This window comes from Protobothrops mucrosquamatus, unplaced genomic scaffold, assembly GCF_001527695.2.
Source record: "Protobothrops mucrosquamatus isolate PMUCROS unplaced genomic scaffold, P.Mucros_1.0 scaffold763, whole genome shotgun sequence".
Classification (NCBI taxonomy): Eukaryota; Metazoa; Chordata; class Lepidosauria; order Squamata; family Viperidae; genus Protobothrops; species Protobothrops mucrosquamatus.
The window spans coordinates 157268-219322 of NW_015387032.1; the positions used below are offsets into that span (position 1 = coordinate 157268).

General features: G+C 36.8%; 1 protein-coding gene across 1 annotated transcript; it reads right to left on the reverse strand.

Annotated features, from left to right (window-relative positions):
* Positions 1-24509: 24509 nt before the first annotated feature.
* Positions 24510-58433, reverse strand: ACTR3 (actin related protein 3). The gene is made up of 12 exons (XM_015818567.1): positions 58328-58433; positions 43792-43847; positions 39404-39528; positions 38913-39023; positions 35736-35831; positions 34170-34277; positions 33229-33372; positions 31101-31274; positions 29525-29617; positions 28519-28644; positions 26616-26699; positions 24510-25664 (listed from the first exon to the last, which is right to left on the reverse strand). Exons 1-12 carry the CDS (start codon positions 58369-58371, stop codon positions 25569-25571), a joined length of 1257 nt encoding a protein of 418 aa, XP_015674053.1. The 5' UTR covers positions 58372-58433; the 3' UTR covers positions 24510-25568.
* Between the last annotated feature and the right edge of the window lie 3622 nt (positions 58434-62055).

Genomic DNA, 62055 nt, shown 5'->3' on the forward strand with positions numbered 1-62055 from the left:
AGAAGGCTTTTTGGAAAGGGAGAAAATAACAGGCTGGCATGGCCAGATTTACTTATTTATTCCTTCATTTATGTCTTAAGGGAGGATTGAGTTTCATGCTTTCTTTTGTGCTACAGGGAAGCAGCAACTCGCTCAAAGAGCTGGACCGCCTCAGATCTTTGCTTTGATTTAATTGCAGCTTTAATTTTTGAAACTTCCTTCTAACCACCGGTCACAGGATCACCTCCCAAGATTCTTTTTAAGGGAACTACTGGGTTTAATTGAAGCAGCAGCAAAAGGTATCATTTATTCATGACCAATTTTGCTTAAAATCCTGTCTGAACAGTAGGACCCTAGTTTTGCCTGGCCGTGCTCTTCAGTCTGTAGACGTCCTGCTAATCATTGCCGTGTAGCTCATACCGTAGAAAAATATCCCCAAAATAAGAGCAGGGCAGAAGAAACACCAGATAATGAAATTAATTAGCCTATCATTCAAGAGCTTGGTCAGCAGGTGAGCACTTGACTTTTTGATGCTTGCCATAAAATTGCAGTGCTGTAATTTAATAGGAAAATTAAGTGATTATCCGAATCCTTCCAGCCTCTGGCCTTGATAATTGAATTGACCATTATGTCCCAACAGCCCCCTTATCAACAAAGAAACTGTTTGGGTTTTCATGAATGTTCTTCCTATAACTATGAAAGTATTTTGTACAATCTAAAAGTATTTTAATTAAACACTTTAAAGAGGTGACTTCCAATGCTTGTTTAATCCCAAATACTGAAATTAAATTCACTATCTACAGCTTGAGGGAGCAAATCTGAACAACCAAATCTAAAAGGAAATTCCCCTGACTTCAGGATGACTTTTTTCCAAGAAAATGCACATAAGATTGTTTTGGCTCACTTTTAAACCTTCCACTAGATGCAATTTGGGGTTTTCCCTTTTTATACAATATAAAAAATAATAATAAGCAAGTTGCTACACTGATAAAACACCATGAGGTTTATAATCTCCCTATAACTGAAATGACAAGTGATCTGCAATACATGATACAAAGACAGCTTTTAAGCAGCTATCTTGTTAAAGCTGTCAAAAATGTTACAACAGGAAGGAGAAGAACAAAAATGATGGCTGCCAAATAGCTCTGGATGTCTAAGGCTCCTATACTTTCAGCATCAAAGCTTCTGACCTACATCGTATTCTAATATGTCGCTAAAAGAGGAGGTGATACTACAAGGCTGGAATCTTTCAAATACAAGATAATATAGAACAGACATGTCAAACACAAGGCCCGGGGGCCAGATGCAGCCCGCGAAGTGGTTTCATGTGGCCCGCGATGCCATCCTGGAAACAGTGAGGGAACGGCCCCCTCTGCCTTGGCCCTGGCCCAGACCAGCCGGGAGACAATGTACAATTTTGTGGTGGCCATCTTGGCACTTGCCCCGGTGGACCATGCCTTGGCACTTGCCCCAGTCTCACCCTCTTCTGCCAGAGACCCTCAGATCTGTCCCACTCCTGCCCAGGCCCCCACAGGCACCCTTGACACGAATGATGTAGAACTGGCCACGCCCACCCAGTAGGCCACACCCACTCCATCCACGTCCATGCAGTAGGCTGCACCCACTCTGGTCATACCCACCTGTCCCCCCAAGGGCAACCGCAATGCTGATGTGACCCTCAGTGAAATTGAGTTTGACAACCCTGATATAGAATATCCTCTGAGATGTGAATATTTCCAAGAGGTATGTTTTGGTTTTTCACAGACATTCTTAAATTTATGGCTAGCAGGTTGTAATCTAGGGATTTACACTCTTGCGCTAAGTGTCCAGTGCAAAACAAAGTGTATTAAGGTGGATTGTTCATAGAGAGAGAATGATTTGGGGTTGAATAGCAGAGCAAGTATAGGAAGGAAGAGCAAATGGGTCAAGAGGAAGACTGAAAAAGTCACAGCTGGATGGAACTGATGAAATCCTGAAAACCAGAGCAATGAGAAGTTTAAAGAGTAAAAGTGGCTTATGGGTGTGGTAGATATTAAAACGGCCTTAGCTTTGTTTCCCTTTCTTAGTTTTATTTTCCTTGTGCCTTTAATTTCTTCAGCTTAATTTATTTTCCTACCCCTTTTCTGTACTCTGCATACAACTGCTTACCTTGAAAAGGGAAAAAATGTTTATGTATACTGCTCAAAAAAAAAAATAAAGGGAACATTTTACCATGGAACTGAAGGAGTTTGCGTTCCCTTTATTTTTTTGAGCAGTATATATATACACCTTTTTAAAACCAAGTAAAATGAGGCACACACATATTGGCTGATATTTGCCCACTCCGGTCCATCTCCAGGTTTTCCCTAAAAGGGTTGAGTTGGGAGGAGCGGTTTAGTTTGAGTGCAGAAATTCAAATTAAATAACAATGGTGACTATATAACCTCTGCCTGAATATAACCAGCCAAGAGAAACTGATCACATAATTAATGTCATAGTCAAAGTCCTCTTAGTGGTAGGGTGTGTTTTTTTCCTTAACGTTCACCAGGAATTGATGTTCCTACATCATAAACCGGACTCTATGGCATGGGTTCCCAAACTTGGCAACTTTAAGACACATGGACTTCAACTCTGAGTATTCCTCAGTCAGCCATTCTGGCTGGAGAATTCTGGGAGTTGAAGTCCATGCTTCTTAAAGTTGCCAAGTTTGGGAACCCATGCTATAGACTTCGAATTTTGGTCACATATTTCTGAAATACACAGAGAATAAGGTTTGACTTTTTCTGGAAGCATTTTGTTCAAATGTTCTCTTGCCTTCTGGAACTTGTATTTTGAAGGACCGTAAAGTCCTGATTCTTTGCCCAGGCCTTTGGAAAAGATAACTGATGCTCCACTTTTCTTTCCTGTTCCCCTCTGGTTTTTATTTTCTTTGCCATTCTTGTACTTTTGTTATGTGCTGTTTTGCATTGTTTTTTGTAAATGTTTTAACCATTGTAAACTGTCCAGCATTACTCGGAGTCTGGCAGCATGCAAATTTAATCAATTATTATATACTATTCTTAAAGCTTGAAGCGTAAATAACCCCTTTTCTATCCATCTTTCCATTTAAGCCTTAGTTTCCAGACTCCTGATAATTTCTTGCTCCTTTCTGAATCCTTACATGTTTTCCTGATTTTTTCTTAAAATAAGGTATCAAAAATTGGCTGTAATATTCAGGGCAAGCTCTGATGAACACTGATATAACGATGCATCTTATGTTTAGGAAAACATACTTCAACCAAACCAACATTCAATCATGGTTTGCCTTTTTTTTTCAGCCTAGTTATATTGCTCTCTCATATTCAGCCTGTGATCAACTGAAATCCCAATACAGGTAGTCTTCTACTTACAACTACAACTGAGCCAAAAATTTCCATGGCTAAGCAAGACGGTTGTTAAGTGAGTTTTGCCCTATTTTATTATCTATTTTTTGCCATCATTGCTAAGTGAATTACTGCAGTTGTTAAATTAGTGACACAATTGTTAAGTGAATCTGGTTTCCCCATTGACTTTGCTTGTCAGAAGGTCACAAAGAGTGATCATGTGACCCTGGGACACTGTGACAGTCATAAATAGGAACCAATTGCCAAGCATCCAAATTCTGATCATGTGACCATGGGGATCTGCAATGGTTGTAAGTGTGAAAGCGATCATAAGTCACTTTTTTCTATGCTGTTGTAACTTCAAATGGTCACTAAACCAATAGTTGTAAGGTGAGGACTACCTGTATAATTTTAACACTTACTGCTGTCAAATCAGATGAAGATATCCTTCATCTATAAATGAGAATAACATGTTATGTTTGGTTTTGACTAAGAATAATACATAATCCCAGTTGTTGGTAGTTCAATAAAATATGGTCACAAGTCATGACTCAACTCAAGTCATGACTCAACTCAACCCATATCTTAATGGTCAAGACAAAGAATTTGTTTATACACTAAAGAAAGCATTGGCTGGAATTAGTAACTCCTGTGTGTATTTTGATGATTGGGATATTCCAGTTGCAATTTATTTATCAAAGAGGATTATCAAATATAAAGCTGTGCAAAAGATAAAAACAAAGTAATAAAAAAATAAGAAAGAAAGTTTTATTTTTTTATAATAAAATATAAAACAATTGGTTTTGCAAGCAACTTATTCATCCAGCTGCTGATTTTGATGGCTGAATAGTTCTCTAGGTTAAAATCAGTCTCTTTGGTTGGCCCCAGGTTTACTGAATGGGAAAAACAAAGCTCTCCCATGATGCCAGTTTCCTTTTCCCAAAGTGCTGTTGTGCTGCACCAGGGTATTATGGGTAATTACATGACTGCTGCAGATGACATGTTGCTACTAAGAACCACCAATAATAAACCTGTCAGAGGGGACTTAGCAGAGAAGTGGTCTGTCTGTACTCGTGTATCTAAGCTGTATTTTCAGCCCTCCTACAGAGTCAGAAAATTCCTGCAGCAAAAATAGCTGAATGAATAGACAATTAATGAATACTAATATTAACTTTTTTCTCTCTCTAATGTTATTTTATGGGAGCTTTTAAGGAATCCGCTCATTGCAGCAACTCTTTTACCGAATAGATTACTTTTCCAAATGGAACAACATACAGCAGCTTTAATGAATAGCAAAGAGTTGATCTATCCACACAGGGTGCAAAGTACTTCCTTTAAAACATTTTCCAAGCATGCACAAGCCTAATATGTCTATATGCACATTCGAGAGAGGAAAAGATATATATTCTGACTTAGAAAATATATTGCCAATTTAGACAACATGTTACCATATGTACCTAATAGCTAATCTTATTCCACAATTGAAATATATTTATAAAATTGCATATTGCACTGACCTTATACAATTCTCATTTATTTAAAATTATTATTCATAACCATATCAATTTCTATTATGTTCATAAAATTGTAGAAATTTCAGTTGCCTATAGATTTGGATTTTTACAGACAAATTCAAATACTCCCTGTCCACGATACAGCACAAAGCTAGAGACACAATGAAATTAATGTGATTTAATTATGCACCCTGTGATAAAATGTAGATATAAAATTTATGAAACACAAATTATAATGGCATTCAGACAGTTGAAGGAATTTGCTAATGAACTCTTCACTGTTTGACATTTTTATGAGATTACCTAAGCTGTTGTGTTCACTTCAGCAGAAAATTTTGTTTGTTTTAAATAACATTCTCATTTAGGGTTACTGTTCAAAAGTATTTCCTTTCATTTAAGACTGCAAAAACAGGAACTTCTACATCAAGCTTTACAAGACTTTAGTGTATTAATATTAATTTCTTGTAAGAAAGTACCATCTAGTGGGAATTTTGGAAACTGCACTACTCTGTAGAAATATTCAGTTGATCACTTCACCTACTGACTGGCAAAGATTTTTCACAACCCATTCTAGTATCTCTCTTTGACTTACTCAAGCTGTCATGCTTTTGGCAAGGTGCTCACACTTGCTTCAAAATTATCCATGGCTCTCTCCCTACATATGTGTGCCTGCAGTTACTGTCTTTTGCAGACAATCTTAGCAGATATGTTGTTGTGCAGGCAACAAGGAACAACCTTTGAAACAACCACACAAATCATACTAAAGATATACCGTAGCTGCTTTAGGAATTCAAAGCAAAATTGCCAAGGACCAGTTTTGAAGACTTTGCATATATTAATTAGGGAACTGCCATAAAAAGGATGGCATTCATTCTGAAATGAGAATAAAGTTATGTGACTTACCACTCATCTGTTTTTGCTAAAGACTGGTTTCTGTAATGTCTCCTCCTGTTTCACAGGGTGAAAGGGATGGATCCCAATTGAAGATTTCTGAATCCGCAGAAAACTGCACCCAGAATGTGGGAATGAAGAGTGTTTCACTCCTACTTCTGAAACATCCTCCCCAAGAAAAAATGTTCTTCTTTTCCTACTGAAAAAAAAATAAAACATTTTCAGTTGTACATAAGGAGTAAAGCTAGACAAAAATATATTGATATAAAATAAAAGTGCTCTGGGACATTAGAATTCAAACTGAGAGGCATCTCCTGCATAACACGCCAGACTTAACCATTGCCGATAAGACAGACAAAAAAAAATGTCCGGGTAGTGGATATAGCAGTACCTGGAGACAGCAGCACAGAAGAGAAAGAAATGGACTAGATAACAAAATACAAAACCTGCAGATAGAAATAGAAAAATAGTGGCAGAGAAAAAAAAGGCAATATGAGATTGGGCATTGGATGCAAATGCAAAATATCTGGGGCACCATTTGAACACCAACGGTATTGACAAAAACACCAATCAATTGCAAAAGGTAGCTTTATTCAGCTTACATCCTGAGAGTTTACCTCTAACAACATCAAACAACATCTGCCTATCCCAGGTCGTTGGGAAAGAATCAATAAATGGATTAAAAAGGCCAAATCCAGTGTGAACATCTGGCTGACTGTGTAACAAATTGAAATAAATAAATAAACATTGTTCCATTGTTCCTTAAAATAGATATTTGTGAAAGACTAGATACCAGAAATAGGAAATGGGCAAAAAATTACTTTTCCATTCCTTCTACAATACAGTTCATTTTTAATAAGCCGCTTTGGAAAGAAATGCAGTAAATTATTATTATTATTATTATTATTATTATTATTATTATTATTATTGTTGTTGTTGTTGTTGTTGTTGTTGTTGTTGTTGTTGTTGTTGTTGTTGTTTTGTTGTTGTTTTGTTGTTTTGTTGTTGTTATTTGTAGTTGGTTAAATGAATGTGCTTTTAACTTTGATTTAAAAAAAAAATTATAATTATTTTTATGCCCAAATAGATATAGGTTTTGTTACTGATTTTTTAAAAAATCCAATTGCAGATCCAACTCCTTACAACAGGGGTCCCCAACCTATGGGCCACAGCCCACTACCGGTCCGTGGCCTATTCACAACTGGGCCTTGTGAGTGGCCGGCTGGGGCATGTGGGCAAGTGAGCATTGCAGGCGCTCAGCGCTTCATTTGTGCGAGCGTCACAGGCGCTCGGGGTCTCACTTGCACAAGCGTCATGGGTACTCTTGGTCTCACTTGCATGAGCAATGGGTGCTCGTGTGTGCCTACCCCTCCCACAAAACCATCCCCTCTTTTTCCCCTCCCCCGGCTCCGGGCCACCAACCCGGAAAGATTGGGGAACTCTGTCTTACAGCATAAGTAGTAAATATCAATATACAAGACAAACCACTGAAGGAAAAAGGAAAAATGTTTTTGATTATTCCTTCATCCTCTGGATATCTCTTGGAGACTGTTTTAAAATTCCAGAAAAATAGAGGGTGGAGTTAAAGACCAAGACTGAAAACAGTCTTCTCCTTTTTAACCCTTTCTGTAAGTACCTTTCGATTCTAGTGCCCATTGAAGTTGGTCTTCAAGGGTTTGTTTTCAAAGTTTTCATGAATAATTTGTTATATATATTTTTCTATGGCTTCTATTCTTGATACTCCTAGGAAGAATTCCATCCATTCTGCCTTGCAGAGATACAGAAGTCACTCCATTCTTTTTGTTCTATTCTGGAAAACCACAGTATGACATTTTTTCACTTACAGTATGCCTTAAATTCAAGTCATGGAGAGAAGATAATTCTAAAATAACCGGCTCTGGAATAAACAGAGTAGCTATTTTGCAAACATTAACTACCAATCTTTCATGAATCCTCCCTAGACATGGCAAAGGATGGAGTGGCTGATTTGCCAAAAGGTACCATTTGGCTTTCATAAAGATGAGAGATGCAATTAGATGCAATTTCCAGAACATGCAACTTAGGGGAAATAGTTCTAGCAATACTTGTAGAATAGTATACTTCAAGGGTACCCAGCAATATATTCACAGGAGTTAATTTATAGTTGAGGGTGCAATAGGAAAATCGACACTGACAATCTATCATGGTTCCGATAGATGAGACTAGCAAAAAGAATTCCAAGGCAAAAATAGTTTCCTTAAAGAACATATTTATTTGACTACATAATATCGACACGTTCAAAGATGAACCCAAGACTGAAATACCCTCCCCCACAATATTACTAAGTTACAAAGTGAAAGTTTCCTCCCCAGTGATATGCCATAAATCACATTCCCCAATTACCTCCTTGCCCGGGCTTTCTAACAATAGTTACAGCCTGCCGAAAACAGTTAGCAATGACCTTGGTTCCCACAAAGCAATTTATTGTTATGACTAAAATATAACACTCATCCCCCCTCCCAATTCTGTGGCAACCGGAAATGAAGGGAAAATGGCTTCAGCTAATTTCGTTGCAGAGTTGACACAATGAATTATTAAAAAGTTATGTCATGTTCTAATACCTAGTGATTTAGCCAAAGTTAAACAAACAAACAAACCAACAAACATGTGTGTCTTTATTTATATAGTTATATCAATGAGAAAGCCTTCAAACTGTCTTTAGTTAAATTTATATTTATATATTAATCTGAGATCCAATGTGATATAGTGGCAAAGGAGTTTGACTGGGACCTGGGAAACCCTGATTCACACCCATCCTTAGCCTTGAGAGCACCTTGGATGGTTCTGGATTAATTCACCCTCTTTTAGCTCAATCGGCCTTGCAAGGTTGTTGATAGATGGCAGTAGTGCTGTGTTGGCTGCCTTGAAATCTCCAAGCTAGGAACTGCACAACTGTGAGTTCTAGTCCTGCCATAGACATGAAAGCCAGTTGGGTGACTTTTGGCAAGTCGCACTCTCTCAGCCCAACTCACCTTTCAGGAATATTAGGTACATTTCCTGCCTAAGATATCGGATACCGTGTTTCCCCCAAAATAAGACTGGGTTTTAGACTAATTTTTGCTCCAAAAGACACATTAGGGCTTATTTTCTGGTTAGGGCTTATATTTGGGGAAATACTGTACTAAATGCGTCTGTCTGGCTGACAATCTTAACTGGGGCTTATATTTGAGGTAGGGCTTATATTACGGGTATCCTGGAAAATCATGCTGGGGCTTATTTTCCGGTTGGGTCTTATTTTGGGGGGAAACATGGTATATACAAGCATGGATAATCTTGGTACAAAATACCTTCTCTAGAAATATAGAAATTCACACCGGAGACCAATAAGGAATTTGTTTCTGAACCAATATTTCCATAATAGTTCATATTTCATAAACAACTTGAAACAATCTGCCAAAAGAATTCATGCTGTGTAAATGAGTTACTTCTACCTGCTGCAAATTTTAAGTGCTGTAGGATGCTACAAATTATGTTATGCTAATGAGGAAGGCCTTTTAACTTTTGACAGATTGACCCCAATTTTCCTTCCCACCCCCCTTTCTGGTGCTATTTTCTCTAACGTGATTACCATGCAATGATACAGATATTAATTACACAGAATTTCATGTGATTAATTTCCTTGTTCAGATATAAGAGAATTGCCCATCTTGTGGCCTCATTGTGAAGATTACTGAAATACTGAAGATGAAGTTTTTTTTCTGGAAAGTACAAACAGGGGTCTGTGGCTCAGGCCAGCTAATAGCTTTAGCTTACATTAATACAATTTAATTTAACTTAATGATTTATTTAATTCAGCCGTGACCTGAGCCATGTTTACACATGCATTACACAAACTGGGGTGATAATGCCCCAAAGCAGTAATCCAGCCTATTACTTTAATGGTTAATTGTCTGCCCAAAATGTAAAAATGCATTTGAGCTTCTTCTACCGAAGCTGATGGTTCTCCCTTAAGCAAAGAATACAGTAGAATTTTCTCTTCTGCTTTTTTTTTAAATGTAAGATTTAATAGCTACCTTTTAAAATATAGTTTCCTTATAATATAATTAATGGGGCACAATATTTGCCATTCCACTATGCCGTCCCTTCCAAATTGTTGACTACAAAATGAAGTGGAACTATGACTATAAAGAAAGGTAGATTGTGTATATACCATTCTGATTTTATTTTTGTTCCCTTCAATCTTATCCAGTTCTCAGGGATTACCTGGAGAAGTCTGTGCAGTTTTCTTGACAAGGTTTTTCAGAAGTGGTTTGCCATTGCAAACCACTTTGGGCCAGAGGGTGGCTGGCCCAAAGTTACCCAGCTGATTTTGTACCTAAAGTGGGACCAGTCTCCTGGTTTCTTGTCTGATCCTTAACCACTACACCAAATTGGATCTCACCATTCTGATTTATTTTATATATCAATTCTTGCAACACTGGTGAGTATCAGGATCTCAATATCTCCTAAATCAAATGTACCACATATAGTCATCTAAAGTACAAAGATCTTGAGACTCTAGAAAGAGTACAGAGAAGAGCAACAAAGATGATTAGGCGACTGGAGGATAAAACATGCAAGGAACAGTTGCTGGAATTAGGTATGTCTAGTTTAATGAAGAGAAGGACGAGGGGGGACATGATAGCAGTGTTCCAATATCTCAGGGGCTGCCACAAAGAAGAGGGAGCCAAGCTATTCTCCAAAGCGCCTGAAGGCAGGACAAGAAGCAACAGATGGAAACTAATCAAGGAGAGAAGCAACCTAAAACTAAGAAGAAATTTCCTGGCAGCTAGAACAATTAATCAGTGGAACAACCTGTCTTCAGAAGCTGTGAATGCTCCAACACTGGAAGGCTTTAAGAAGAGATTGGACAGCCATTTGTCTGAAATGGTATAGGGTTTCCTGCCTGAGCAGGGTGTTGGACTAGATGACTTCCAAGGTCCCTTCCAGATGTTCAGACTGGATTTGGCATTTTGTCTAATATTGAGTCCTTACCAAGGATCTGGGATAGGCAGATATGGATATTTGATGGTATTACAGATATCGTCGCAGGATGGAAGCAGTTCCTAATAAGGCCACCTTTTGCAATTGACTAATGGCGAATTTGTCAAAGCCAATGGTGTTCAAGTGATGCTCCAGTTGTTTTGGGATTGTACCCAAGGCACCTATTACTATTGGTACTACCCTTGCTTGCCTTTGCCACAGTCTTTCTATTTCTATTTGTAGATCTTTGTATTTTGTTATCTTCTCCAGTTCTTTCTCATCTATTCCGCTGTCTCCAGGCACTGCCACGTCCACTATCCAGACTTTTTTGTCTTTCTTATCGACAATTGTTAAGTCCAAGATGTTGTGTTGCAGGTGCTTGTCTGTTTGAATTCTGAAGTCCCAGAGCAGTTTAATTTTATCATTTTCTATGACTTTTTTATTTTATGATCTCACCAGTTCTTGCTTACAGGAAAATAATATTTCTTGCAGATCTTCCAATGCACCATTGTTGCTACTTTGTCATGCCACTGTTTGTAGTCAATCTGTGCGATCTTCTTGCAGTAGCTTACCAGGTGGTCCACTGTTTCTTCAGCATGTTTGCATAGGCGGCACTTACTGTCTGTTGCTGTCTTCTCAATTTTGACTTTGTATGCATTTGTCCTTAAGGCTTGGTCTTGTGCAGCCAGAATTAGTCCCTCGGTCTCTTTCTTCAATTTTCCTTCTCTTAGCCATTGTCAGGTCTTATTATTATCTGCTTTCCCAGCTATTTTTTTTTTAATGTACTAGCCATGTAGTGCTTTGTCTTCCCATGCCTCTATTCTGTTCTTCATTTGGTCTTTCTTGTAGGCCAGTTTGGTCTCTCCAGTAGTCAGTAAACCTTCCTGATATACTAATTTCAGTGCATTTTCATCATTATCCTTCAGATATTCTTCCAAAGCCATTTTTTCTTCGTCAATCATCTGATGTACTTGCAGCATTCTACGCTCACATATTTGCCTTGGTAGATAGAGTCTGTCAATGTCACTGCGTGGATGAAGGGCATGATTCTTTGTCATTATTTTTCTGGTCTTCCTATCTATTGCTTTTAATTCTGCTTGAGTCCAGTCCACTATTCCAGCTGTGTATCTAATGACTGGAATTGTTCAGGTGTTGATTGCCTTCATGGTATTTCCTCCATTGAGATTGGACTTTAAGATCTTCTTCACTCTCTTGATATATTCACCTCTAATCTTTTTCTTGAGTTCAATGTGCTTGATGTTGTCAGCTTGAAGGATACCCAAGTATTTTTTAGTAATCTTCCTGTAATGCTGTGATGTCTCTATACCTATAAAGAATATTCCTGGTAACGAAGGTTGGACTTTGAAGAATCAGGAGAGGAAGAGTATTGTTGCTTTTGAATTTGGTGTTGGCGAAAAATCCTGAGGCAGCCAAGGAAACAAAGCAAGGGATCTTCAAACAAATCAATCCAGAGTTGCCACAAGAGACAAAAATGACCAGGCTTCATTCAAAATTATCCTTCTTCAGACACATTAGGAAAAAGTCTAGCTATCTGGAGAAGACTCTAATACTGGAAAGCCTGGAAAGAAGAGGGTGACCAGCAGTAAGGTGAATGAATTCAATTACAGGGGAGATAGATACACTGTTGGAAAATTGAAAGGGAATCAGGTTAGGAACAGGTTCTATTTGCTGTTGTCTATTAAAGAGTACAGGGACCACAAAAGATAAAGACAGATGCCAGTAAAGAGTTCTTAAATATTCCCCTGAAGAAACTTTTAAAGAATTAAGGCATTCATCATTTTGTCACCTATAATGAGACTCAATCAGCCATTATATAAAGGTTTAATCATATCCTGAAAAATAAAAACAGGAGATATTTTACAGCTAGAAACAACCATTGTTAGGAAGACATTTTACCTGCTATTCTACAGCGGTACAATAGCCCTTTCCATTGTAACATCCATACTGCTCCTAATCCTGTAAATTTCTCAAACAAGAGGGAGATATGAATAAAACTATATGAGGAAATGTTAACAATGTTAAAAATATATATTAAGGTGGGAGATCTTTTAGGGCACGAGTGTCAAATATGATAACGTCATGTGGTATATCATGAGTATCGCAATGTTTTTTGCTTTTGCGGAGCCAGGGTGGGTATGGCTTGCGCATGATGCATCCGACCCACAGGCCACAAGTTTGACAGCCCTGATTTAGGATATGCAGACTAAAGAACAAATTTGAAAAGGGGTACGAGCAAACCTATATGAATGAAATATTCATCATCAAAGAACTGGAATGAAGAAAGAATGAGTGATATATAGACTAAAAGATTACAGTGACAATCCTATAAAGGGATCTTTTTACCCCGAGAACTCCAAAAGATTCCCAATGTCTTCTGAATTGAAAAAAGTGATCCAAAAGGGAGGATATGGGAAACTTTGAATGATTCTAGTTAAAGGACTGTATCGTTAGAGAATTCATCATTTGGGTTAAGAAGACTGAAGGCAGGGTTTTATATCACCCTTCCCAGCAACGCATCAGCAATAGCTTTCCCCTGAAATAAAAGTTCTAATTTTACTACTCAACTAGTGAGATATCTGGACCTTCCAGGCTCATGGGAAGTAGAACTTGTGAATAGTAGGACAGTATCCACATAGATGGGATCTGTTACCTTCAGATGGGCATTTTGAAATTTTATGGAGGTGGCATTTTTCTTTGAAAAGTGGGTAATGTGACAGCATTCAACAGCTGTTAGAAAATATAAGCAAACTTACACCAGGCATGTTCAATGCATCCAGGGTGACCTTTTTTTAAATAATATTTTATTGGTTTTCCAATTTTACATTTGAGTGTTTAAAAAGCAACGTGGTGGCGGGGTTAATCAATAATTCAATAACAAAATCTTTAGTACAAATCTTAGGTTACATCATCAAATATTTCTTCTCTTTTTCCCTGAACATTTACTATTTCATATTCAAGCCAGTACATTTCTAATTGTATCAACTCAATGTAAACATCATTATTACATTTATCGATACATTTTTAGCTTATACATATCTTAATTAGTCTTCATAAAACACTCCATATCCTGTTATTAATTTTTACCTAATTTTTAGTTTCTCATCAATATTCCAGTTAACCTTTAATATTCATAATTTTCAAGCTTTGGGTAACCAAAGTTTCCCTTATCTCATTTCATAACAAACTATAATATCCAAAACACACATTTTACCTATTTAAATGTAATCTTATTCTATTTCCTAAAAAAATTCTATTTCCCACCATAATAAATCATCTACTTAATAATAGAATATCCCCTTAGATAGATCAAAGCCATTATATATATTGCCTGGGTTAATCAATAAATCAAACATATTCCTGATAATTAATTTTCATTTGCCTTTTAAGTCTGATTTTTCAATATTAAACAAATCAAATCCTTATTTTCCACTAATTTCCGACTATTTTAAATCTAATAACCAAAATTCCCCTTATCTCAACATCTCCTTTTAACCCTGTAATTGACAATATAAAATCCCCTCTAATTAATCAAAACCCCAATTTTTTCAACCTTATTCTAGCTTTCTTTCCTTTGCCAACTAGGCTTCCATGTCAGCGCTTTTAGATCATCAAATACATCACCCTCCATTTTTATATATGTTATTTGAATTAAAGGAGACCATTTGATTGCCAGTTTTCTGGAAGGACTGGCCCATTTGCATTCATTAAATTGTCACCCTGTTATTCCAGTCCCCCATATTTGCTTTGATACATTTATCTTCAATTCAATCTGCTCTTCTTCTTTCTCAAATTCCTTCTGGTTTGTATAGAAAGTCATTTCCATTTTCAGTGTTGTCAGTTCCTTGTCTGAATTATCCACCAGCTGTACTTGTTGGTCAATTGAATCCTCTGTCTTAATATTTAGTTGTTCCACTTGTTCTGTTGTCTTCTGCATTGTTAATTCTTTAGTTGCAATCAAAATTTGACTTTGTGCATCTAAACTGGTATCTTGGTCTTTTATTTTCGGTCTCATTTTCTCACAAGCTAAAAGGGTAGTTTCATTATTGCTTTTAGCATGGAGAGAATTTTTTTCTGGTCTTCATCCATCTCTTTCGTGTATTTGTGAACAATCTTTCTAGTAAAAGTTGTTTGTTAGGCAAAAGTCAGTAAGGGTTTACATTCACAGTTCAAGTAGGCCAATTTCACTGCCCAGCTGTTCTCTTACAATTGAATCTCTCATTGGCAGTGCCAAGGTCAGACAAGTCTTATCTAGGTCTGGGCTATGAGCCAAGTCTCTTTTTAGGAAATAACAAATTGCCATACCAAGCTTCACCACAAGATGTCACTGGTAGCATTTAAGGTTTTTAAGTCCCAAATTTTTCTAGGTTCTTTTCCAATTTTATTTCTTTTTTGCAGATAGTAACAAAAATGTCCAATAAAAATAGGACATTTTTGGGTCCCCAAAGTTTCAGAAGCATGTAAGTCCAATTTGATTAGAATTGTTCTTTTTGATACTTGATTCCCATGGGTAGTCAGACACCGCTATTCTTAGAGGGTGGGATAGAAATTCCCTTCCCTCTCTCCTCACAGGGGGAAAATACTTCAAAAAGCTTTTACAGGAAAGTACTTAGGACAGTGATGACGAACCTTTTAGAGACCGAGTGCCCAAACTGCAACCCAAAACCCACTTATGCATTGTTGAGTGCCGGGTGGGTGTGGCCCATTGGGTGGGTGTGGCCCATTGGGTGGGCGTGGCTGTGGTGGTAACAGCAGAATGGGTGGGACTAAAAAATTCAATCAATCCATTCCAACTTTGCAAGATCTTTTTTTTTTCCCCAGAAGTTGAAATTGACTGATTGATTGAACCTTTTTTTTGTGTACATGGCGATGGAGGCCTAAAGCGAAAAGGTTTTATAAAACTCAGCAGAAGGCCTAGGACTGGGGCGATGGCACGCGTGCCCACAGAGAGGGCTCTGAGTGCCGCCTCTGGCACCCGTGCCATAGGTTCGCCACCACTGACTTAGGATAAAGAGAAGATAAAATCTCACCCATCTTCATTCGTGTTGCTTTCAATGTGCTTGGTAGTAAGTTTGACTTCGGCTGTCAGCAACTAAGTGACGGGCCATATTGCTATGGCTGATCTTTTTTCCGTTGGTTTGAAGAGCTGCCCCGGATCAGGCAGAAGGGCTGCCACCCTTCCGCAATCAAGCAGGGGTCCTCTTCTTGCTCCTCACCCCTACAGGGTGACTTTCGACCCTTTTCAGAGTCCCCCAGCAGGATAAAACCAGATGCTTGAGACGGAACTCGCCTCCATGCGTCTGCCAACGCCACGATGGTAAACCGGAAGTCCAGGGTGACCTTGATGTATGACCTGGTGGTCATCTCCATATTTGGTCTGTATTAATAAGCCATTGAATTCTGGACTGCCCGGAGACCATCCCACAGAGAGGAGTTCACCACTGATCATTTTACATCATTTTACAGGTGTGATGTCACAACCACACCTTCACAAAATCATGAGTCTGATATTATTTCACCCCCAATAAGTCCCATTGTTCTATTCATAATTTAAAGATATGATTAGATTTGCTTAGCTTGTAATAAGAGTTCCATTCCAGTAAGATAACAAACCTGTCATTCAAATTGTGAGTCGTGCAACCTGTGGGGGAGGAGAGGTTTATGAATATCACTTTGAGGTAGGAGATAGATAGTTATATACTTCACTACCAGCACAAATGGGTGGCAACTGATGACATCATTTTGTGATGACCAGAGGTGACTGATATCACTTCAGGTGGCTGGCAGTGACTGACGACGTTATTTCAGGCACAACCTGATGATGACACTGGTTAAAACCACTGATAAGTTTCCATCAAAAAAGTATGCATCTTATTACTAAGATATCTATGATGGCCACGAAGCATAAAGACCTAGTCTATTCCAAAATATAGTGAGTGCAGTTTCAGGACTGTAATAGTTAAATGCTGTATTTTTAAAGCATAGCTGAAAAGCTGGAGCCCATGTATTAGTTCTTCAAACTAATTATTATTCCAGAACATGCTGCTTTTGTAATACTTTCCAGTGCTGTATTTAAATAGCTCATGCTAAGTTATTCATTCCTCCTCCTGACATGCTACTTATGTTCGATTGTGGAGAATTTCTTCAAGATATTAACATTTATAGAAGTGAATCCTTAATTTAAATATTTAGAAGATTTTGTCCTTCCAAAATGACCCCAATTAAAACAGGCAGGGGTATAATATCCAAGGCACAAATTCCCAGCAATTTGCTCAATGTTTAATTACAGAAGGAAGTTTTAAATCGATAATAAAAAAGCATGAAATAAAGTCCCTTCTGTTTTATCAGTGCTTCCACATAGCTGATGATCTGATATTAGAGAAAACAAACAAAAATTGTGGTTACATAATGCTCTTGTAATGGAACAGTGCTTGTACATATGTGCATAGGTATGTGGTGGCCTCTCGGACTCCTTCAAGTGGAAATCCTGTTCTGCATGCTGCCAGCTATCCATTCTTTTACTGAGAAAATTCCTTTCTGCATTTTTACTCTGGTAATACCAGTTTTAAAACCAATTTCGAAAACTCTTGTGATGCAGAATGTGGTCACTAAATCCCAGAACAATGCAAAGTCTGTATGATAATGGCGGCTCTGATTATCAATGGAGTTTTGAATCCGATTTAAAATGAGATGAGGATATCCGAAGGACCACTTTTCCCTTCATCAAACTGCTCATCCTTGATGACCACCATTATGAGACTTAGTGAAAAGATGCCTTCTCAGCAGGAACTTCTCCTGATTTGAGTTTTGTTGCAGATATTTGATTTAGAACATGTCTTCAAGTAGACTCTAAAAATGTTGGCCTAACATTGAATATAGTTTATCACCACGTATATGTGTTTTCTAGTTTTGCTAATTTGAAATTTTCTATTTATAGATACTAAAAGCAAACTTAATGTTTATGGCACAATTTAGTCTTATTATTAGTTTATTTATTCAACTTTATAATGATTATTTAAGTTTCTTAGTGTATTTTATGATAAATTTTTGGAAACAGAGATAGTAGTCGCTTAAAAAAGGAACTTGCAGGCAATAAAAAGCATTTATAAAGATGAGACTTGAAGTGGAAAAACACCTTAATTCCCACAATGGATGATTGGCTGCAAAAGCTGATGGAGTTAGCAGAGATGCCTAAATTAACTGTTTTAATTAAATAAAAAAAATACAACCAACTTCACTTCTACTTGGAAACTGCTTCTGGGCTTTATGCTTCGGGTGGGGAAAAATGAAACTTTGATTTTGGGTTTTGTTAATTAAATTGGTTTGTTGTTATAGAAATGGCTAGTATGTATTATTATGCAAAAGTAAGAGGCTGAGGCTGTATATCATTATCTTATTCTACTGCATTAAAAAGAGTTCAAGGTCAATGCTTTTTTTCCTTTTCCTTTTACCCTACTTTTTCCTCTTCCCCTTTTCCTCCCTTATTTTTTTAAATTATTTTCATTTCATTTTTCTTGATATTTTATACTTTGACAAACTAATAAAAATTGTAAAAAAAAAAGAGAGAGAGATGAGAGTTTGAGACCTTTTTAAAACTTAGCACAAGTCAGTTTCAGCAGGGAATGCACTTGAAAGAACTGAGACCACTATAGAGGATATTCAGTTCCAAGTATGAAGCAAATTGAACTGACTTTCATCCAATGATCTCATGAATGGTCAGATTTGGAAATAGCTAAATAGAAAGAGGAATTACTCAGGTAATATAGATCCAAGCATATATGGTTTTAAATGCAAGAACCAGTACTTTGTATTTTACCCAGAAAGGAAGTTGGCAGCTTTTAGCACTTATTCCTGTTATCTACCTAGTTCTGTATCAACTAAATTTCCACTCTATATACACAAGAGTCTCACACAAATTCATTATACTAGTGAAACCTAGAGATGAATGGCCCATGTACAGTACTAAAGACATTTTCTTCCAGAAAGAGATATGGCTGGTGTATCAAACGAACACAAAGCAGTCTTGATTGTTGCTTCTGTCAAAGGAACTAGAGAGATTTGGATCCTAAAACACCACAAACCACATATAATCTTCTTCTGGGAAATAATCCTCAGAAAAATCTACTTCTTCTCTGGAACTGTGACTCTCACAAGAAGGGAAGAATCATTCATTCTTTAACTCACTGCTAAGAACAAGCAGACATTTATGAAAAGTATGTCATTAAGTGGAGATTTCAGAACAAGGCTGTAAACATTATGAGGTTTCAGCATTTTCATGTAGATATTGAAAAGCTCTGGAGATACACCAGAGCCCTGACGGATTGTTTCTGCATAACATAGTCTGAAATCTACCTGAGAGAAGCAGTAGCGTCTCTTCCCAGATCTCTCTAAAGATTCAGCAGGACACCACATTTGATGGCACTGAAAACTGCTGAGGAAAAGCGAACCATCAACCATCTGCCTCCCATCCTGATTCCCATAACACATTCACCCTGAAGCCAGTTTTGGCAGGATGAAATTATCAAAACTTCTTTAAGGTCTACCTGCAGTTTACAAGTTACCTGTCTTTTATGAATTATTCATTGAAGAACAGATAAAGATGCACACTACGTACAGTGGAAAAGAATGTGGGGATCAGCATGTTTTAAGTTGTTCATAAACATCTAACAATTAAGCAGAGTGGCCAGCTTTACTGGTGACATCTTCACCAGACTAGTCCAAACAAAAAACTCTGAAAGGATCTCTCCTGATTGTGGGATTAGGAATTAATGCAAAGAAATCCAAAGAAAGATAAAAATTCTGACAATCTACTCTAAAGAAATCTCGGCTGGCGTACAGCAATTGATCAGGAAGGGAATCTTGGAATGGTGGTAAATAAAAAAATTATACCATGCATCGTCTATTACTCCCCATCAGAAAGATTGGATACAGCTGGAAATTGGGTATCAATAGGCAGCCAAAGCAGCCAAAGACTAAAATAACCTCATTGTGTTGGTTTCAACATCTGAAACCAACTTTGGAAATAAAAAAGGAAATAAGTACAGAATTGATCTGACAAAGGTAGGTACACTTATATGCACTATGGAGAAGAGAAAAGGGGAAATGTTCTCTCATGTTAAAGCCAATGAAAATGGGAAGTTCAGGACAGATTAAAAATTTAATTCTTCAGGGAACTGGGGAATGAAGGATAGCATTTTGAATTGACCCTTCCCAGTACTTCCAATCTGTGGCACAAGAGTATTAACAGTCTTGGCTAAATAATCTCAATAGGTAATTATTCTGGATCACTTTGTGCATGTATTTCTTTTCTAAAAAACATGAATCATGCATATCATCATAAGTGATTAGCTGGATTATACTTTTGTGAAAAATAATAATTAAAAGAGGGAAAAAAACAGCTATGCACACACTGGATCATATTGGCTTGCATTCCAGAATTATACATTATACTTTTATTAAGATAGGCAAATTAGGTTTGGAATAACAAAAGAGCTTTTACACAGTATCTTAAAAGTTGTACAGAAAAGCAAATTAGGACATAAAATGCAATTTAGAGACAGCCAAAGGGTCAGTCCCAAAAGTGTACAATAAACCTAATTATGATCCTAAGTAAACCAGAAAAAAACAACAGTAAAATGAGCCTCTCACAGTTCTGTGTTTACACTTATTTAAAATCCAGATTGTGTAGCTGATCAAATGACAAGGCAAACAGAAAACTGCCCTAAGAGATGGAATCTTTGTCTCTTCTGTGCTTTCATGTTAATACACTTGCTCCCCAGTTGGTTAAACGGGGAGCTAACCACATATTTACCACTTGATGGTATCTACATTTCGGATTTCTATCAGGATAAAGATTAACACATAAGGGCAGTGGTGCCAAGATATTTAGTAAATGATTCATACTTCCAATTATAGAGCATTGGCTTTTATTTCTTTCTGACATATTAAGCCTCTTCAGAAATGGAAGAACCTATTCAGTTTCTTTGTGAGCTGTTAAAATATCAGCCAACGATGACAGCACATTTATCAGATGGTTGGTGCTATTGACATAAGGAATAGCTTTGAAGCATGCACATTCTAAAAATTCAGGACTAATAATCACTATCTCTACAAGTTATCATCGACTTGGATTGACTGGAGTTCTGCATTCTCTAGCCTTACGACAGAAGCATGCTTTAAGAGGCTTATTGTGATTGTCACTATAATAATAGACAGATGTATTCGGATTCCAGTTTCATTATAAAGTCAGAGCAGATATTGGAAAATATACACTGCGGAAGCGCATAATATTCCATGTATAAGCAGAGGATTGGCTCCAAAGACTGATGTAAATCACTACTTCTGATTTAATAGCTACTGATTTTTATCTGCTACTTCAGTCTGAAGTTATTTGATAATAATGCTGAAATGAGAAATATTGAGTATAGCTAGTATAAAGATCAGTATTACTGGTTCTAAAGAAGAAAGAGATTGGCATAGATTTATTTTTTTCTAATAAAGTGTTTTAAGGACTTTAGAATACATTTTTTCATTTTTTAGAAATGCTGTATTCCTTAGAAACACTGGAGACAAGTTTGAACGTACAACATAAAAAGACGTGTAGTGTTCTATGTCAGGACTCTATCAAGTTGTTCATTATTATAGTTTAATACTATTATATCAATGTCTAGCTTTGAATTTCATTTTCATTAGATACCTAAACAGCAATTAACACATTTCTGCTGCTCAATAAATATGTATAGAAAAGCTTAAGATGGTAAGCATACCTGCATGTGTATATACAATACAGTATTACCATATGATATTAAATTCCAGTGCAATGTGACTACTTTTAAAAAATAAAAGGGGGCACATTATTATAGTCAAACAAATTATACTTTTTAATTATTTGTTTTCAAATTGAAACTGCAGGCTAGATGCTATAAAAAGAGCATTTTAAATAGGAATTTGTTTTCAGTACTAAGGACACCTTCATAGGCATGCATCCTTTTGTTTTTAGACCCAACTGGTAACAGAGGTTGAAAGACAGATGCAGAACAAGGTCTCCCTACATGATATTCCAAAATAAACACTACACATAATCTGAACCTGACTGTCTTCTTTTTACAGATTTGGGGGACAGATCTGGCCATGCAAGAATCTCTAGATATCATTCCCTAATTATCTGAACTTAAAAACAGCTTCCAAAATTAACATAAATGCTTCAGAGTTTTTCTTAAACTTTCTTAAAAACAGATTGGTACAATTGTACTGGGGGAATTAACATATTCCTTGTTAAAAGTAGCCTCACTGTATCACATTAAATAAATACTATCACAAGAGAGGTTTACCTAGCTGTCAAGACTTCGAGCTGCATTACAAGGCCTGAATCTCAGCAGGACAATCTTGATTAGTCCTCTCTATTAAATAGTGTCATGGGAAAAAGGCAAGTTCTACGTAGGTACATCAAAACATAAATCCTAGTATTATGATTTTACACAAAATTTTAAAAAACCACAATTTTAAGTTCTCCAGACACAAACTGACAGAATAGTTCAATAAACCCAAAGGTTATATTTTAAATGCTGAAGTTTAGGAGATAAGAACCAATATTTTGTGCAGAATTTTGTCTGCTGTCAGCTTTCTAGAAGACAGCAAAAGCTTTTATTAAAGATTTGAACAGTACACATTATATATGTAATCTAATATTTAGCAGTTACATGCAATATATTATTTTCAAAATTGTCTTTCACAATTTTCTGGTAATGCCAATTCTTTATTATTATTACACAGGATTTTCATATAATTCTTCAACAAATTTCATTTTAAATAGAAAATCCATACATATTCCTTACAATGAGTTTATTAAGTACTGAACAGAGGCTTTCATCTATAAGTAGTATTTCACTGAAATTTGGATGTTTTTTAAAAAAAAAATAATTTAATGCATTCCAGTTACTACAAAAACAAGTAATTATCCAGTTCCTTTACAAGTTACTTAATAGTACCGTAAGTAAATTCTTGCCATTAACTTTTACTTATTAACACACGCAGGATGGACTGATAGAAGTCATCAAAAAGAAATACCTTATTTTATTTTATTTTTATTTCTGTAATAAGCATTTAAATAATTTTAACTGGTATAAACACAGGTTACTACCAACTAATCGTAGCAGCTGGCAACTAAAAAGAACTGTTTTACAAACCAGTATTATAACACAAGGTTTGAGGAACTGAAGATGAAGAACAGGTTTTAGCATCATCTCTACAATGCAAAAATAAACAAGATTATTTACTTGAAGACCAGGACTGCAAACCTGACCACAATTAATTCCACTTGAGTCCTACTGAATTACTGTGTAACATAGAACTTACTTCTCTACAAATCTGTATAGCATTGATGTTTTATACCATTGGTTTTTTTCAGAATCAAGAACTGACAGCTCCTGAAGTAATGTACTATTTCTCCAGAAGTTAAGTAAATCATTATTCAGTTTGATGCAAGGTTTTATGAATCCCTGTTCAGACAACTTCAGATGCAAAGTCAACTCATATCTTAGCCCAATGTCCATTGTAAGCAGTTCAGACAAGTAACATTATGTCAAGTTCCATAATTATGTAATTGATACAATTTACTTGATCTGCATAATTATGCAATTATACCACTTCCATAATCATACAACTGACAAACATACATCACTTATGTAAACATAGATTTAATGGACATCCCTTCCCCATAACTGGCCTTAAAATCAAGATTTTATATAAATATCCTTAATTTTTAAACTAAACTCACTGGGGAAAAAATAATAATTGAATCTTAAATACATAGAAGCACAACAACTTCTTTCTGGTGAGTTTATTTGATAATCAGAGTTAGATACCAAAAGGCATCTTTTGGCACAAATCTATGGCAATTTGCTAATCCCTGGTTCCATGAGGAAATCCACAAAATAGATCTTGGTATCATATATGATACTTCACTTCAGGCTACATATAGTTCAGTCTGTGATACTATGAAGAAATCCCTATTCTTTATGAGACAAATGTTAGAGGTTTTGTAAACAGTAAGACATAAGAAATCCTGACTTGTGAATGAAGTCATGTATGCAGCTTCCAATTTCTGCTTTACTCTTTTTTTTTCACATCAGCAGGTAAACCAACCAGGATGGGGATAGTTTCATGGGACATCCAAATTTGAATTATTATTTTTTTTTCCTTCCCTCCTCTGCTATTTTTCTCTCTGCACATTTTTGTTTTTTGTATTTTTCTTAGTTTGCATTAGTTTTTTATCTCTGCATTTTTAAACTTCAATAAAAACTATTTTTAAAAAATTAGATTTTAAAATGGATTTGTAAGCCCTTAATAAACCCTAGTTCATAGCAAGCTTATTATCCTTCATCATCTGAGCATATGTAACATAATTCTAGATTCAGATGTCATTCTAGGTTATAATTTTGTTCATTCAATTTTTGTAAAGATGGATCACAGCCACGATGCACTTTAAGTCCCAGTCTCCTGTTATGACCACCCCACACTTACCCAAAAGTTTAAGATGGAAATTTATTATACTTCTGAATGATCAGAAACTTTCTCTGCTCAAGGTTCCCAGTCAAGGAGAGTTTTGTCATGACACTCAGTTAAATGTAGCAATATTTCTATTTTTACATACTCTACGTACTTGATACTCAGCCCCACCAAGTCTGCTTCTGACTAAACATACCATCAGTATAGTTCTTATACTTGATTCTCTTGAGTTACAGTATCAAATCTGTGAGACAAGACGCCAAGAATGCAACAGCTTTATTTACCAAAATCTCATGAAAAACATATATTTAATTAGAATTACGCTTCTAAAACTGCATTATACTATTAAATAGATAATACACCACTTGCATACATGTATCCCCTCTCATCTTTTCCAAATTATGGAGTGAGAAACTGTAATTGCAGATTAGAAGGACCTTCACAAATGATTAAACAACGAAATTGAAAGGCCTCACATGAATATTAAAAAAGAATGTTGTGTCTTTATTGGAATGGTGGAATACACCCATTTTTCATAATCGGAATATTTGGTTGCAATTAGAAATGACACTACAGAACTGCAATACTTGTCCAACAGTCTTGTCTTTACTTTCCCGCCCCTTCCCCAAGCAAGAAATAGAATGAAAATGCACCGGAATAATCAGAAAGCACTAGCAGGCATCACTTAATCCAAGATTCTAGCCCCTCAGTTCCAAAAGCATTTGCCACGTTGCATTGTGTATGGAATGCAAGTGGAAGATTGGTCATATTTTGACATTATTAGCAATTTACATGATGAGACTCCATGGGGGCATTATTAATTTTCACATTCCTCTCCAAATGGTCACTGGTGTTCTTTCTTGTCAAATATTAACATTACTTTCAATCACTGATATTTTTTTTCTCAATGTATAAAAAAGTAGGAAATATAAACAGGCTCTTGCATTGTACACCATTAAGAGTACAATAGAAGAATTATAGAGCTGACTATCTACATACCATCAAATCCCATCAAATCTTGGATATTCCATTAATATACAAAATATTAGGGCACAAAAAGAATAAAGACCAACTTCTTTTGTTTGTTTATGCACAGCTTCAAATATTCAAAAGAAAAAAAACCACTTTGAATTGTTTTGGCTTCCCTCTATATCAGCATGTTGAGACAGTTATTAAAATATTCCTGTTTAATTGTGTTTGGTCTTTTTTTCTTATTTTCAAGTCATGTTTCTTATCTTAATACCGACCATCCAGATAAACAAGCACTGAGAAAGACCATTTCCTTGCCTTGCTAAACTCAATTAATTAAATGTCAGATTTAAGACATAACTCCAAAAACTGGGTTGTGACGACAGATGCTAGGACCAATTTCTTCATAATCTTTTTTGGTGTGGCATACTTGGTAGAACTCAGGCTGAAAAAGAAAACAAGAGAGAAAATTAAATTAATGCATTGGATCCTACTGCAATTTTATATTTATTAAAATAAACATTTTGGAAAAGGGACAAAGAATTTCTATTAAAAAGATAATACTTTTGTCCTTATGTTATGTGTACAACAAATGATGCAGTTACCCTATAAAAATAAGTTTCCAATCTTTGAAATGAAAATATAAGCAGTTAATTACTGATCTTGAATATTGTGTTCAATTTTTAATGTACATTTGAATGCTAGGTGCATGGGTCTCTAGAATAAATGGACCTGAACTTTTAATGTCTTTTCTGGTATTCTCAGGAAGACATCTCAAATGGTTTGAGGCACTCACTACTCCTATTAAAAAATTATGAACTACTCAAAGGATTCAGTGTTTTTTCCTATTTGAAAAGTCTTAAAGACAAATAATGTAAGCTTCTACAAATTTGTAAGTCTTATAGCTTATCCTAGATACCTATCTACCTATCCCTGTTCTAAAATTTCAGAGCAGCATCTGGACCAGGAAGAGATAAAGAACCTACGCAGTTATGACTGGGCCTGACTGGGTAAGTTCTTTATCTCTTCCTGGTCCAGATGCTGCTCTGAAATTTTAGGACAGGGATAGGTAGCACTTTTATCTAGGATAAGCTATAAGACTTACAAATTTGTAGAAGCTTACATTATTTGGCCCTAAAACTTTTCAAACAGGAAAAAACACTGAACCCTTTGAGTAGTTCATGATTTGTTGATAATCCTATTGTATTTGGCATTCTATTTACCAAAAAATATTTATATATTTAAAACATTTATATAGCCATGCATCTTTCAGCCAACTCTGGGCAGTTTGCAATCAAAGAAATCTTAAAGAAACTTCTTCTACCTGTAGTAATATTACAATAACTGTTGTAGTGAACAATCTCTTCATATTTAGTTTCCATTTTTGTAAACTTACTGTGGAAGCCAGCATTGATCCTCCAAACCAAACAGCGTATCTTTGCATATGATGAGTAATAACTTGTACATCAATAGGTTTCGGCTACAGTGGAAAACAAAATCACATTAATTCTACAAAAATGTACAAGTCCACTTATACAAACTTTACTATATTACAATATTATTTTGTGTAAAAATTAATGCTTTAGCATTATTCTAAGGAGGAAAACAAGATTAAAACACAAGAACTTACCACAGTGCCATCAAATCTATTAAAAATAGATTTACACAATCTTAACTGAATTTTTATTGTTTTATTTAACTTTATTTTTTGGTTAGTTTAACAAGAATTACTTGACTGATTAATATGATCTACATAGTCCTAGAGAGGAGGAAGATTAATTCTTTGATTATTTGTAACCAAATTCTCATATAGCCTCATAGCTGAATAACCTCAAGAAATAACACTAAAAATATAGTTTACAGATCAATAGATCAATTACCTAATTGAAAAATATACTTTGGATACATAATTTCTACATTTAATTCCTGGCATTTCTATCTAAAAAGAATGAGCTAGCTTTTTAGCAAAAAGCTTACTGGGAAATAGTAATAATAATAATGTAAATAAGCTTCCAATGTTTTATCTCAAAATTAATATTAACCTATTGTATTCTATCATTGTGAATATTTGTTTTAATTCCATTGCAATTCCATGTTAAAAGTAGTAAAAATAATTTTTCAGTTAAAATTTAGCAAAGTACCAAGCCACCTTTATTAAATTCTCAATTCATTTCTTAAATTCTAATAAATCTCTTTTAAGCTCATCACATTTTTCATTGTGATCACTATTTATATATAAAATACTATTAAATATAATATTGGTCATTCCTAATGTGCTGTATGAGTCAGAGCAACGTGCAGAGTTGAAGCAAAATAACACCTAGTTTAGTACTTGTTAGTAAAGACCAAAATAAAATTTTAAACAAGAAAAAGATTCTCAAAATTAGAGGTGTACCAAAGATTTCAACTGAACTATCTGAACTTTGAAAAGGCATTTTGAGCAGGTAAGGGATTGTTCAGACTGTTTGCAGCTGGCTTTCAAACTTGAAACACTTTCAGAATGTGCAGTATAGAACAGGCCACTACAAATTTGCAAAACTGAGATGCTTCAAATCCACCTTATTAAATCATTTCTGGTACTTGCTTCTGATGCTTACAGTACTAGGGGGTAGTACTGAAGCCTCTATGGCTACTTCTTTCACAATAGAGAATAAACCTTTCCTTGAAACAGATGAATGAAAAGGATTGTTGCCTCACCAAGCCTAGAGGATCTGTATCCCCCATAGCTAGTTATTGCCAATATTAACTCACTAATACTTGCAGGTCCAAGCAATATTTAATTGCAATTGCTCAATATTAAAAGGAATATGCATTTAGTATCTGCTTTTCATGTTTTTAGTATCTACATCAGCCATCAGAGATATTGTAGGGCCGATGAAAAACACAGTAATTAACTAAAATAATAATGAATAAAATACTTTATTTACTTTATTTTATCTCAAATAATGAGGTAAAATGAAACTGAGCCTGCTGGAAGCGATGCAGAGGGAAGATGAAGGACCCAAACACCAGGTGACCAACAGATCAACTGCCTATGTATTTTTGAAACACCAAGTACTCAGTTGCCTGCATTGGGTGATAAAAGATCGCCACTTTGTCATAACTGTTCATTTCAAAAGCACAGATCTGAGTGCTTTCTACAGTAATAAAAAGTTACACAGATAACAAGGAAAATCAGATTAATACTATTCTATTCAGTAATATAAGGACCTTATTAAAAGTTTCCATTCCAAGCAAACATTTACATCAGAAAACACTGGCCATCCACATCAATGCACCGTATTGTCTAGGAAACAAACCTTCAGTCTGCCACCACTCAGTTCTTCACTGAGTTTCAGTCTAGCATCTACAGTCCTCTTCAAGTCCCGCTGCAAACGCCGTCCAAAGTCCCTGAACATTGTTGAGCCTCCAGAAAGGACAATATTCTGAAATTGCACAAACAAAATTAAATCATTTATGCAGCAGTGAAAATGAGATATTCACTTCTGGAATTAGGAATAGTGGCAATAATGACATTTATAGCCAGTCATAAAAGACAGAAAGATAGTTGCAATTTCCATACAGGTGAGCTGTTCAAAAACTTTATTTCCTACACAGAAGGGCAAAACTGTACATTTAAGTAACATGTTGAGCACCCTAAGAAGGGAGAATAGCATTGCCCAAATATGCTTTCACCAATCAACAAAATTTAATAAAGTTGAACCAAACAAACTTACAGAAGAAAAGCAAATCTTAAAAGGCAGGCAGCAGCTGAGGGGATTCCGATGAGATAAAATGACCTTCTGTTGACAGAAAGCATTTCCAAGCTGGCTCACACAGTTATCCCCAAGACCCAAGGGATTCCTGTGCAAAGGTCTCCAAGGAGACATTTATTCTGGGAGGGTCAGAATCCAGAGGAGGTCACAAAAACTCCTTTTCAGTTTCACAAACTAGACTAGCCCACTGATCACATGACAACTGATTTCAGCATAATGTCTACATTTGACTATGATCAAAATGTTAATTCCTCACATTAAGTTGTACTACATCAAATCATGTACACAGTGGAAGACAGCACAAGTAGAGCAATAAGCACAACCAGCTAATACCACGTTCACTTGTTATTATCACATTTATATCAAATGATAAATACAACCCCATGCTTTCAAATATTATTTTTAGTTATCTATATTAACACTTGTTTTAACTCTGCTTCCATCTAAAAGAGAGGGAGGGGGATTTTTAGGAAATAGAAAAAAAATAGATGCTTTGCATCTAGCAATACCTTTTTACATCCATACTTTTATCTTCTCTCGCTTCACTAACCTTATACAGCGGGCGTCTAACATCAATAGGACAGTTCTGAATAACTTCATCTACTACTTCTGAGATGGGCTGTGTGAAGTCTGGATTAGCAAACTGAAAACAGAAATAGGTATTACTATTATTATATTTTTACCTTGCTATATTTCTGTCTCTCTTAGGATGGTGAACATACCTAATACTCCTACTTCCTGTTTTCCCTACAACAACCACCCTGGCCCAAAGTCACCCAGCCAATTTTCGTTCCTAAAGCAGGCCTAGAACTCACAGCTTCCTGGTTTCTAGCCTGGTGCCTTAAGCACTAGCCCACATATGTTTTTTAAAACAAATGAATGGATAGATTAGTATGGATTATTCTAGCATCCTCAAGAAAATAAGCCAGAAGAAAGATGGAATAAATTTAACAACTAGAGATAATTAACCCACACATTAAATGGGAAGCAATGTATGAAAAGAAATAGTGATTTGGCTAAAGATTTAGGGAAGAATTTTTTTCTAATTAAAAGGAAACTGAAGTTAGAAAAGTGAAGCAAAACAAACATCCACATCTTCTGCCTTGTTTTCTCTGTTATAATAGGCTTGGATAAGCTTTTTGTGATTGTATTTAACATGTCTGTAGATGTTTAAGACCATTGTGGTGAGTAGTGATAGAAAATAGATAGGACAGGATTTTCTGCAGGCATAGCTTTGGGTTATGAGAGAAAATAATCTGAGCTGTGGTGGTGCAGTAATTAGAATGCAGTATTGCAGGCTAACTCTGCCCACTGCTAGGAGTTTGATCTTGACAGGCTCAAAGTTGATTCAGCCTTCCATTCTTCCAAGATCAGCAAAATGAGGACCCAGATTGTGGGGGCAATATGCTGATTCTGTAAACCTCTTAGAGAGGGCGGTAAAGCACTATGAAGCAACTGTGGGAATTTTAGGTCAATATAGCCCTGAGATAGCCAGTTACCCATCTCTAAGGTATGTATAAATGTAGATGTAGGGTTTTTCAAACATGTAACCCATCAGATAAACTTATCTTGATCTAGGAGGATGGAATTTAGCCCTTCAATCATATCACATCAAAAGTGACTAACAATATAATTATGATTTAAAGCAAAATATTCCAGCTTTATAATATAGATAAAGGGATGCAATATGCTTAAGCATGCACACTGAAGAGGATCACAGGGCCATATAGAACTACAGAAGGAAAACAGAATAGAAACATTTGTTCTGAGAGAAAAAGGGCACTTGAAAAGGCCAGATTCAGCCCACTGAAAGCTAGAATGTGTCCTCTGATCACTTTCCTCTTTCTAGTTTGCCTGCTGTTATCTTATGCTGAACAATTTAGAGTCCACCTACACATCTCAAATGCTAAGCAATGAATCAGTTTAATATAAAAAAGCATCAGCTGGGAGAAGCATTTAACCTTACAGCTCAACATAAAAACTACATTGGTGGTATAATTAAACTAATTCACAGTGGGAAGAAAGGTACACCACTGGTGTAGGTTTAAAATGTTACAACCATCCCCTCTTTTACTTAAAATATTATTTAGGAAGAGATCACACACACATAATATGCTTCAATTTACCTCAGGATGAAAGAAAATTTCTGGCCCTAAGAATCTTTCATAGCCAACATCAATGGTAAATTCTTTCTTTGAGATAGCATTGATTCCAGTATATTGTTTAATCCACTTGGTACCATCTACATCATATTTATTAAATTCTTTCACTAAGTCTGGACAGACATAACTAAAACGTTCCTGGAAAAAACAAGTACACATATTTATCAACATGACTAAATATCTAAGCTTTCCATATCATCATTTTTTGATAAAACAGGACTAAAAGTTTCTTTGAAAACTAAGACACAGATTAGTACTTATTTGTTTATCAAATTTCTACATTGCCTATGTCCCCTAAGTGACTGTGGGCAGTTTACAAATGGAATAAATGGGAAGATATCAAAAATTAATATTTACCACCTATGTTTAGATAATTAGTACTTGGTATTTAGTACAGATACATTTTTATCCCCCACTAATAAAAATTATAGAATCCAAAGAGCCTGAACTGTTTTAGTTCTTTCAGCAGCAAGACAGTAATGGAAAAATGCAATCATACATATTGTTGCTATAGTAACATACTGTACAATCATATAACCAAAAACCTATCAATAATACCATGTTTCCCCAAAAATAAGACTGGGTCTTATTTATTTATTTTGCCTCCAAAAGAGGCATCAGGTCTTATTTTCAGGGTAGGCCTTACCTCACCTCTGGCATCGACAGCCTCACCCAGCTGGTCCACTTCTTCTGGGGCCAAAGTTCTGCAGCTACATTCGGGCCTGCATTTTGCAATCAGGCTTTTCCAGAAGGCCTAAGCAGCCGAGTACTGAGCTATGGATTCAATCCATAGCTTGGTGCTCGGCTGCTGAGGCCTTGTAGAACCGAGCTATGAATTGAATCCATAGCTCAGTTCTTGACGCACAGGCCTTCCGGAAAGTCCTGTGACTGAGAAATGTAGGCCTGACTGCAGAAGAGGCCTCAGAAGAAGAAGTGGGCCAGCAAGGAGAGACGTGGCTGCAAGGTAAGTGGATGTGGGGCAGGTGGGGCAGCTCTACACCCCCAGCCCCACCCTAGCTTGATTTTTAGGTGTGTGCCTCGCCCAAAAACTAGGGCTTATTTTTGGGATAGGGCTTATATTAGGCCCACCCCCAAAAATCAAGCTAGGGCTTATTGTTGGTGTAGGCCTTACTTTCAGGAAAACACGATAATAGATGTGTTTGTGGAAAAATATAGACAAAGAACTTCCAGGAAAAGAATTATAGGTCTTTGCAATATAGAACCAGAAGTCTATTTCGAATTATAACATACAGAAGAAAAAATAAGTTGCTAGCTAGTTATCCTCTCAGTTTCTAATATTAACTATTTTACCTTTATTCATGGGTTAGCCATAGAATCTATCATAGTTGACAAGTAATTAAAATTAACTTAATGATGTGAAGCAATTATTGACTTACAATACAGGGTTAACAAATTCTTGTAACCTAGAATCATATGAATATTCAGTCATCATTCTGGATGAAGATACTGAACCTACTAAAATTTCCACTCTTCAAAGGCAGCCCTAGTTAGAAAGTTGTAATATACCCAAGCATGAAGGGAATCTTCCTACGGGGATGCAAATGCCTTGAAATAAATAGCACAGGACTGTGAAGTGCTGACTAGACAAAGAACTAGTTGTTTCCAGACCTTTCTAACATCTTTCTCTCTGTTGCCATTGGCTTTATTGGGAGCTAGAAGAGAAACTCTTTTCAACTATTGATTATCTCTGACATTTTCCTTCCATTTCATTACTCTCTACTCACACTAGAAATAGCTAACCTTCAACAAAAGCTAGACAGAAAAGATTAGATGTCCGTTTTGAGGCTCTGGATTATGGAAGCAGCAATCAAAGCCATCTAAAGAGCACCAGATTGAGAGTAGCCATTTCTGGTGTATCACAAAATCTTGATGCAAGTGCGTAATTGTAGAGTGGGTTGTCATTTTGGGGTTTCATTCCAATTTGCTGTGAAGACCTCTGGATGGTACAGAATATACATATGCAAAATCAGGCTTTGAATCTTAATATATTAATTTGCATTTGGGTCTTAATAAATAAATATTCATTAAAAGTATTGCTGATATATCCATTTACGTTAACCAAATATATTACCTTGACTGCTTTAGCAGTTTCCAATGATTGCTCGGGAGGGATTCCTACTTCTCGCTCTCTTAGCAGCTGCTGAATAAAGTAAGTTATATCTCGTCCGGCTATTGGAATATGTTTGATACAGCTACCAATTACATAACCTTCAGCCTGGAAGTAAAAGAAATGTCCTCAGTGACAATCAGAAAGACTATCTTTGATCTTCTGCTTCCCACTGGTGCACTCCTGGGCAAGAAAGTACCTGACCACTCTACCTCATCAGAAGCAATTCTGATGATGTCACATTAAGCAGATGAAAAGATAAAATTCTGCTAATCTAATAATCCTTCTCCCTTGCCCCCACTCCCTAATTTATGTTCAGAGTTAACAAAAGTAGCAAGACTTGCATTTTTCAGGGTTACAGACCACCTGTAGGGTATTTTAATAATGCATTTATGTCCTGCCTTTCTATTTATAAAGGCAGCCTACAGCATGATCTAATAATAATGTCTAATATCACTTTCTCAAGGGTGAGAGAACCAAAACAAGTATTTCAATGTTAGCATTTTCTATGTCATGAAATCTTTGAAGGACATATCTTTTCAGCAGGTATACCAAATGGTGTCTTTCTGATGTTTTAGACTTAATTCCTAGCAGCCACAAGTATGGAATTTTAGGAACTGTTAATGAAATATCTTGAAGACACCAGGTTAGCTATCACTGAATTAATTTTGAATAAAATAAATAGGCTGTTTAAGTGCCTTATAGTTTCTAAATTAAAAATATATATTTCTTTAACACTGGTTAAAAAAATAATAATAAGTGTTAAAATTTTGCACTTTGTAATTTGTAGGGAAGTTATAGCACTGAACTTATGAGAAAAAGACTGAAAACAAAAGATTGTGCTTTCCATATTACAGTATTAAGAATTATACTTTAATAAATGAAACTGTGTAATTGTATCTTACCACAGGAATGACATGAGTGACACCGTCCCCGCTATCTATAACCGTTCCAGTCAGTGTCCGTTCACCTACTTGTCTTGATGTCCAAGATGCAGCTAAAGCAAGGACAGCCTACCAAGGAAACAGTTTGAGCATAAGTGTTTCATAATACCCAAAAATGAATGCTACATGAGACAAAATCATTCAATATATTTATAGTGCATTACATAGCCTAAAAAAAATTATCCAAATTACAAGAATAAATGCAAAAGAAAATGAAGAACATATAAGAACAGACACAGATACAGTTTGTTAAGTTTTAAATAACTGCAGCAGCACTATAGAAAAAAAAACTAGAACTCTTCTGAAATTCCACTCAAGCACTGAGATAATCTCAGTAGACAAAGTATTGATGGAAAGCAACACTATCCCACTGAAGCTACATAAATTTTAAACTGGCCAAAAGTACAATATTCTTTTTCATGTTATCTTTCTGGCATAAAGTGATTGCAAATATAATGAGTTCAGGTATAAAAAGAACTCAACAGGGTATTGTGTTAAGAATATCCTTTCCTACTTGTACTGTTCACTGTATTACAATGGGTTTCTTACTATGCAATCTTTCCAATATAGAAATCAGGTATATTATCACTCCTTTGTTAAGAAGTATAATATACATATTCAATAAATATTGATAAGAAATGTTAATAAATCAGAATGACTTAATGGTTTTCTTCAACTGCAAATATCAAATGTCTTGTAAATGTTAAACAAAAAAACAAATCCTATCAAAAGTAATACTGTGACAGTAAACCATAGACACACTATAGAAGAGTTAAGTATAGAAATAATAAAACTATAGGCACCATGCTGCTCTTTCCTCCAATAAACTCTTATTATAAGGTGCTCTATATCCTGAAAATAGACAGAAGAAGCAGAGTTCACAATTATATATCACATAAAACAAAGACAACTATACTTTGTGATCATTTTGCTATTACCTCAGTTTGATAGAAAGTTAATTTATATTACTTTATGAAATTCTACATTAATATGATTTGCACATTGGTGATATTTTCACATCACACCTAATCATAAGAGGCAGTTAGTGCATTTTGTATCTATAAAACTATTAGCCACCCCTCCCAAGCAACATTACTAGTACTCGTAGTTTGTTAAGCAAGCTATCCAACGACAGAAAGAAAAGACAGGACCAAATGCCCATACCAGGAACAGTGATTTACATAGCCCAAATTAACAATCAACAGCAGTCAGAAGAAAACAAAGATAATAAAGAAATGCATTTTAATTGTTTGCAAAAATAGACTTTACAAAACTTTATACTACAGTTTAGAACATATTTGGAACATTTCCAAATGCATGAGTTTCATGCAAAAGGCCTCTCACTCCAAACTGGGGTGAGCTCATTGTTTGAAGTTCCCATAAAATTACCACCATTTAGGTCAAATGCTAGAAGAAAATCTCTAAGTCCAGCTGATGCAGAACAAGTTAACTCTAGGGCAACTGATGCAGAATCCACATAGTTTCTTAAGGAGTATAACTTCATAAAATCAGAACTCTACATCTCACCTGAACAGCAATGTAAAGCCCAGGAACATTGAAGGATTCAAACATGATTTCAGCGGTATATTCCCTGTTTTCTGGGGTATTTAGAGGAGGTTCAGTCTGTGAAAAAAAACAACTACCAGCTCAATCGAATCTACTTTCTGTAGGCCATGTTATATTTTTAGCTAAATAATTAACTTCACTTTACTTGTTTTGATAGCTTTACAGGATCTAATATATCCAACACCACAGAATGAACTGATTTATTACCAAAAGAACTGTAAGTTCTCTCTCTACTGTATTTTGCTTGAATTGAGTTGAGACCTTTTTTTTAACTTCCTAAGTATGCTTACTTTTCCACCACAAAAAGAAAGTAGTGCCTACAAATATAGAACATTGTTGTCCCATTATTCCCAGACATTATCTTCTCAAACAACAGAGGAACTCTGCCAACTCTGTTAATTCTCTTAACTCTCTTAACTCTGTTAAGGAACTCTATATACAAATTGGAAACTATGTTAATGTCAATGAGTGAGGAAAAGATTTAATAGCAAGATAAGTTACGCAATAAGCATCCCCTAGTGTCCCGAAATTATGAATGTTGCAACACCATGGCAGTCGTTCACCCTTACGAATGACTGCAGAGGCCCTGCAACTTTCACCCATGCTATTCCCTCCCCCTCCCCGGGTCTCCATAGGGACTAGGCCTGTGCTTTCTTGGCCTGTTTTGTGCTTCAAGCCTTCAATGCGTTCGCAGAGAATGGAGGCCTAAAGTACCGCAAAATCACACAAGATCAGTAGCGCGAGATCACACGCTACTAATCTCGCGTGATCTCACGGTATTTTAGGCATCTATTCTTTGCAAACGGAGGCCTGGACAAGATCTGCAGCAAAAGGCTTTGCAAATGGAGGGAAGGCCTGAAACATCAAAGCCTTCCTTCCGTTTGCAAAGCCTTTTGCCATCTTTGCAAAAAGCCTCTGCCGCTGAGAACAGAGCCTCAGATTGACATGCCTGTCGCCCCAAGCCCCCATTTTTGCCGGCAGAGGCCCTCAGGAAAGGCCTCTGCTGGCGAAAATGGCCAGAGATGATACGCTCGTCAACCCGGGGCGATGTTGTCAGCGGTAGAGGCCTTCAAGAAAGTATTCTGCCGGCAAAAATGGAGGCTGGGGGGTGACGAATGTGTCAACCCAGAGTTCCGTTCTCAGCAGCAGAGGACTTTTCTGAAGTTCTCTGCCGGAGAAAATGGAGGCCAGGGACAATGCATGCATCAACCTGGGGCTCCATTTTCACCAGCAGAGGCCTCAACAAGGTCTTTGCTGCCAGAAACGGAGGCCCGGAGTGATGCGCGCTCCCTCCAGGGGCTCGGTTCTTGGTAGCAAAGGCCTTCTCAAGCCCTGTGGGGCTCTTTGAATCAGCGCTCCATAGGTGCATAAACACTTTTAGGCCAGAGGCCGAAAGCTTCTGGGACCATGATCTCATGCGACTTCAGGCACCCATCTGCTTTTGAAGAGAATGGGTGCCTGACTTCCTGCGAGATCAGGGCATGCAGAAGCTTCCAGTCTTTGCATGAAAAGTATTTGCACACCACTGGGAGGATTAAAGCAACATGATTTCACTGCCCCAAACCTCCATTCAGCATGCAAATGCTTTTTTGCGCTGAGCCTGGAAGCCTTTGAGGAAGACTCACCAAGGCTACCCACCACTCCAGATGTGGCAGGCAGAGAAGCTGATCAGGGCGCGCTCAACCTCCTCTCCCCACTTGCTGGGAACAGGCAAAGAAACAGAAAGGCTGGAGAGCAGACAGATCTTCACAAGGTAAGTGACCCGGTGCAGCAAGATTGGGGGAGCAATTGTGGGGACCCCCACGGGAGGAAGAATGAGATATCTCAGGGGGTTGGGGGAGGCCTTGGGTGGTCTGAAGCAGGTGGTCTGTTCCATCACTAGGCTCCCCACCCTGAGATACCTCATGTGCACTTAACGAGCCACGCATTCCATTAGCAAATGTATGGGTGAAAACAGGGAGTGATTGTGTTCAAAGTACAAGTTTCACTCCTACGAGTTCTTGAGTTACAAATGTAATGGGCAGGCTCCATTACATTTGTAACTTGAGGACTACCTGTACATAATTTCATGTATATTTCAAAATACATAATCTTACATAATTTCATGAACATTTTGTCTTAAAAATCAAGATTGCTCCTGAAGAATTCTTCAGTGAGCTAAATGAGGTCAGCAATTTTACATATTCTTTCATATATTGCAATTATGTATTTTAGTATAATAACCTTACAGCCATTAGATAGGTAAGCTCTAACTTCCTTCTCTCATCTGGCTTCAGAGACTACAAATATTATTTCAAGATTTTAAAGCTATAAAATGCAGAAGCATTTTAGAGGAGTACTTTATTGTCACAATAATTGCTATAATTATAGATATGGAAGGGAACAATTGGGCTACTGAGTCCAACTCCCTTCTAAATGGAAAGAATCCAAATTCTCTGATTAAAAAAGGAATCCATCCTTGACAAATTACCTACCAAACTTCTGCTTCAATAGATTCATCAAAGGGAAGCTCCCTGAATTGGGTGTGTTTGTTAAACTCTTTTTGTGATTATAAATGTCTTAATAATAGATACCTTCAGAAACAGTTTCTCCAGATAATTATTTTCCCCAAAGAATTATTCCCCTGGTATCTTGTTTTATGGGCTTGTTTTTTATGTGTTCTCAGTGTTATAGTAATAGCAATAGCATTTAGACTTATATATCACCCCACAGTGCTTTTCAGCATTCTTTGGGCAGTTTAAAATGTCAGCATATTGCCCCCCAACAATCTGGGTCCTCATTTTACCAATTTCGGAAGGATGGAATGCTGAGTCAACCTTGAGCCCAATCAGGATTGAACTCCAGGCTGTGGGCAGAGTTTGCCTGCAATATTGCATTCTAGCCACTGCGTCAGCAGGGCTTAAGCAGTAAGCCAGACAACCACCTTGTTTTATTTTGCTATACCGCATTTAATTTTTATTACAATGTAATTTTGTATTATATATCATATTTTTGTGCTGTACTATATATCAGAGATATCACTTTTCAGTTTTTGATCAATTATATATTACACTTGTTTTTACAAATTGAAGGATTTGTTCTACTTTGAGTAATCAGAATCCTGAGTGGCCAATATTTCAAATCAGATTTTATACTCACCAAAAGAAAATAATGGTCTTCAGGTTCTGCCCTTAAATATTTAAAGATAACTTGTTCCATAAATCTCTCCATCAAGTCCCAATCTTCAACTATGCCATGGCGAATGGGCCACTGTTCAAAATGTGCACATTGTTTAAAAAAAATACTAAATTAAAATTTATGGTAGAATCACATAGATATGAATAAATATAGAAGAAGGCTTTAACTATGCTCTGGCTTATTTATACACTGTTTAGTAAACAGTTTACATTTTTATATGATACTGCTCCTTTTAAATTAGCTCAATTATCATAACTTGTTTTAAAATATACTGGTAAGCATTTTGAAACTTTATCTTAATCTGAAATATTAACATACTGCTGTTCACAGTAAATAAAACATTAATTTGTATAAGGAAAATTAAATTCAAATTGCTACTTATCCCTGAAAGTTAGACAAGTCTTTCTTTGCTTAAGAAAGAGGGGAAAAAAGTGACTTTTTATTTTAAATACCTTTGTTGCATATGTGGGCTTTTCTATTGCTTCATCCCCAATAAAGAAGTCTAAGTCATCCACTCCTTTCACAACCCTTCTTTGTGCCTGATCGACAACTTTGGCCGATTCCTTAATGGCAATACCTTTATTATAAGAAAAATGTCCAAATTACAGATAGAATTATACCCTAAATTTTCACTAAAATATTTATTCTTTTACAAAGATTACTCTGAATGATATTATTGTTGATATATTTATTCAGTTTTCTAGAAAAAATAAATTTCAAATACAAGTCAACCTTCTACTTAAAGCATCACTAGAATGCGGCGGGGGGGGTTGTTAATGCAAATGTCCATGTACACAAAAGTGTACAGAGTTCGTAGATATGGGTAGAGTGTTAAATGTTTGCCTGAAATCAAGCAGAGTTGAGAGATAAGAGCATTCTGCACAGAAGTATCAGACCCAACAATATAGAAAAACCTCAGTAGCAATGGACTTTAAGGGATAAAGCCAAAATACAAATTTGGTTCTCTATATTAAACATTCAAATTTTAATTTCGCTATTTCTGATTCAATAAAAAGGGCTTAAATACAGTGTGCTTCAGTTATATAAATGAAGTAGGAATTATCTTATTTTTAATGGCAAGCACAAGACATTATACCAGAACCACAGCCTCATTACATTTATATAATACCACTTATTTTACAATAAATTCTTGGAATATTATTTCATGGAACTTTCTTCTTATTTCTTAACTTTCTTTTTATAGCAAATATTTATTATCCATGCTCTGTTTGACAAAATGTTCATATTACATTCTAAATATGCATAATAATGCACAATTATAAATCAAAAAGTACTGGAGTAATTTTTACCAAAGAGATCACTGAGGATTGATAGCCTGTCGGTATATAATCAATTGATCACTATAACCAGACAAAACTTTCATCTTTAACCCAGAGCATTAACACTCTTCGTGAAAGATGTAAACAATAAATAATATTCTGCAGTAGAAAGAGAATAGACTAGAAATAATAGAAGTAATAATAGTAGAATAGAAATGATCACAACACTTGGTCCTTCACCAATGCTGAAATATCAGATTTTATTTCTGAAGTGCACTACTAATGACACTTGTCTATTTGTATACTTTCTGATTCTGGATTACAGAAATAACAAGCTATCAGATATAAAATATAAAATCTGGCTGCTAAATATGCAAGATCTTTGGCTAGTTAAAATATTAAAAAAGAAAATAGCACTGAAAAAAGCAATGCATCTGACACTATGAACTGAAAATTATATCTGGATAGTTTAAAAAAAAAAAATAGGTTACCATGGTGTTTAAAGACAGAAATTATTCCTGCAATATAAAATGACTGCCTTGGATTTATGTTGTATAATAATTTTTAAACGCTCTGAAACAAATATGATATTTTAAGCACTTTTAATCATTACCCCAACCTCTTAAAGATAATTAGTAAAAATGTAAAGGAAGTTTATTAAAATAAGTAAACTAAACAAAAGAGTACATATATTACTGATGATTTAACAATCTATAAATGCTCAGTGTGGTGAATAAATTAGCATTTTCAGTACTGAAATGTCATATACTAAGGAAAAATATTGAAAATGTGACAATAGCAAAGGAAACAGATCATAACAAAAATATTCTAGAAACTTTTAAATTTCTTGTTAACAAATGTGTTGTTTCTGCAGTAAAATATATATCCTTTTGTAAGGTAAAATATCTCCCAAATGCAGCTTTATCTGATGATTGCACAAAGATATTCATACTGACTCACAGGCAATATGGAAGTGATTTGTTACAGCCTTTTTCCAGTGTATTTTTCCCAACACCCCAGAGTTATGGAATTTCAAGGGTCCTTCTCCTTCAAATATCAACTTAGTCCAAACATGTTTATATTTAATAAAATGAGTAAAAGTGGATTTGAGTTTGCCACTTGCTGTGCCATTTATGCAAGGCATTATTTAAGGCACTTATGAAAAATGATATGGTTAATAAAATGTTTCAATGAGTCGTGGAGACAGAAGGGCCATGGAATAAAACCCTCTGCCCACTACAAGGATCCAAATTAAATTATCACAATAAATGGCTCTCTAGACACTGTAGAATCTGCCACAAAATATTACAAGTAATCTTTACCCCATAACAAGAATGACAGAATATGCTTTTTCATCATTTCAGAGTTTGATGTAATATGGGTGGCTACATAAATGTTTAAATAAAATAATAAAATAAAATAAAATAAATCTAACATACTATAAGAACTAAGGCACGGGTGTCAAACTCGCCACGTCATGTGACATGTCATGACGTATCGCGACTCTTTTTGCATTGCCAGCAATGGGGTGGGTGCGGCTTCGGTATGATGAAACCGGCCTGCAGGCCGGCAGTTTGACACCCCTGAACTAAGGGGTTCAATCAGGCAGTCATTACTCATACACTCCAGTTCTCATTTTCAAACATCCTGCAGTTTATAGTAGCACTGATCCTGTTCAATTCTCACTTTGTTTTTCTTTTATTTTGTTTTCTGATTTATTTTGGGATGGTCTACATTCAACTTAACCTTTTGAGCCCCTGTATCTTTTACTACAGCATATTGTTTCCTCTGTCTTGTTCACCAATGGCCACATTCTGACTTCTTTCAGCATTTAATTACTTCAACTCACTATCAAGGAGAATACTATTTATCCTTCTAACTACGACATGACATAGCCCCTCCTCTTATACATATGTTCTTCACTTTATTTTTAAATTTTATTTTGACGTTAATAATCAGAGCTCGGTTAAATTAAACTGTTATTAAAAACTACATAGAATGGTATCTCTTTAAGTTCATAGTAATATATTAGTAGTGTATTTATAGGGAAAATTAAAGAAACATTGAATGAGGAATTTCACATGAGGCATTTAAAACAGGAGCATGGAAAGAAGTTATCATTTTCACTGACAATCAGAGAATGCTGAAGGAGCAAGATGTTAAGTACAGATAGTCCTCAACTTATGACCACAATTGAGCCCAACATTTATGTTGTTAAGTAAATTTGTTACATGAGTTTTGCCCCATTTTACGACTTTTCTCACCACATTTGTTAAGTGAATCACTACAATTGTTTAATTAGTAATATGGTTGTTAAGTGAATCTGGCTTTCCCCATTGACTTTGCTTGTCAGAAGGTCACAAAAGGGGATCACATGACTATGGGACACTGCAATTGTCATAAATGTTAGTCAATTGTCAAGCATCTGAATGTAAATCACGTGACCATAGGAATGCTGCAACAATCCTAAGTCTGAAAAATGGTCATTTTTTTAGTGCCATTGTAACTTTGAACAGTCAGTAAATGAACTATGGTCAGTCAAGGACTACCTGTACTTGTATTCTGAATGAGAGAATGAAATAAGCAATGGAAATTAGCATAATTATTCCTGAATTTGTCTTCAAGGACCAAAAAAAACCCCCACATTTAATTTCATCAATTGATATCAGACCTCTTTAGAATAGTAGTGCAACAAGTGGGTATAATCTCTTCTTCCCTGGAGAGAAAGAAAAGAGAGAGTACCTCCAGAATATTTATTGTTAATGTTTTGTAACAGTTCTCCCCAGAATACATCCAAATTTCACATGGCATTTAGAAAGGAAGAACCAGGAAAGGCTTCCAAAGATAAACTGCTATGCAGATAAGGGAAGAGAGTCATACAAGGCAAATCAAACCAGCAATTTAATACCAGCTGGTTCCCATGGTAGAATAATGCTGTTACTAATCCAGAATAGCCAAGCACTCCAAAAGGGAGGGGGGATGATAAAATCCTGGATCAGTATAAGAACCAAAATTGCAGTTCTCCTGACAATTGATAAAACGTTCTCATTTAATCATCTTTTATTCTAATCACACCTGCTTCTATTTGTCAAGTGAAATGAATTGTCCTGCTCCAGTAAGACTCCACTAATCATTCAGTCAGTGCCAAACTACCAAAAAGGATAAAAATTTCCAACAGATAGTTAATTTGGTTCTATATCCTAATCAGAATAACTTTAGCTAAAAGACATAGTTTGATAAAACAGCAAAAAATGGCCCTAATGATCTCAATACTAATACTGTTACATATTTTTAAGGTTTCTCCATTAGCCAATGATCAAAAGGTTCATTGGCAAAATACGACTGCCTCCTTATAAATTCATACATTACTGTAATTTCTAAGTGTACAGTACCTAGTAATCTGAAAACACATTTAAAGTTTCAAAAATAAATCTATCATAAACAGGACCTCATTTAAGTGGGATTTCAAAAGTATGAATATTCTTCAAATTGTGAGCTAAATTAAGTAATGAAGTAATTACATCCTTAGAAACTACAACAGTGTACCCCAAAACACTTACATGAAGGAATGATGAACTGTGGCTCTGTATTGCCAGCATATCCCAGTTTGGTATACCTGTAAGACAAAGCAACATAAACAAGCTACTTTAAAAATGATCAGCAAAACTGCAGTATTTACAAATCAAAGTCACATGAACAAATACTGATGTATAAAAATATTAATCAGAGACACAGTCTCCTCACTAAGAGTCATTAGCCTAAATTTTTCAGGACTGTACTGAAAAGGTAGTGCTGATGTGCCATCTATACATCTGTCAGAACAAGGCCCATAAGAATTGTGAAGTCAGGCAGCACAAGGTAATATTTTTGTTTCAAGTGACAATCCTAAGATATACTGAACACAGATACAGAACTAATACAATACATTGTACTGATTATCTGACCATAACAAAAAACTATAAAAACAATAGAGAAAATAGTAGGGCATATTCATAATAAACTGTTAACCTTCCAATCAATCCCAATCTCTTCTAAATAGTCTGTTCTCTTCCAAAGGGTCTTTACTATAAAAAGGTCTTGCTAGGGATATGCAGGTTTGTTTCCTGCAATAAATTTTCAGTTTTCTTGACTGAATAGTTTGCATTCAAGCAAGATATGTCTTAACAGCTAGTGCAGCACTTATGCAGTCTTTCTTTAATCAGAATTCTATGGAACCTTCCATATCTTATCATAGAGTCTAATTGTTAAAATGTGCTCTAGTGAAAGCTGGTCTAAAAAGTTGTTAATACTTTTCTATCTGGGAGGCTAATTTGTGACAGATGTGATATCTTGGGCAGCAACATCCAAGACCCTTTCTTTGAAACTTTTCTTGGACTTGATATCTGATAGGACTGGGAATTGGTCAGAGAATCCATATTGTGAAATGACATTTGAAAATTGGGCAGCCCAGGTCCAAGGAAACATATTAAGTGCTCTCTGAAACACAGCAATAATGGATAATCCATCTATCTGGGTCCACAAAGACTGTCAATCAATAGTTGATTATTTTAATTGCTAAATGACTTTCTATAGAGGATATACCCAGTTCTGCCTTCACTACTAGAGTTACTGTGGATTTATCCATCCTCTAAGACGCATTTTTAAAAAAGTGGGCTATATCTGTTCCAATAAGGGAACATTTATATATTCCCACAGTTCTGACTATATATAATCATTGGAGCTATTTTGCTGTTGTATACCTTAATGATTAGAATTAGGGAACCAGGATAGCTATGGTTGCTAAGCTGCCTTATGGCATTGACATTGGCTGTAGCTGTTAAAGAACTCCTTGATTCAGAAGTAATAAGGCATACCCACCCAGCAACGTTTAAAGCTTCACAGCAATTGAACATTCAAGTTAAAAAAAGAAGCCTTTCAATTTAGAACACACTCGTCGAATGAGCCATCTACAGGTAGTCCTCAAAGTTATGACCACAATTGAGCCCAAAAATTATGTTGCTAAGTGAAACATTTGTTAAGTGAGTTTGCCACATTTTACAACTTTTCTTGCCACAGCTGTTGCATTTGTTAAGTTAGTAACATGGTTGCTAAGTGAATATGGATTTCCCATTGATTTTGCTTGTCATGAGGTTGCAAAAGCTGATCACATGACCCTGGGACACTGCAGCTGTCATAAATATGAACCAGTTGCCAAGTATCTGAATTTTGATCATGTGACCATGGGGATGCTGTAACGGTCATAAGTTTAAAAAATAGTCATGTCACTTTTTTCAGTGCTGTTGTAACTTTGAATGGTCACTAAATGAACTGTTGTAAGTTGAGGACTAACTGTAACTAAAACTACTCTCTTATGGATTGTTGTGAGTCATCATGTGAAATAAGCAACCACATACAGGTAGTTTTTTTAAGGGATCATTTGAAATTACAACAGTGCTTTAAAAAAAACCTGACTTATAATCGATCCTTGCATTAGGACTATGATCACCATTTTTTATTGCAGCACCCGGTGGGGGGTGTCACACAATCACCATTTCTGACCTTTCCAGGGGCTTCCAACTAATGAAGTCAATGGGTGAAGCCAAATTCACTTAAAAATCGTATGATTCACTTAACCAGAGCAAAAAGGTCGTAAAATTATGTGTGACTTGCTCAACTACCACATCTTATAGTGACGGAAATTGTGGTCCCAATTGTGAACTACCTGTAAGTCCTGCAAATAAACAAATAAATGTGACTCATGACCTGCCTGGTTTTATATTTCTACCCTCACATTATCAGCTGTTAAGGAAAAGAAAAAAGAAAAATATCTTACCCCCTAAGCAAGAGAGGAATCATTATTCCATTACTGAAATTAAGTATTTCAGTTATAGCCTCATCGTCTTCTATGTCGTTATTAAATGCCATTTGAGTGAAACTTCCCATTCAACCATGGAGTTTGTGAAATGAAAATGCTTAACACAATTTTTCTCACAAGGTTCTTGATGTAGTGATAAAATGAGAGAACCTCCCTATCTTTGTGCCTTGAATTCCCGAAGAAAAGGTAGGATATAAATGCCATAAACAAATACCATATTTTGCTTTGAGAAGCTGAAAATTTAAATAATTGTGTCCAGAACTGCTTGAGATTTAACATTATATGTTATAAAGCCAAAAATTCTCAACATGAATCCATAAGCAATGTACCTTACTATACTAGCCATTACATGGATTCTGTCACATTTAGTACTGTTCAACCCAGCAAATCTCTCATTCCAACTTTGTTGCTCATCCATATAATGTATTCAACAGTTCATTTGACCTGTCTTTGTTCTCTGCATCAACTTTCACCTTTCTCTGTAAATATCACATTTTTTCCCACTGCAATAGCTGCACCATTGATTGCTCTTGGTTCTCATATGTGCCATACTCCCTAATTAAAAGCGGGAGATTTTCATGGAGATTTTTGAAATGCCTTTTTTACTTGTTATTTTTCAGAACCCAATTTGCTCTCACCATCTGGCATTCAATGAAGTGTATGCATGTTGGATCTGAATAATTTGCCTCCTCCTCTTTTTCCTGTACCTGACATTTTTAAAGATCAATCATAAAAGTGGGTTAGGGTTATTATTTGTATGTCATGTAGCATTTAGTCATTCAAGTAATGATGCTATGTAAGTACAATACTATTACATCCCTACCTAAAAAGCTGATTTGTGAACTATATATAAGAGAAACAAGCAATATGTTTCTATGGTAACTATGGGCACACTTAGTGCTTGTCAGGATCCCTGCTTACATTTTTTTATTTTAAAGCTTATTTTAAAATACTGATCGAGAAGCTGACATCCTAGAAACCAAATAACCAGGTTTTGGTTTCATCTCTATTTAAGAGATGAAACCAAAGGTGTTAGAAAATAAAACTGGTGAATAGACATAGTCCCAAGGCTTATTTGCATAACTCTTGATGTTTGGCAGGGTTCTACACTCCTAGACTTCTGAAAAGACCTGGCTTTCTTCCCCAGGTATGGGATTCGGTGAGGTGGATGAGAAAATTTAAAGAAGACCGCATAGGGAATCTTCACTTTGGTGTCAGGTTTTTATTGTTTGTTTGTTTGTGTCTGTGTGTGTATGGATATGTTTGTCTGTCTGTCTATGTATCTTTGTTTCATTATTGATGTTGTACTGTTGATTTGAAGCCACTTAGAATTTGATAAGAAGGAAGGAAGGAAGGAAGGAAGGAAGGAAGGAAGGAAGGAAGGAAGGAAGGAAGGAAGGAAGGAAGGAAGGAAGGAAGGAAGGAAGGAAGGAAGGAAGGAAGGAAGGTCCCTCCCAATCTATCTGGCATAGAGATCACAAGAGGTGAGCAGCTGCCTTGGCCAGATGCACCTCATCAGCAGTGGGAAGAAAAAGACAGTGCAGGGGTAGGCAGAGGTGGTAAAATGCAGGGCTGCCAAAAGGGAAGAGATGGGGGAGAGGACAGGTGGGTGGGGAAGCTGAACTGCACACTGAGGTCATAAATGTGGGCAAGCTGCCAAGCACCCAAATTTTGATCACATGAAGGCTACCTGTAAAGATGAAGATGAGAAACCTTATGCTAGGAAGTATAGGTGGTCCTCGCTTAACAGCCACAATTGGGAACAGCAACTCCATTGCTAAGTGACACTGTCATTAAATGAAATATCACTCAATCATGCCAGACTTAACATCAGTCCCATTATGGCTGTTAAGCAAACCACCCACAGTTAAGTGAGACATCACATAACTGCGACTTGCAATTTCATGCCAGGTTCTTTACTGACTTTGCTTGTCAGAAGCCAGCTGTGACGCTTCCAAATTGCAATCATGACTTCCAGAGGCTTCAACAGTCATAACCACATACTGGTTGAGAAGCCTCCAAATTGCAATCACATGACTGCAGGGATGCTGCAATAGTCATAAGTTTGAGGACTGGTCATAACATTACTTTTCAGCATATCTTAACTTTGAACAGTTGCTAAATAAGACAAATTGTTAATCAAGGTCTACCTGTGCTAGTAAGTTTTGAAATACCCTAAGAAACTGAACATTTAGTATTTAGTTCTACACTTGCTCATTTGCACGATACCATACTACTACTAAACTAATCAGGAGTTACTTTAAAGAAAGACACTCAAGATCAGACTGTTAGTGCAAAAAAAAGTTCCAATAAAAGAACATAAGTCAAGCAATACTCCAACACCCAGAAATGATAAATTTAGAAAACTAAAACAGAATATTCACCATATAGAATTTAGTATCTTGTGAAGGAAATTATCCTCTGCAAAATATTTTAAGGATTAGAAGAAAAATGTTATATATATTTCCAGTAAAGCCTATATACTTTGCACAGTTCAGCATATCTAAAAATATTCATAGCTACTCTAGCAAAAATGTAGAAGAATGAATCATGAAAATAAACATAGTTGTTGGCAGACACTGAGGACACCTAATACCAAGCCTAGCTGTTTGCTCTTTTACTACTTTATTGCTCAAAGATTTAAAGTTCATTTTAAACAGTAATTTCTCATTCAGAATAAGATGGCTATCAAGTTATATTGTGCAGCAAAATAATGGACAAATAGAACAGGAGAAATGATACTCAGCAATACATAGATCTAGATTTTCTTTCAAATAAAAAGGATGCACTGAATGAAATATATTTAAGGATTTATTTAAGGATGGAATGAACCGAAGTAACTGGAAAAGACTGTCCCTCAAATAACCCAACCCCAATAATAAAAGACTTTAAAAATCAAAAACCTGGAAACAAATTAGCAAATAATGCAGCTCAGAGTGAAGGTGTAATGTGTCATTCTAGCTGTACATATAACTGCCCATGTCAGTCCCCACATACTAGGGCCAAGGGTGAGGCATTCCTTCCCTAATTACCACCAACTGGAATTCACTCTGGAGGAAAGAGGTGAACCAGTACAACTCTGTGCCACTACCCCAACCCTCTGAGCCAATCCAGAGGGACATAATGACCTAGGGCCATCAAAAGGTCAAGCAGGGCAAGGATGGATGCAGGTCCCCATCCTGTCCTTGCAAGAGGTCACTGAAAATGAACCAAGGCCATTTCTATTCCATACTCAGGTCTGAATCCTGACTGAAAGGGTCCAAATAATCCATTTTATCCTGGGTCCCCTGAGGTTGCTCTGTAACTACCTTCTCAATTATCTTCTCCAGAAGGAGGTTACACAGCACTAAAAATTGCCCAGTGTGGTAAGGTCCAATTATGATTTCTTGAGGAGAGGGTAAACCAGTACCTCTTCAAAAGGTGGAAGAATCTCCTCACCCAAGGAGGGATTCACCGCTGTTAGAACCCACTCCCTTGACCTCCCATCACCACCAAGCAGCTTTAGTTAGCCAGCCGAGGCATGGATCTAGAAAGCAAGTGTTGGAATTCACCACCATTTTTAATGCTGATTTTATTCCTATTGTGGATGTTTTAAACTTGTTTTCCTAGCCACTAAGTCATTTGATAGCAATGATCAATACCATGATTGTTAATCAACAAACCAACTGTGTCTGGTTTACCAGTTTTAAATCTATATACCTGCAACAGCCTCTGGTGATGCTTATTCATACTCCTAGCACAGACATGTCAAACACAAGGCCCGGAGGCCAGATGCAGCCCACGAAGTGGTTTTATGTGGCCCGCGAAGCCATCCTGGAAACAGTGAGGGAACAGCCCCCGCTGCCTTGGCCCTGACCCAGATTGGCCGGGAGCCAATGTACAATTTTGTGGTGGCCATCTATGCTGAAATGCATTCAGTCTTAGCTCCACAAGGCCATCTGGAAACAGCAAGGAACCAGCCCCTGCTGCGTCGGCCCCGCCCCCTGGGTGCATGCTGGGGAGGTGTCATCCTTTGTGAGGAATGAAAAAATGGACCATGCCTTAGCGCTTGCCCCGGTCCCACCCCCTTCTGCCACAGACCCTCAGATCTGCTCACTCCTGCCCAGGCCCCCACACGCACCCTTGACGCAAACGATGTAGAGCTGGCCATGCCTACCCAGTAGGCCACACCCATTCCATCCACACCCACCCAGTAGGCTGCACCCACCCTGGCCACACCCACCCGGCCCCCCGAGGGCAACCCCAATGCTGATGCGGCCCTCAATGAAATTGAGTTTGACACCTGTCCTAGCATCACCACAACACACTACTGCAACCATTTGGAACCTGCAATTGGTGCAGATGAAGCTATCCACATGTTAGCAGATGAGAACACCTGCAAGCACATAACACTGATATGGCAGAATAGCACTAGCTTCAGCTGCAATTCAAAGTATGGTTATTAACCTTAAAAGCCCTACACCTGCAGGAACAAGTTCTCCAAATAGAACCAACCTGTCCAGTGTGCTCATTCCAACAGGGAATATTGGGCGTTTCCCAGATGCTAGAGGTGCTAACTGCAGAGGCCTAGAAAAGGTTTTTCTCTGTGGTGGACCACACCTTAGGAAATTGCCTCACTTCCACAGAGGTCCAGTTGGTGCACACCCTTTTTAAAGTTTTTTAAGACAATCTCCACTGGGCTTTTAAAAGTTAAGTTGATTCTTGGGTTGGCACCAGTGATAATACTGGTATATAGCTATTAACTTTTATTTTTTAACTATAATTTTTACTCATACTATTAATGGTTTAGTATCATAAACTGGAGTTATAAGATAGTGTGGTATGTAACATAATAAATACATTAACATTCTCCAATATAGCTAGTTAATAAAAAAATTAAGGCAAATTACGGCTAAGAACATTACTGAAGAAATAACATGTTTAGAATTCAAGTGTTCAAGTATTACTAAACAGTAACTAACAAATACCTGCTCTGAAGTTATTCATATATAGGATAAGGTGATATAACTCAATTAGTTGAAAATTTAGGTAAATGTAAGATTCATATAAACAATACAAGAAAAATCTACTTCATTTATTAAAAAGTAGGTTTTCCTTTAGAACATTCAGCAAAATACCTTTTCAAGTAATCGTTGGCTGTGATTGTGCATACTGGTCTGCAGGTTTCTTCTTAGTTAATGAAGTACTTAAACTAATGATGATTTAAAATAAGGAACTACAACTCTATAACTGCCGTTTGAAATCTGTGAAGTTGGAGGAAGAAACTGATACTTCAAGGTTGCAGACAAATAACCCTTTGTTAATTTATAAAGAGGAAGAGGGAATAGAGTCAACACTATGCAGACAAACCACAGACTGGCTTCCTCAGTTCAATAATTACTGTTGCAACAAATATTAGTCTTTTCAAATAATATTTACACATAAGCTTATGGTCCAGTGTATGTATGTTTGTGGGGGCCAATAAACACTCAAGACAAAAAACTAAAGCAATAAATTATCAATGGATGTCACTGATTGTTATTAGCAAATGGTAGCATTGCCACATCTGCGGTGGCATTTGGTTGATTTCCTGGATTTTTAGAGTCCAGATCTGGTAGTCCTAGCATAGGGCCTTTCAAATCAGTCAGCTCAATTGCTTTGAATGTAGACTCAGGCTGACACTGAAGCAGCAGGAGATATTGGGGGGAGGGAGGGAAGTATTATAATTTTTAAAAAGCCTCCAAAATATATTTTCATTGGAATTAGTTAACTGAGAAAGAAAGCAGATAATGTGCATGCTAAACTCCTTCCCCATATGAATCTATCACAAACTGAAATATGTCAGTACTATAATGAGACAACTGTAAAGCAACAATAATTCAAGTAAGAAGTAACAGCCTTATTCACTTCCATAGGTGTGGGTTTCATCTGAATGACTTTGTCCATCCTGACGTATTTTAACCTCTTCCCAACTTGCTGCAGGATTACAACTTTCACATCCCCAGCTAGCAAATAAGAAAAGGTTCACGTAAAGCAGTGAGGATACAGATACAGAAGTCTACTAAGTGGAGCCCCAGTATCATTGTATCAGATCTGAAATCACATGGATTATTTTACTGCTGAAAAAGTCATGTAAGCTCACAAATGAAGCCTGCAGAATGCTTCATTTACTGAACACTTTTTATTATGGATATTCACCCTGTAATAAGTTTTACTTGACTCTATATACTGCACTATGTATTCTAATTGTCAGCTTTTAGAACAATTAAGGAATTCTATACAACAAATCAATGTTGGGAAATATTGGCAAGTATTATTTGTTGATAAGTAATATGGACATATAAATTGTTTAAAAAGCTTTAGCTGCTTCAAAAGATACTCCTAGTTGATTCCAAGTGCATGGATGCACAGAAACAATAGTTTGTTCCCAGCAAGCCTGAACATATAGCTGCTTTAATAATTCAAAATGCATGGCAAGGAATCTATTTCAAATGTTGTGCACAATTGTTAAGTAGTTCCATTTCTCCTCATTAAGGAAGCCATTGTTTGATTACTTTAAATAATGTTAATAAAATAAATTATCCTTTACTGCAGGTTGACCTGATAAACAGGATATAACCGGTAAAATTACTATACCTACTAAGCAAACAAAATCTTTAAAAGATTGTTAAAGTCATTGCTATTTATATTTATGGATCTTCCCAGTTTGCTTTCAGATGCACTGGGAATGCCACTGACTTCAGCATGGTCTAAGACACCAGGCTAGAAATCATGAGAGTTCTAGTCCAGCCTTAGATTGAAAAACCAGCTGGGTGACTTTGGGCCAGTCACTCTTTCTCAGCCAAACCCACCTCACAAGGTTGTTGTTGTTGGGAAAATAGGAGGAGGAAGCAGCATTAAGTATGTTTGTTATCTTGAGTTATTTATAGAAATAATAAAGGTGAGATGTAAAGAAATAAATGTAGCAATAGTTCCAACATCAGAGACATCTGCAGGGGCCACAATCTTGAGTTCTGAACCTCCACCAAGGATGTCCCTTTTTAATATATCTGGAGATTCTGTATTATAGTCTACTGTGCTTTGTAAACTGCCATCTGATAAAAAATTAGGAAAATAACAAATCTTAGAAAAACAGGATATATGTGAAAATTGTTCTAGTATGTACTTAGAGCATTGAATTGCTATCATTAAAATACTACAAATACTACACACTATCATTAATTGGCTATATTTTTTTTATAATATTAAACATTTATTGACTTTACAAATTCTTAAAACGTCAACTTGATAGCATTAGGGTACTTATATGTATAACAATATATAAAAATATGTGTAATATACACAAATTAAATAACCACAAATTATGTAACATTATCTTCTATTAGTATGTAAAAGTAATATATGTTTAAGTGCCTTTTTCAACTCAAGACAACTTTGAAACTTCGCTGATATTTTGGGGGAATCCCTGTACATAAATATAATCCATTACATCCACTTAACATCCACTAAACGGGAGGGCGGCTGCTAAACAAAGAATTTATTATACTGCATAAAAGAGAGGATATAAGTTTGTTACGTTTATACCCCAACTTCTTCCAAACACTCAGTGCAGCATAGAAACACGTGCTCTTCATTTTTCCCTATAACCATCCCCTGAGGTAGGCTGGATGAGGAGTGACTAGTTCACAGTCTCTCAGTGGGGTACATTTCCTATTTTCAACATGAGATTATTCATTCTGTAATGTTCAGAAAATGCAATTTAGTAGGAGACCTATACAGTTTATGTTATCAAGTTCTGAGTGTCTTCCTAAAATAAAGCACTTTTTTTTGCAGTAACTGTTAAAGTTATAATGGTTCAGGCATAACAACTCATACTAGTAAGCAACATTGGGAAAACTATTTCTGACTAGCAATCGGCACACTGCTCTACATAAGATGTTATATGACTGGATTTCCAGACACACAATGAACTTTCATGTTTTCTGTCCTCCTTCCTTTCTGTGTACAATATCCTAAAATCATCCACACAAAGTCCAGAATCCTAAACCAGAGGCAGATTTTGATTATGTGTAGAGACTGTTGGGAAGAAATTAGTTTTATTAGCAAGCCCAAATAATAACCACTCAATATCTTTTCTTTCAATCTTATTTTAACCATTTCATATTATCTATTGGGAATATGTGTGTAACTTTATGAGTAGAATATTTACATGGGCCGTTAAAAAAGTTCTGAGGCCTAAAGCAGGAATGCAAAAAGTGTGCCCTTAGTGATGAATTTATAAAGAAGCTTTATGCACTATTTTATTTACTGAAAACCCTGAAGTACTATTTACCACACTGAGGTCCTGCCTTTTCTACTTCTGGAGTATAGTCTTTAGCATACATTGCAACATCACTTGTGCACCTTGGCCTAAACTAAAGATACAAACTTATAAGACTTTTGATTCATGTTTTTACAGATTCTATTTCTGGTGCAGCGATTATTTTTATCATGGATAACAATTCTGAGCTTGATCATACATATTTAAAAAGCACTAAAATTAGTGGAAATTGCGCATAGGGACCCAAGCGCACAATTCTTATAAAATGTATTGATAAATGCACATGTAACATGTTTTCTCATTTAATGCAACTACAATCTTAACCACATTTTGTAATATATCACATAGGATGTTTCATCTGAAAAGTAATTCAAAATATTAATCAACAACCCATAATAAACATTCACTTAAACATCCTGATATCCTGATGCAAAAGATTACACATTTAAAAAATATGGTAAATTCAGAAATATTAGTTTTCTCTAAAGTAACTCAATAAGCACATTTTGGTACATACTGAAATCATTCACAAATATTCAACAAAAACAAACAGCATTTTGCAATCCCAGAAGTTGAGGCAGATTTTTATGTCATCAATCCCAGAATTGGAGGCAGACTTTTATGTCATTGATCCCCTGATCAATGCAGGCTTCCAAATTAAAGCAGACCAGATTAATATCTAGTCCATACTTAAACTCATATAGTAAACCTGATTTAATATGTCTGAATTAAGCTATACCAACATGTCAAACCAATCACATACTTTTTACTTCAATAGACACTGTGTCATATTTTAATACTGTACTTCTATTCAGAAGAAGCTTCACATGCACTTAATTCAGGAACTTCAATATATTCCTAATGCAATAGGAAATGTTTTAGTTTTGCTGTTCCCCAATACACCTCTTGGACATAAAGTGAATGCTGCAAAATATAAGTAACCTGGAACCACTATAGGTAGACCTAGACTTACAGCAGTTCATTTCGTGACAGTTCAGTTATAACAGCACTGAAAAAGTGACTTATGACTATTTTTCACACATATGACCATTGCAGCATTCCTATGGTCATGTGATTTACATTCAGATGCTTGACAACTGATTCATATTTATGATGGTTGCAGTGTCCCGGAATCATGTGATCCCCTTTTGCGACCTTCTGACATGGAAAGTCAATGGGGAAACAGATTTACCTAACAACCTTGTTACTAATTTAAGAACTGCAGTGATTCACTTAACAAATATGGTGAGAAAAGTTGTAAAATGGGCCAAAACTCCCTTAATGAATTTCTCACTTAGCAATATAAATTTTGGGATCAATTGTGGTCGTAAGTTGAGAACTACAGTATCTGTATTTCTCTTTGTACTTTTAACTGTGGACCACAGCAATCATTAATGTAATAACACATTTGCAAAAAGTGTACAATACTATAATGAATCATTTTCACCAACAGTGGAAACTAGTAATTCAAATCTTTATAGTTATACCAAAGTTACTAAGGTATAAATATATATGGCAAATTTTCTAAAGCAATTTTAAAACATTTTAATATTGCATATTATATTAGCATAACAGGCTAAATGCTAAAGGCTAAGCCTTTAACATTCCAATCTTCTCCTCTTATATTTTGAGACCAATATGTAAGATTAGCAGAATACAGTGGAAACTTACACAAATTTACATTTGTACATATAGAATTGGGATAGTCACCTCCTCAAATAAATCGAAAGGGTGTCTCTATACAGTGATACTAAAACAGATTATAAAAGACATATATCCTTAAAACATACTGGAATTCTAATTCTCTAATGTTCAGATCTAATGTTTTACAGCTTGTGATCCTAGAGCCCAGATTTTTCAGGGCCACTGACACATTTCAATTTAGTAATTGTGTAATCATAGTTACTAATTAAAAGATGCTGCGCTCTGCACACCAATGACTGTGCATTCACTGACAGCCCCCTTTGCAGAATCTAAAATTAAACCCTTTTCTCTCTTTTGAGTATTTCCTATCATTTTCATTTATGCTCAAATTTACATTTAATGAAACATGTCACCAGAGATTCCTCTTAGTACAATTAGCCTCTCACAGATAAACAAAAAGAGCTTCGTATGAAAAGTACATGATGTTCTTAATTAGTGTATTGCACTAAACACTGTACAGTACTGTAATTTTTACATATGTACACATAGCTTATAAGTTACTATAGGCAGCAGAAAAGCAACCAGTATAAGTTGTAATTTACTGCAGTGTATATTCTGTGCTCCATTTAAGTGAACTATCTCATATTTCTTATGTAGATATGTTTAGGTTTTGGTTTGTTTTTCAAATGGAAAGGTAAGGCCACAATTTCCACAGAATGTTGTTTGATGGCACATTTCTCAAAATATTTTTGAAATATTTGTAATTAACCATTTTAAAGCAGAAAACTAAGGCTGATGAATGATTACTTAGAAGTGTTTTACTTGCAATTATATTGAGCTACTGCTGCGAAGACCAACTTGCATGCACAATTTTCTGTGAAACACATCTTTATTAGCATGAAGTAAAATGAAAGCACAAAATGAAGTCGCCTCAATCCAGTTCCTTAAGAAACTGTAATGAAGGACATAAAGTACCTATGTACCAGGAATCCCTTGCTTCCTAGATATACCTCCAGTGCTATGCTCCATGCCTGCCCTTCATGGAAAGAAATGTCATTAAAGTTCTTTTCTATACGGAACATATTACAAAATAGCAACGTTGAGCGCCTTTTCTCCACATTAATTAGCCATTACAAAATAAGAAAAGTGGTTTCTCAAAAGGATTTGGTTTAGGTGTGACACTGAAAACTGCCTTATAAGGTATAAAAGCCTGAAAGGAGGAAGCGCCTTTGACAAAACTAAGGAAGTTCCTCTGCGCTTGCTCATTAGAGAGGGCAGACTTTTTTTTTTCCACCCACACAGAGAGAAGTAATGCTGAATAAATGGCACATATGGACAAATCATGGCACTGCAAAAGGAAGCCACCAATCTGAAGGCTCCCCTCGTCCCAGTAAACTGAACTCAGTTGAAAATTATACCCAGGCCAGTTTGACCCGAGAAAGGATGGTGCTGATTTTTCACCACCACCACCCCCCCCCGAGATGGCCATTTTCGTAAATGAAATTAAGGCTGCAGAGGGTCTTTTCCAAAACTGCATCCTAACAGCAATGCAGGAAAATGCCTGGACCAATGCATCAAGAAAAACCCAAATCCAATCTCCTGCAACCCTCTTCTCCCAGGACGAAAAAAAAAAAAAAACCCACCCCAAACCCAAGGATATCGGGAAGGCTAGACTCAGCGGGCCAAGGGTCTCCTCCTTCCCAGCCGCGGAAGGTGCTCTGTCATCTTCGCAAGCACACAATGAATAAGAGCGCCGGCAAACCTCCGTAACTTTCACCGGAGGAGACAATGAAGCCTTCCTTCTGCAAAGGCCGAAGCCTCCCGCGGTATTGAAAACGGGGAGGAGACCGTTTGAACCCGGGCAGTTTAGGGCGTGACTCGCCCTTCTGCCCACAAAACCCTCGCTTTTGACGGCCGAGGCCGAAAGGCAGAGCAAGAGCTGCCGGGCGAGCGGCTGCTGGGAAGAAGCCAGCCAGCCAGCCGGCCCGGGAGTTGGGAATACTCTTCCCTCCCCACACACACACACACACACACCTGCCAATAAAAGGGGGTGGGTGGCTAGGTGAGGGGCAGGAAACCCTGCCATGCCCTGCACTGGGGAAGAAGAGACACAAGAGGAGCCCCTTCTCGCTCCAGGGGCGAATCCCCGTCCACGCGCCCCAATGAAAGGCAACGGCAGCCCGGCCGCTTCCCTTCCCCGCCCTCTCCGGCGCTGGAAGCCAACTGTCAGCCGCCGCCGCCGCCGCCGCGCACCCCGTCGCCCATTCATCCTTCTCTCGCTCTCTCTCTCTCGGCTCACCCGGTGCCACAGTCCACCACGCAGGCCGGGAGCCGCCCTGCCATCCTCCACGGGTTTGAGACGCCGCTGAGGAAAGGTGCCGACGACCCCGCGGGCCTCTCTCTCTCTCTCTCTCTCCTCCTTCCACTCTGGGGGAGTGAAGGCACCACTTCCGCAAAGGAGCGAGTCACTCCCTTGCCCCAGCCTTAGCCTGCCTCCCTCCCCCCCCCACGCTCGCACACGCACAGCCCCGGCGAGGGAGCCAAGATGGCCGCCTCTTCCGTCGCTCGCTCGCTCCCTCCCTCCCTGAACGCGGATAAGGGAGGGGCGCCGCGGAAAAAGGGAGAGCGGGCGGGCGCGTCAAACCGAGGCCTTCGGAGAAGCGCACTGTTTGGGGGCGCAAAAGAGACGCGGGCGGGCGCCGCTCTCGCGTTTCTTCTCCTTTCACTTGGTTGGGGCTGGAAGGAGGATCGGGGTACTCGCTGCCTTGAGTCGCCCTCCTCGTTTTATCCAGTGACAAGAGATGGCATCTTGGGAAGCCATGGTTTAATTTTACGGCATTCGGCACGTGACGGAATCCTCTTTCTTTGACCACCTTCCTAACTGGCTGCCTTCGGATTCCCGGTTATAAAAGGCAGGCGTTTTGCAGAGCTGCGGTAGGCTTAATGCTTGCATTCTAGGCAGAACTTGCACGCCTCTTTCAGAGCGAAAGGAAGTCCTTTGTCGGATGCTTTTTCGACTTGGCCGGGTATCCGTATCTCTAAAAGCATCTCACCCTGAAAGGCCCAGGATACACGTGAAAGGATGGGGAGGACGCCGGCGTCGGCGTCATATTCAACCAAGTATATATAAAATTAATGGGGGTGTATCATAAAATTTCTTATTAGAAAATTATTAAATCTTATGGGATTTTTTCTTACATTCCAATATAAACATCAGATTTCCTCGTGGTCTTCCATCCAAAGATTAATAAGATCTGACTCTCGGGTTTTTTGAGTACAGACTATAAGCTAGGTATTATTTAGTTATTTATTGTCATATAACAACATCAAAACATACAAGTACCTCAAAATTACATTTTTTAGATTAGCATATTGAACAATTCTTTCAGCCTTGACTTTTTCCTAAACGAGCTATTATTTATCTACTTAATTTATACCCCAATCTTTCTACTAGCCCAGTGGTGGCGAACCTATGGCACGGGTGCCAGAGGTGGCACTCGGAGCCCTCTCTGTGGGCACTCGCGCCGTCACCCCAGTCCTAGGCCTTCAGCTGGGTTTTATAAAACCTTTTTGCTTTAGGCCTCCGCAGCCGTGTGCAAAACAAAAAAAAAGTTTCAATCAGTCAATTTCAACTTCTTGCAAGAAAAAAAAAGATCTTGCAAAGTTGATTGATTGAACTTTTTAGTCCCACGGAGTCTGCCATTACCACCGCAGCCACGCCCACCCAATGGGCCACAGCCACCCAATGGGCCACACCCACCCGGCACTCGATGATGCATAAGTGGGTTTTGGGTTGCAATTTGGGCACTCAGTCTCTAAAAGGTTCGCCATCACTGTACTAGCCTGAATCCTGCACTGAAGTTTGCCAATTGTAAAGATGAAATAAATGAAATACAAAAAATAATAAAGTAAATATAAAAAAGTAAAAAAACTATCAGAATACTTGATTCAGCATTAAAGGCATGACAAAAGAAATGTCTTGACTGCTTTTCTAAAAGCAGAGAAAGTAGATACTAAATGCAATTCCTCTAAGGTATATTTCAAAGCCAGGGAGCAGCATACTCAATTTCATTTTTTATAATCTTGTTTATAAATGAATCTTGAGTATGTATTTGAGATTAAGAGGTAGAACAGATCATCCAAGAACAGTGCCACAGACCACACATCCGACTTTTGCTTCCATAAATGTATGTCAAGGATTCGTTGACCAATGATTTACTTAATACCTCAATTTTCCTGGTCCAGATTCCATCTGGACCACAAACTAACTACCCTAGTTAGTTGCTCACAACACATTAGCTCAAAATGTGGTTATCTAGTTTCTGATTCAGCATATGATACTAACACCTCCTTTATGGCACAGAAGCCTTCTTGCTTGCTTGAACACAATGATGTTATCCATTCAGTATTGTTCTGACTTGGTAATTCTATGGGCCAGGTCTCTCCACATCTTCTGATCTTGCACTACTTTGAGTTTTTTTGTGCTCTGGTGGTATCAGCTTTGATGGTATCCAGCCACCATATCCTTTGGCGGCCTGGTTTCCTTTTACTGGCAATTCTTCCCCGCATGACATGGCCACAGTAAGTCAGATGCAGTTTCATTATTTTTCCTTCTAGTGACATGTCTGGTCTTATGCTTGTTGGTTACCTTTGCTATCCAAGGAATATGCAGAAGCCTTCTCCAGCACCGCATACTCAGACAAGTCGCTTTTCCTCCTGTCTTGCTTTTTTAAGGTTCAACTTTCACAATCATAGGTAGCTACGGGCACCACGGTAGACTGGACTAACCTACATTTGGTTGCCACTCTGATGTCCTTCCTTTCCATATTTGCCTCATAGTCGTCATTGCTGTGCGAGCCAGTGCTATCTGACATGAACATCTCACAATTACCTCCTCACAGTTCACCTTTGGTTCAATTGAGCAGTTATGGCCACTCTCACACTTGATTACAGGTTTTTGTATTTGGGACTTGAGGTCATTCCACTGTGGGATTTAGGCCTGTTTCTAAGGAGCAGAAATACGTGAACTAAATGGCATGGTAATTCTTTTTTTTAAATCTTGTACTGCAGCAAAAGTGCTGGCCTTTACAAATGATAATCTGGGTAAACATGGGCTAGTGCCTAAAGTCAATCTTTAGACGTACATATATTAATATGCAAGCTTCCCAGGAAAGCATATGAACGGTTTTTCTCATTTTAGAAAACTTTTTGATAGGTCTAATATGTTGCAAATAAAAACAACCAAGGGGAGGTTGAAATTGCTTTTCTGTGTTTGCATACCTCTTCATAAGCCACAAGATTTTTTTTTTCTTCTTCACCTTTGGCCTCTAAATGTTTGAAAACAGTGGGCTAATGAAGCATATCTATTGGACAGTTTCCATAAACTGCATTAGTGTAAGTGCTGTTGAGGTCAATGATGGGAAGCAATGTTCCTCTAATATTGAGAGTCAGTGTGTTTCAACTGACAGCAAAGAATCTATTCGAAATTATAGGTCTCCTTCCTCCATCTCAAGTCATAGGCCTTTGATGAGTAATTATCATAGGAGACTCTGACAAATGACATTGCAAGGTGGGGCAAGGAGTAGAAAAAAGCTCCAGCCATCTTTTCCTTAAACTACTTGCATTTTATGCATCCAAAGCCAGATGGAGCAAGTAGAATTCAAATTCAAATAGATTCAAATCCATTAATTCTTATTAAAACTGTGAACTTCTGGACTATCTATTTTTGTTTATTGCAAAATGTTTAAGTTGCATATATTTAAAAAACTTTCTTTTTCATCAATGATTATGTATGCATTTTTTTAAAAAAAATCTATAGCATCTTCTAAATATTTCTTCCCCAGCAGTGCTATACATTAATCATTACAGATTCCCAATGCAATTATACCATTCTTTTCTTCCCTTCAATTGTTTGCTCATGCTGCTATCTGGTACCTTTTACTTCATATATGATTTTGGTTTTGGTTTTTTGGTGCCGTAGAGTGAATTTTGACTCCTGGCGACTGGACAAGTCTCTGCAATTTTTGG

Bases quoted from the DNA above. Each gene is read 5' to 3' on its own strand.
- ACTR3 (XM_015818567.1), bottom strand. From the start codon at position 58,371: ATGGCAGGGCGGCTCCCGGCCTGCGTGGTGGACTGTGGCACCGG. The intron at 28,645-29,524 runs GTTAGTGAAGCG...GTGCAATTTCAG, and splicing joins TTAGACGCCCGCTGTATAAG to AATATTGTCCTTTCTGGAGG. The intron at 25,665-26,615 runs GTAAGTTTACAA...TTTCTTTTTCAG, and splicing joins GATCAATGCTGGCTTCCACA to CCTGAGTTCTACCAAGTATG.